The sequence below is a fragment of the Arachis hypogaea genome, chromosome 13 (genome assembly GCF_003086295.3).
Source record: "Arachis hypogaea cultivar Tifrunner chromosome 13, arahy.Tifrunner.gnm2.J5K5, whole genome shotgun sequence".
NCBI lineage: Eukaryota > Viridiplantae > Streptophyta > Magnoliopsida > Fabales > Fabaceae > Arachis > Arachis hypogaea.
In genome coordinates this window covers 132310085-132382173 of record NC_092048.1, presented here as the reverse complement: position 1 = coordinate 132382173, position 72089 = coordinate 132310085, and the positions used below count along the sequence as shown (strand labels likewise).

Below are 72089 nucleotides of genomic sequence, written 5' to 3'. Positions count from 1 at the left end.
AGGGGGGGTTTGAATCTTAGTCCCTTTTTGCTTGCTAACACTTGCTGGACTTAGAGGAGACTTTTCTGTTTTTAGCTCGTCCCTAGCCACGAGACTTTTTCATTTTGTCTCGTCACTTGGCACGAGACATTTTTGGTTTTTGCTCCTGTGCAATAGAAAACAGAAATGGAGTAGGAGAGAAGGAAGATTACACCTAGATAAATCCTGGTTCAGCTGCTAAGGAGTTTGTTCAACCAGAGCTGCCTACAAAAAAGAAGGACCCAGGGAGTTTTCACATCTCCTGTGCCATAGGAGAAACAATGTTTGACAAAGGACTCTGTGATCTGGGAGCAAGCATCAACTTAATGCCTTTATCCCTTATGAAGAGGCTACAAATCAATGAGCTGATGCGCACAGACGTAGTCATCAGGCTGGCGGACAAAACTCAAAAACAAGCAATTGGAGTGGTTGAAAATGTGCTGGTGAAGGTTGGGAACTACTTCCTTCCCATAGACTTTATCATACTGGAAATGGAAGAAAGTCACCTTTACCCAATCATATTGGGAAGACCATTCTTAGCTACAGCCAGAGCGCTCATAGATGTGGAGCGAGGAGAGCTAATACTGAGGATACATGACGAACAACTCACCTTCAACGTCTTCAAACCCTCACAAGAAGCAAGTCAGGAAGGTAAGGAACTAAGAGCAGAGCATGAGAGAGCAATGGTGGGAGAAAAAAGCATTGAAGCACAAGCTGTACACCCTGGAATTCCTTTGGGTGATGAACAAGAGAATCAGCAGCTGTCACAGCTAAAGGAAACTTAAGTGGAGCCAAAACCACCAGAATCATATGAGACCAGCAACAAAATCCCCCTAGGAAAAGAGACCACAAAGAGCAGGATAACAGCAAAAGAAACAAAGAAGAAGATACCAAGGAGATGGAGGAACAAAAAGATCCCTACAGAAGATTTCTCTCCAGGGGATAAAGTGATCTCAGCTTACTTCCTAGATATCCCACCTCATCTCCCCACCATCCCATCTCAGTTACCTAAGGTTTTCACCATCAACAAAGTTCTCTCCCTAGAACATGTGGAGATCATTGATGAAGCCAATGGATATAGGTTTACTGCAAGAGGGGAATATTTGAAGCATTACCAACCACCCTGACAAAGGAAGAACGTCAAGCTAGTGACACTAAAGAAGCGCTTCATGGGAGGCAACCCATGTTTTACATGCTTTTAAAGTAGTTAATAAAGCAAAGTTCATGGATTGCAAATCAACTTTGATATATCCATGAATAAATCCTTTTATGCAACATATAGTGAAGAACAAGTTTGGTGTTCAAGGCACACTAAGAGGACATGAATGCAACTCATAGCATGTCACTCTTAGCACCTTGAACAAATCATCTTACACCACATTGCCACAAACTAAGTTTGGTGTCACCAAGGTTGCATATATGGAAATTTAATTAGTCAGTTGGTTTGCATTTGTGAATAGCACTTAGTAGTTAACAACAAAAATTTTTAAAAAGTAGTTGATGGTTTCAGTGGCTAAGAGAAGGGGGTTTGAATCTTAGCCCCTTTTTGCTCGCTAACACTTGCTGGACTTAGAGGAGACTTTTCTGTTTTTAGCTCGTCCCTAGCCACGAGACTTTTTCATTTTATCTCGTCACTTGGCACGAGACATTTTTGGTTTTTGCTCCTGTGTAGTAGAAAACAGAAATGGAGTAGGAGAGAAGGAAGATTACACCCAGATATATCCTGGTTCAGCTGCTAAGTGCAGTGCAGCCTACATCCAGTCTCCATCATAACAATGATGGAATTTCACTATAATCAACTTGATTACAAACTGTAAAGTGCTAACCCAACTTACAAGGGGATTCCCACAGAATCATGAAACACAACATAGATGAACAAAGGAACTCTAAGACATCTATGGCTTTTTCTTTTAATTTTGCACTCTCTACCTTTTTCCGCTCTATGGCTTTTTCATACAAACCTCACTGTTTGTCTTTTTCCATGAGACTCAAGACATGACAAAATTAAATAGAAAAATACTAAACAGAATACATTGAAGGAGAAAAAAATCTGTAAGTTTAGGTAGCTCTGAGAATCCTATGCCTTGCACTCTCACTGCTTACTTCTAACTCCTTGCTCCAAACAGTGGCTGTTCTCCTTTTTTATAGAAGAGAAAAGCCTCCACACTTGAAGCCAAAAACCCAAGCCAACTTCTTCTTCCTTCAAGAAACCGGTTCGGCCACACAGAGAGAGAAGAGATAACCATGCAATAACCAAGATGCAATTACCTCTAGTCCTTCCTTGGTCATCACTCTTCATCAATCCGAGCTCTCCATCCTTGGCTTGCTCTCCAAGATGGATTTCTGGCCCTTGATGCTTCATGATGATGATGACTTCATCTGCTTCAATCTCTGCCTCTACCATCACTTCGCCACTCTAGCTACTTCCTGTGGTGGTTGAGCAGAATCAAAGACAAGCCATGCCTCCAAGAATCTCACCTTGCTGGCCGAGATCTTCTTCTTCCTTTTTGATCATGAAGAGCTCAAGATTACCTCACCAAATCTAACCACATTTGGTGAATATCTTAGCCATAGCTCATTTTTATTTTAGTATGTTTTCTTGCCATCTTCATGATGGTCTTGAGACGAGCTCTATCTTCTTTTCGGTGAGTAGATGTAGCTTCCATGGCTTCCATTATTTCCTGGTTAATGTCCGAAGAGAAGAAAGAGATGAGAGAGAATAAACAACTTGGAAAAAGTAATTCAATGTAATAAACATATTACACAAGTAAAGGTTTCTTTTACTTCTCTTTGGTGAGAGGCGTGCATAGCTATCATAGCAATCAAATCAATCTTCTCTCACTTACTTATGTTCTCAATGCTTAAATTAACTTTGAAATTCTTCCAAGAAGTGAAATGGAATCCGTTGGAAGCATTGAGGCTTTGTTTTCTTTGCTTCATGGATTCGGACAAAGCATGAGGAATTCTCATCTCAAGTAAAAGTGGGCTTAGTGGCAATGATCATTTAATCTGGCCTAATTAATAACATTTGCTTTCCTGATGTATATTTTTTGGATCATGCATAGAGTAAACAGGAAGGCATTCATTTGGGCTTGTAGCAACAATAACTTAATCTGGCCTAAGTAACAACAATTTGTTTCAGCCACAATAATTCAACATCTAACTGAAATTAGTCATATTGGGCTTGCACCAGATTTTCATTTTTTGGCCCAAACTGAACCTGCATTGCAAAAATTAATTTAATTATTTTAATTTAATATCAATAATTTTTGCAACTGATTTTATTAATAATTTTTGATCATCACTTCTTTAGAAATAGAGTTTTCCAAACTCATCAGTAGTTACTCTTTCTTGTCTTTTAAATCTTGCCGCCACTTCCCACAATTTTATTTTTTCTTTTATTTTGTAGGAGGATTGGTGGGACAATTGAAGGGTTCGGCTACCACAAAAGGAGAGGACTGTATACGTGTCTCCAAGGGAATTGCATTGGAAATTATTGCCATGAAACATTGGAAGAAGAACAAGCTTGGAAACTGAACCAACACCATCATAAAGTTGATGATCCTTGTGCTCATCCCATGCTAAACCCCATCCATCCATCACACAACCACCCCATCAATCCACACCTTTCATTTACTCATCACTTTCCTATATAAGTGATTCCTAGTCCGTACTTCCCTTCACATTCCAGCAACCATTTCTTCAAACTTCTCACTCTCGAAGTACAATTCTTCAAGCTACATCCTATCCAAACCTAACCAAATTCCACCATTTATCCACAACCCCTCAACACTTTCACACATCAACTCTTACTCATGGCATCATCAAGCTCTAAAAGAAGAAAGGGGAAAGAGCCTATGGAGCAACGCCCCTTTGATGAAAAGAAGTTTAGGACTTTTTACCATGCACTTCAATTTGGATGGATGGCTGATAAGGAGATCATATATGAGCTAGGCTTTCAAGTCAAGAAAACTGAGTGCCTCGAAATCACAGAGAAGGTAGAAAAGAGAAGATGGGAGCTCCTCACCGATCCAGTCACCGCAAGGATAAATGCAACGCTCGTAAGAGAGTTTTACGCAAATGCAGTGAGGTATGATAGGAAAGAGGAATCTTATATAAGCTTTGTGAGAGGAGTAACTGTGGATTTTAGTCCCGTGAGCGTCATGAGGGTGTTAAAGCTACAAACCATACCATTCGAGGAAGAAAGCTATCAATCTCGAATATATGGTAGTCCTAATTATGACCTAATTGTGAAGGATATCTGCGTACAAGGAGCGGATTGGGTGAGAGATCCAATGGAAAGCCCAAATTCATAAAAAGAGGTGATCTCACCCTTGAAGCAAAGGGGTAGTTCGAAATTGTAAGGAGATCCATCCTCCCTGCCGGAAATAATTCAGAGGTGAATCTTAAGAGAGCAACAATGGTGCAATGTATACTTAAAGGGAGAGAGATCAAGGTGCATGAACTCATAGCCCAAGGTATTAGGAAGATGGCTGAGAAAAGTGATTCTGGGGGGAGGTTAGGCTATCCCAGCATCATTTTCCGCCTGTGTGACAAGGCAAGGGTGGTGTTCGAAGATGAAAACCCCGAATGGATAAAAGTTGGTATCCCAATTACTATCCGGCGTATGCATGCTGTTGCATCTCCCCTACCTCAACAAAGGATAAGAAAGAGGGTAGCCCAGCAAACTGTAGAAGGGCAAAACCCAGAGGAGCAAGCCGCAACCACCTTGAACATGCACCAATTACAAGAAGCCATTGATGGCTTATCTAGGCAATATTGGGAAAATCAAGAGGCACAGAAGGAGCTTCAATTATAGATGATGGGCCGTCAAGAGGAATCGCTCTCGAGATGGATGAATCAACAAGGGGAGTGGCAAAAGCAAATGATGGAGCAGCAATTGGAACAAGGAAAATAATGGGAGTGAATCCTTCCACAGGATAGAACAAAGGCAAAATGAACAACAAGAATCTATCCAGAAGCTAATCAATATCCAAGCACATCAAGGTGCACACATACATGAGATGCATCGAAAACAAATAGAACAAGCAGAACTCTTTGACGAGCACAGGGCATTCTCTGAAGGGGTTTACATGAGTGAAAGTGGAAATCATGTAAACATGCTAGCCAGGCTCGGATACTTAGTCGGATAGCTACCTATAGTACATCCGGGAATCACAAAATATGACGAAGTGAAGGATGAGTTAGCACGAGAAGAAAGAGAAAGGGTGGAGAAAAGTCATGAATCAGTAAGGAAGGCACTTGAAGATTGGAAAAGAGCCAGACTAGCACGGATACAAGGAAGCACAAGTGGACGCAAAGAGGACAAGCAAGAGGGAGAGCATGGGCAACCCCATGATTAAAAGGTGGTGGAGTTCCCTCATTGTCCCATCTTTTTCAAGTTTTAAATAAGGGAAATCATGTTTGAAATAGAACATGCTTCCATGGTAGTTTAGAATTTTCAATTCTGTTTTTAGTATTCTCCTTGCTTAGGTCTATGATTGCTAGTCAAATTGCCTGTTTTCAATTTCATCTTGCTTATTGTATGCTTGTCCTTTTAAGTCCAATAAAAATAGATGTTATGAAAGACCAGAGTGATGTTCAAGTTGTGGAGTAAGTCCTTAAATTTGTGGTGTAGTAATCACTTAGCTAAGTTGGTTCACCAACAAGGTGGGAAGGCAACTATCTGTCCTGAATCATATGCTTGAAACACGCCCCATGAGACTAGCTAAATAATAAGATCCTAATAAGAAAAAGGAAAAGAACAATAAGAGTTGAAAAATAAAGAAAAGTTAATAAAGAATAAGGCTAGGCACCAAGGGCTTGAAACTTGAGGGATGTGTCTGTGGTGCTCTTGTACCAGGGATTTACTTGGATGAATAAGCTCTTTGGGGTGCCTTATCACTTGGTAACTTGGGTTAACTAACCCGGGATTATCAGCTGAAAGTCCACTATCAAGAGTAACCCTTGCTACAGAACACTTAGTAACCCAAAGAGGTGTTGGACACCAAGGTCTCAAGAAAGAAAATAAACAAACCATGTTGGTGCACGAATTGTGAATCACACTTTTCACAACGCGTACCACTAACCATCAAGTGCACTGGGTCGTCCAAGTAATACCTCACGTGAGTAAGGGTCGAATCCCACGGAGATTGTTGGTTTGAAGCAATCTATGGTTATCTTGTAAATCTTAGTCAGGAAGTCAATTATGTTTATCAGTTGAATTGCGAATAACCAAGAGAGCATAAATTAAAGGTTACTTGTTGTGCAGTAATGGAGAATATGTTGGAGTTTTGGAGATGCTTTGTCTTCTGAATCTCTGCTTTCCTCTGTCTTCTGATTTACGCACGCACGTCCTCCTATGGCAAGCTGTGTGTTGGTGGATCACCGTTGTCAATGGCTACCTTCCATCCTTCCAGTGAAAACTACGCTCACGCGCTCTGTCACAGCACGGCTAATCACCGGTTGGTTCTCGATCCGGTTGGAATAGGATTTACTATCCTTTTGCGTCTGTCACTAACGCCCAGCCTTCAGGAGTTTGAAGCTCGTCACAGTCATTCAATCCTTGAATCCTACTCGGAATACCACAGACAAGGTTTAGACTTTCCGGATTCTCATGAATGCCGCCATCAGTTCTAGCTTATACCACGGAGATTCTGATTAAGGAATCTAAGAGATCCTCATTCAATCGTATATAGAACGGAGGTGGTTGTCAGGCACACGTTCATGATTTGAGGAAGGTGATGAGTGTCACAGATCATCACCTCCATCACAGTTAAGCACGAATGAACATCTTAGATAGGAACAAGCGTGTTTGAATGGAAAATAGAAATACTTGCATTAATTCATCGAGACACAGCAGAGCTCCTCACCCCCAACAATGGGTTTTAGAGACTCATGCCGTTAGAGAATACAAAGTTTAGATCTGAAATGTCATGAGATCCAAAATAAGTCTCTAAAAGTTGTTTAAATACTAAACTAGTAGCCTAGGTTTACAAAAATTGGATAAACTATGATGGATGATGCAGAGATCCACTTCTGGGGCCCACTTGGTGTGTGCTGGGGCCCACTTGGTGTGTGCTGGGGCTGAGACTTAAGCAATTCATGTGCAGAGGCCATTTGTGGAGTTGAACGCCAGTTTTTATGCCAGTTTGGGCGTTCAACTCCAGCTTTTGATCCTTTTCTGGCGCTGGACGCCAGAATTGGGCAGAGGACTGGCGTTGAACGCCAGTTTACGTCGTCTATTCTTGTGCAAAGTATGGACTATTATATATTGCTGGAAAGCCCTGGATGTCTACTTTCCAACGCAATTGGAAGCACGCCATTTCGAGTTCTGTAGCTCCAGAAAATCCACTTTGAGTGCAGGGAGGTCAGAATCCAACAGCATCAGCAGTCCTTTTTCAGCCTGAATCAGATTTTTGCTCAGCTCCTTCAATTTCAGCCAGAAAAATACCTGAAATTACAGAAAAACACACAACTCATAGTAAAGTCCAGAAATATGAATTTTTCCTAAAAACTAATAGAAATAGACTAAAAACTAACTAAAACATACTCAAAACTATATGAAATTATCCCCAAAAAGCGTATAAAATATCCGCTCATCACAACACCAAACTTAAACTGTTGCTTGCCCTCAAGCAACTAGACAAATAAAATAGAAGACTAATAGGTTGAGAAGCAATAATATCTCAGAGTTTTTGATTGAAGCTCAGATCCTAATTAGATGAGCGGGACTAGTAGCTTTTTGCTTCTGAACAGTTTTGGCATCTCACTTTATCCATTGAAGCTCAGAGTGATTGGCATCTATAGGAACTTAGAATTCAGATAATGTTATTGATTCTCTTAGTTTAGTGTGATGATTCTTGAACACAGCTTCTTTATGAGTCTTGGCCGTGGCCCTAAGCACTTTGTTTTCCAGTATTACCACCGGATACATAAATGCCACAGACACATAATTGGGTGAACCTTTTCAGATTGTGACTCAGCTTTGCTAAAGTCCCCAATTAGAGGTGTCCAGAGTTCTTAAGCACACTCTTCTTTTTGCTTTGGACCTTGACTTTAACCGCTCAGTCTCAAGTTTTCACTTGACACCTTCACGCCACAAGCACATGGTTAGGGACAGCTTGGTTTAGCCGCTTAGACCAGGATTTTATTCCTTTAGGCCCTCCTATCCACTGATGCTCAAAGCCTTGGGATCCCTTTTAATTGCCCTTGCCTTTTGGTTTTAAGGGTTATTGGCTTTTTCTGCTTGCTTTTTCTCTCTCTTTTTTTTTTTTTGCAAGCTTTGTTCTTTGCTGCTTTTTCTTGCTTCAAGAATCATTTTTATGATTTTTCAGATCATCAATAACATGTCTCATGTTCATCATTCTTTCAAGAGCCAACATATTTAACAGTCTTAAACAACAAATTCAAAAGACATATGCACTGTTCAAGCATTCATTCAGAAGACAGAAAGCATTGCCACCACATTTAACTAATTAGAATTTCTCTTATTAAAACTCGAAATTTTATTGCCTCTTATTCAAAAGATCTACTATTTTATTCATGTTTAATGATGATGAGAAAAATAAACTATAGCTTAATTGGAGATAAAATCAAAATAGATACTAATTACTACTATATGACTTCTAAGGTAAACTTTTATAAGGACACTGTCACAGAGTTAAGGCAGAAATTGGAAATTAACAACCTTTATTCTGGGGGTATGGGGGTTCCTCTGATCCTTGGGATGCTTGGTATTACAGAAGACTTTTGGCGCTTCAGTTCCCTTAAATCACGTCCCTGCTCCTCTTGTTCTTTAAACATATGAGTCAGCATTTGACTGTGTTCCTTCTGTTGTTTTATTATTTGCTCCATAGCTTCCTGTATCTTGGTGACAAACGTCTCAAGATATTCCCAATATTCCGCTTGAGGAATCTCTGGGAGGAATTCCTGTGCTCTCTTCTTGATAAGATCCTCCTGTGCTTGTTGTCTCTCCATTGATGCTTTGGTGATTGACTTTTCAATTAGGATATATTCAGTTATTCCCATCTTGACTCCAGCGTCCTTGCAGAGCAGAGAAATCACGCTTGGATAAGCCAACCTGGCCTCTTTTGAATTTTTGTTAGCAATCTTGTAGAGTTCAGTGGAAATCAGCTGATGAACCTCCACTTCCTTCCCCGTCATGATGCAATGAATCATCACTGCTCTTTTAACTGTGACTTCAGAACGGTTACTAGTGGGCAACAGAGAACGCCCAATGAAGTCCAGCCATCCTCTGGCAACTGGTTTGAGATCCTCCCTCTTGAGTTGATTTGGGACGCCCTTTGTGTTGGTGGTCCACCTGGCTCCAGGGATACATATGTCCTCTAGAATCTTATCCAGGCCAATGTCTGCTCTCATCATCCTCCTGTTGAAGGAGTCTGGATCATCCTTTAGCTGAGGTAGCTTTAATATCTCTCTGATCTTGTCAGGGGTGGTATGAACAATCTTTCCCCTGACCATGGTCCGAAATTCGTAGCAGGCAGTTCCAGATAGTCTTTGCTTGACAGTCTGCCACATATTAGCATAGAACTCCTGGACCATGTTCCTTCCTATTTTCGTTTCAGGATTAGCTAGGACTTCCCAGTTCCTGATTCGAATTTGCTCCTGGATCTCTGGATATTCGTCTTCTTTCAGATCGAATCTAACTTCCGGGATCACTGATCTCAGACCCATTACTTTAAGATAATGGTCTGAATGTTCTTTAGATAAGAACTTCCCTTGATTCCAAAGTGGTTTTGGAACGCTCTCTTTCTTGCCTCTTGGAGTGGATTGTTTTCCTTTGGGAGCCATGATCTTAGTGATCTCGGAAAAACACACCAAACTTAGAGGTTTGCTTGTCCTCAAGCAAAAGAAAAGAAAGGAGAGGGATAGAAGGAGATCGAGGTGCACTTGTTGATGGAGGAGGGGGGAGGCCGAACCCGATTTTAAAGGGGTGGGGGGTGGCTTTTCGAAAAAATGGAAGAGATAAGATAAAAAGATTGAGTTGAAAAAGATAGATTTGTTTTCAGAAAAGATTTTGAAAAGAGTTGGATTGAATTTGGAAAGATGGATTTTTTTTTTTGAAATTAAGGATTTTAGAAATTAGGGTTCTTGACATGTTCATGTAAAAATCATGCATTGAAGCATAAAATTTGAAATTAAAATGGAAATACGTGTGGGATAAATGAATTTGGCTCCTCCCTGTCTTCCTGGCGTTTGAACGCCCAAACACTGCTTGTTTTGGGCGTTCAGCGCCCAAATGCTGATCTCCTGGGCGTTCAGCGCCCATTTGCTGCCATTCCTGGCGTTCAACGCCCAGTGGGTGGCCATTTCTGGCGTTGAACGCCCAAATTGCTGCCATTACTGGCGTTCAGCGCCCAGTGGATGCCCATTTTGGGCGCTGAACGCCCAAAATGCACCTTTACTGGCGTTTTCTTGCCATTGAGCTCCCTATCTCTGTTTTGTGTGCAAATTCCTTCTGTAACCCTGTAAATTTATGCAAATGATTCTTTACCTTAGTGTCAGTAAACTTTATATAAACAAATAAAAATAAAAATAGGGCAAAATGCTTAGAGGATTGTTGCCCCATGGCTGGGTTGCCTCCCAGCAAGCGCTTCTTTATTGTCTTTAGCTGGACCTTGCTGAGCTTTTAATCTAGCTTCAGCCTTGAGCATTCTTGCTCGATGTTGCCTTCAAGATAATGCTTGATTCTCTGTCCATTGACAATGAACTTCTTATCAGAATCAATATCTTGGAGCTCCACATAACCATATGGTGACACACTTGTAATCACGTATGGTCCCCTCCACCGGGATTTCAGTTTCCTGGGGAATAGCCTGAGTCTAGAGTTAAACAACAGGACCTTCTGTCCTGGTTCAAAGATTCTAGATGACAGCTTTTTGTCATGCCATTTTTTTTTATTTTTCTTTATAAAGCTTGGCATTTTCAAAAGCTGTGAATCTGAATTCCTCTAGCTCATTTAGCTGGAGCAATCTTTTTTCTCCTGCTAATTTGGCATCAAAGTTTAGGAATCTGGTTGCCCAGTAGGCCTTATGTTCCAGTTCCACGGGCAGGTGACATGCCTTACCATACACCAGTTGGTATGGAGAGGTCCCTATAGGGGTCTTGAATGCTGTTCTGTAAGCCCACAGAGCATCATCCAAGCTCCTTACCCAATCCTTTCTACGGGTATTTATTGTCCGTTCCAGGATTCTCTTTAATTCTCTGTTAGAGACTTCAGCCTGCCCATTGGTTTGTGGATGATATGGAGTGGCCACTTTGTGGCGAATTCCATACCGAACCATGGCAGAGTAAAGCTGTTTATTGCAGAAGTGAGTGCCCCCATCACTGATTAACACTCTAGGGACACCAAATCTGCTAAAGATGTGTTTCTGGAGGAACTTCAGCACTGTTTTAGTATCATTGGTGGGTGTGGCAATAGCCTCAACCCATTTTGATACATAGTCAACTGCCACCAGAATATAAGTGTTTGAATATGATGGTGGAAAAGGTCCCATGAAGTCAATTCCCCATACGTCAAACAACTCAATTTCCAAGATTCCTTGTTGAGGCATGGCGTAACCATGAGGCAGATTACCAGCTCTTTGGCAACTGTCACAATTACGTACAAACTCTCGGGAATCTTTATAAAGTGTGGGCCAATAGAAGCCACATTGGAGGACCTTGGTGGCTGCTCGCTCACCTCCGAAATGGCCTCCATATTGAGATCCGTGGCAATGCCATAGGATTCTCTGTGCTTCCTCTCTGGGGACACACCTACGGATAATTCCGTCTGCACATCTCTTAAAGAGATAGGGTTCATCCCACAAGTAGTACTTTGCATCAGTGACTAATTTCTTCTTTTGTATTCTATTGTACTCCTTGGGTATGAACCGTGCAGCTTTATAGTTTGCAATATCGGCAAACCATGGTGCTTCCTGAATGGCAAATAGATGCTCATCAGGGAACGTCTCAGAGATCTCAAGAAAGGAGAGGGACGTCCTTTCCACTGGCTCTATCCGGGACAGATGATCAGCCACTTGGTTCTTTGTCCCTTTTCTGTCTCTTATTGCTATATCAAACTCTTGCAGAAGCAATACCCATATGATGAGCCTGGGTTTTGAATCCTGCTTTGTGAGTAGATATTTAAGAGCAGCATGGTCAGTATACACAATCACTTTTGATCCTACTAAGTATGATCTGAACTTGTCAATGGCGTAAACCACTGCAAGTAGTTCTTTTTCTGTGGTTGTGTAATTTTTCTGGGCATCATTTAGAACGCGACTGGCATAATAAATGACATGCAGAAGCTTGTCATGCCTCTGTCCCAATACTGCACCAATGGCATGATCACTGGCATCACACATTAGCTCAAATGGTAATGTCCAGTCTGGTGCAGAAATGACTGGTGCTGTGACCAGCTTAGCTTTCAGCGTTTCAAACGCCTGCAGGCACTTTGTGTCAAACACAAATGGCGTGTCAGCAGCTAGCAGATTGCTTAGAGGTTTTGCGATTTTTGAAAAATCCTTTATAAACCTCCTATAGAATCCTGCATGCCCCAGAAAGCTTCTGATTGCCTTGACATTGGCAGGTGGTGGTAATTTTTCAATTACCTCTATTTTTGCTTGATCCACCTCTATTCCCTTGTTTGAGATTTTATGCCCAAGAACAATTCCTTCAATCACCATGAAGTGACATTTTTCCCAGTTTAAAACTAGGTTGGTCTCTTGGCATCTTTTCAGAACAAGTTTCAGGTGATCAAGACAGGAGCTGAATGAGTCTCCATATACTGAGAAGTCATCCATGAAGACTTCCATAAAATTTTCCACCATGTCAGAGAAAATAGAGAGCATGCATCTCTGGAAGGTTGCAGGCGCATTACATAGCCCAAATGGCATCCTTCTATAAGCAAACACTCCAGATGGACATGTGAATGCTGTTTTCTCTTGATCCTGGGGATCCACTGCAATCTGGTTGTAGCCTGAGTAGCCATCCAGAAAGCAGTAATAATCATGACCTGCTAGTCTCTCTAGCATCTGGTCTATGAATGGTAAAGGAAAATGATCCTTTCTGGTGGCTGTATTGAGCCTTCTGTAGTCAATACACATGCGCCACCCTGTAACTGTTCTTGTGGGAACCAGTTCATTTTTTTCATTATGAATCACTGTCATGCCTCCCTTTTTTGGGACGACTTGAACAGGGCTCACCCAGGGGCTATCAGAAATAGGATAAATAATCCCAGCCTCTAGTAACTTGGTGACCTCTTTCTGCACCACTTCCTTCATGGCTGGATTTAGCCGCCTCTGTGGTTGAACCACTGGTTTGGCATTATCCTCCAATAGGATTTTGTGCATGCATCTAGCTGGGCTTATGCCCTTAAGGTCACCTATGGACCACCCAAGAGCTGTCTTGTGTGTCCTTAGCACTTGAATAAGTGCTTCCTCTTCCTGTGAATTTAAAGCAGAGCTTATGATCACTGGAAAAGTGTCACCTTCTCCCAGAAATGCATATTTCAAGGATGGTGGTAGTGGCTTGAGCTCGGGTTTAGGAGGTTTTTCCTCTTTCAGAAGAAAGTTCAGAGGCTCTTTCATGTCCTCTGAATCCTCCAAATCAGGCTGAACATCTTTAAAGATGTCTTCCAACTCTGATTCGAGACTCTCAGCCATGTTGATCTCTTCTACCAAAGAGTCAATGAGATCAACTTTCATGCAGTCTGTTGATATGTCTGGATGATGCATGGCTTTGACAGCGTTCAACTTAAACTCATCATCATTGACTCTCAGGGTTATTTCCCCCTGTTGGACATCAATGAGGGATCGTCCAGTTGCTAGGAAGGGCCTTCCTAGAATGAGAGTAGCACTCTTGTGCTCCTCCATTTCCAGTACAACAAAGTCAGTGGGAAAGGCGAATGGCCCAACTCTGACAATCATGTCCTTAATCACGCCTGATGGGTATTTAGTGGAACCATCAGCAAGTTGGAGACATATCCGGGTTGGTTTAACTTCTTCAGTTAAGCCAAGCTTCCTGATAGTGGATGCAGGTATCAGGTTGATGCTTGCCCCAAGATCGCATAAAGCTGTCTTGGTGCAATCACCTTCTAATATGCATGGTATCAGAAAACTCCCAGGGTCTTTAAGCTTTTCAGGAAAGCTTTTCAGAATGACTGCACTGCATTCTTCAGTGAGGAGAACTCTTTCTGTTTCTCTCCACTCCTTTTTATGACTCAAGATCTCTTTCATGAACTTGGCATAAGAAGGTATTTGCTCAAGTGCTTCTGCAAATGGAATCTTTATTTCCAGAGTCCTTAGATAATCTGCAAAGCGAGCAAATTGCTTATCCTGCTCCTCTTTCCGGAGTTTTTGAGGATAAGGTATCTTGGCTTTATATTCCTCAACCTTAGTGGTTAAAGAAGCCTTTTTAGAGGGGTTGTTATCAGCACTTGTGTGTGTCTGATCCCTCACTGGCAATTGAGTGCCAGAGTCAGAAGCTGGAGTGACGTTAGACGCCAGCTCACTGTCTGTTCCTGGCGCCTGAACGCCAGAAATGTACCCATTTTGGGCGTTCAACGCTGGATTCTGCCCCATTTGGGCGTTCAACGCCAGATTCTTGCCCATTTCTGGCGTTGAACGCCAATCCTGCCTTGTTTCTGGCGCTGAACGCCAGTTTTGGGCATTGTCTAGGCGTTCAGCACCAGCCTTCCACCCATTTTCTGGCGTTTTAGTGCCAGAATTATTTTTCCCTGGGCTCTTACTGTCCTCAGGTGAATCTTTGGTGGGTCGCTCATTTCTTGAATTTTTGATGCCTTGAGGTGGGGTATTTAATGTTTTCCCACTTCTTAATTGAACTGCTTGGCATTCTTCTGCTATTTGCCTTGATAGCTGCTGCTTTGTTTGCTTAAACTGTTCGTCCATATGTATATTAGCTATCCTTGTCTCCTGTAGCCTGTCCTTGAATTCAGCTAGCTGCTTTGTTAGAAAATCCAATTGCTGATTGAATTCAGCAGCTTGTTTTACAGTACTGAATTCAGCAGTTACTGTTTTAACCTCTTCATTCATGGAAGGGTTGCTGCTTAGATACAGATGCTGATTCCTGGCAACTGTATCAATGAGCTCTTGAGCCTCTTCAATTGTCTTTCTCATATGGATAGATCCACCAGCTGAGTAATCTAGAGACATCTGAGCTCCTTCTGCAAGCCCATAGTAGAAGATGTCTAACTGAACCCACTCTGAAAATATTTCAGAGGGGCATTTTCGTAGCATCTCTCTGTATCTCTCCCAGGCATCATAAAGAGATTCATTATCTCCTTGTTTAAAGCCTTGGATGTCCAGCCTTAGCTGTGTCATCCTTTTTGGAGGAAAATACTGATTCAGAAATTTTTCTGTCAGTTGTTTCCATGTTCTTATGCTGGCCTTAGGTTGGTTATTTAACCACCTCTTAGCTTGATCTTTTACAGCAAATGGAAATAGTAATAGTCTGTAGACATCCTGATCTATTTCCTTATCATGTACTGTGTCAGCAATTTGTAAAAATTGTGCCAGAAACTCTGTAGGTTCTTCCTGTGGAAGACCGGAATACTGGCAACTTTGCTGCACCATGATAATGAGCTGAGGATTCAACTCAAAGCTACTAACTCCAATGGAGGGTATGCATATGCTACTCCCATATGAAGCAATAGAGGGGTTAGAATATGACCCCAGAGTCCTCCTGGACTGTTCATTTCCACTTATGTCCATGATGGATATATGGATATAACTTGGACTGATTTATCTTTTTATTTATTTTATTTTATAAGAAGTAAATACTTAAATAAAATAAAGTAACTAAAAAGAATTTGAATTTTGAAATTAAAATTTTTTTTTTATAAAAAAATAAAAATTAATTAGTTAATAAAAAAGAAATTTTTGAAAAAGAGGGAAGATATTTTCGAAAATTAGAGAGAGAGAGAGTTAGTTAGGTAGTTTTGAAAAAGTTAAGAAACAAACAAAAAGTTAGTTGAAACAAATTTTGAAAAGATAAGAAGTTAGGAAGTTAGAAGAGATATTTTGAAAAGATATTTTTGAATTTAGTGAGGAGAGAGAAAAACAATAAGATAGTACAAGATTTAAAATTTTTAGATCTAATGCTCCTTGTTTTTGAAAATTTTGGAGGGAAAACACCAAGGAACACCAAACTTAAAAATTTTAAGATCAAGACACAAGGAAAACTCAAGAGCACTTTGAAGACTCACAAGAACACAAGAACATGAAGAAAGAACACCAAACTTAAAATTTTTAGAAAACCACCAAAATTTTCGAAAACCAAAAGGAATTCAACAAGAAAACACCAAACTTAAAGTTTGGCACACAATTTAATAGAGAAAATATTATTTATGAAAAAGAAGGTTTTGAAAAGAGTATAAAAGATTCTAACCCAATTACCAAGAACACAGATTAACGCTCTAGCCAAATGAGTTATGGAATTTTCGAAAATTTTAAGAAAGATTATTTTTGAAAACACCAAACTTAAAGTTTGGCACAGGATTTAACAGAAAAATTATTTTTGAAAAAGGTTTTTAAAAAATTATGATAGCCAATTACCATGAACATAAACACCACGTTCTAACTAACTGAGTTATAAATTTAAAGTGTTTTAACAAGGGATAAATAATAAAAGACTCTAAACCAAAAAGAAAGATTTTTTTCCTAATCTAAGCAACAAAATAATCCGTCAGTTGTTCAAACACGAACAATCCCCGGCAACGGCGCCAAAAACTTGGTGCACGAATTGTGAATCACACTTTTCACAACGCGTACCACTAACCAGCAAGTGCACTGGGTCGTCCAAGTAATACCTCACGTGAGTAAGGGTCGAATCCCATGGAGATTGTTGGTTTGAAGCAATCTATGGTTATCTTGTAAATCTTAGTCAGGAAGTCAATTATGTTTATCAGTTGAATTGCGAATAACCAAGAGAGCATAAATTAAAGGTTACTTGTTGTGCAGTAATGGAGAATATGTTGGAGTTTTGGAGATGCTTTGTCTTCTGAATCTCTGCTTTCCTCTGTCTTCTGATTCACGCACGCATGTCCTCCTATGGCAAGTTGTGTGTTGGTGGATCACCGTTGTCAATGGCTACCTTCCATCCTTCCAGTGTAAACTATGCTCACGCGCTCTGTCACAGCACGGCTAATCACCGGTTGGTTCTCGATCCGGTTGGAATAGGATTCACTATCCTTTTGCGTCTGTCACTAACGCCCAGCCTTCAGGAGTTTGAAGCTCGTCACAGTCATTCAATCCTTGAATCCTACTCGGAATACCACAGACAAGGTTTAGACTTTCCGAATTCTCATGAATGCCGCCATCAGTTCTAGCTTATACCACGGAGATTCTGATTAAGGAATCTAAGAGATCCTCATTCAATCATATATAGAACGGAGGTGGTTGTCAGGCACACGTTCATGATTTGAGGAAGGTGATGAGTGTCACAGATCATCACCTCCATCACAGTTAAGCGCGAATGAACATCTTAGATAGGAACAAGCGTGTTTGAATGGAAAACAGAAATACTTGCATTAATTCATCGAGACACAGCAGAGCTCCTCACCCCCAATAATGGGGTTTAGAGACTCATGCCGTCAGAGAATACAAAGTTTAGATCTGAAATGTCATGAGATCCAAAATAAGTCTCTAAAAGTTGTTTAAATACTAAACTAGTAGCCTAGGTTTACAAAAATTGGATAAACTATGATGGATGATGCAGAGATCCACTTCTAGGGCCCACTTGGTGTGTGCTGGGGCCCACTTGGTGTGTGCTGGGGCTGAGACTTAAGCAATTCACGTGCAGAGGCCATTTGTGGAGTTGAACGCCAGTTTTTATGCCAGTTTGGGCGTTCAACTCCAGCTTTTGATCCTTTTCTGGCGCTGGACGCCAGAATTGGGCAGAGGACTGGCGTTGAACGCCAGTTTACGTCGTCTATTCTTGTGCAAAGTATGGACTATTATATATTGCGGGAAAGCCCTGGATGTCTACTTTCCAACGCAATTGGAAGCACGCCATTTCGAGTTCTGTAGCTCCAGAAAATCCACTTTGAGTGCAGGGAGGTCAGAATCCAACAGCATCAGCAGTCTTTTTTCAGCCTGAATCAGATTTTTGCTCAACTCCTTCAATTTCAGCCAGAAAAATACCTGAAATTACAGAAAAACACACAACTCATAGTAAAGTCCAGAAATATGAATTTTTCCTAAAAACTAATAGAAATAGACTAAAAACTAACTAAAACATACTCAAAACTATATGAAATTATCCCCAAAAAGCGTATAAAATATCCGCTCATCACATGTGCATGTGGTGTGCATGTATGGGGGAAAGAGACTTGAGGGAGTAAGTCCTTAGGGGTGTTTCAACACCTAGCACCTTGAACCAACTGGTTCGGGAGTGTTGGCTGAAAGCTTATCTTAAAGAGTCGCCCCCTCACAGAACACTTAGCCTAAGGAAGAAATAAACCTTGGAAAGACAAAGGGATCAATAAATAAAAGTCTCATAGGGTGCAATCAAGTGAGTATTCCAGGACATGATAAAGGTCTGAAAGCCAGTGAAGGAATGAACCTAAGTTGCTATGCATGAAAACCCATAAAACCAAGAATATGACTTTCACAATAATGATTCATTCCTCTTGTCATTTCATTCATCATTCTCTTGTTCCAGTACTTGCTTAGGGACAAGCAAGCTTTAAGTTTGGTGTTGTGATGCCAGGGCATTTTGGCCAGTTTCACTGACATTTCCTTTACTGTTTTAGGGTAGTTTCATGCATTTTCTTAGGAAATAAGCAAGTTTTGGGTAGAATTTCACTTACATCTTGATTCAAGCAAACATTGTGCACTTTACATGATTTCATGAGAATTATACATGAATTAAATGACAAATTGGATGATGCATGTCTCATGACTTGGATTAGAACTTTGATGCACTCTACTGCTTGATTTCAGGACAAAGGAAGCAAGGAAGAACCACGTTAACAGCCACGTTAGTCTAACTAACGTGACCACTAACGTGGAAAGGGAGCTAGCTTGCAACGTTAATGAGAAAAGTAATCGCCAATAACATCCTTGAAGCCATCATAGCCCACGTTAAGAGTCACGTTAACTAAGTTAACGTGAACTCTAACGTGGAAGAAGAAAATGAAGCCAACGTTAGTGACACTCACCTTTGTCACTAACGTTGGACCAAGCTCATATTGGCCACGTTAAGAGCCACGTTAACTCAATTAACGTGGACTCTAACGTGGGGAAGCAAAAGAATGGCCAACGTTAGTGACACTCACCTTTGTCACTAACGTTGGACTAAGCCACTTTGAGCCACGTTAACTTAGTTAACGTGGACTCTAACGTGGAGGGAGCAAAGAATCACCAACGTTAGTGACACCCACCTTTGTCACTAACGTTGGAATGAACCACTATGAGCAACGTTAACTCCCACGTTAACTTAGTTAACGTGGAAGCTAACGTGGAGGAAAGAATGATGAGCCAACATTAGTGACACTCACCTTTGTCACTAACGTTGGAGATGGCTATCACTACCACGTTAGAAGCCACGTTAACCTAGTTAACGTGAACTCTAACGTGGGAAGTAGGGGCGTTTTGGAACGTTAGTGACAAAGGTAAGTGTCACTAACGTTCTCAAAGAATTGGCAAGTCTACGTTAAAGGTCACGTTAGCCACACTAACGTGAACTCTAATGTAGGAAGAAAGGAGGATTCTCAACGTTATTGGAAAAAGTAAGTCCCAATAACGTGTGCGAAGGACCAAGAGGCAACGTTAGTGGTCACGTTGACGCCACTAACGTTGAAGTTAACGTGGAGCATCCTTGGGTTAGGAACGTTAGTGAAAAAGGTGATTGTCACTAACGTTCTCGAACCCACATTTTCACTTAACGTTAACGCCACTAACGTCCTAAGCTAGAGTCCCTGCCTGCTTCACACTTTCTCTCTGCAAGTAAAGCTAAGCCCACTGAAGAGGATAACTGCTTCAAACTCAAGATCCAAAGGCCCATATCCAAGACTTGAAGAACCAACTAGAAGATCAGAAGAGTGGCATATATAGGGGTAATTTTGAATTAGAAAAGGGAGTTGGGAATTTTAGTTAGCCTCTGTAATATTTTACTCTCTCTGCACTTCTAGTTTTACTTTTCATAATGTATTTTCCATCTATGCTTTCATTTCCCAGAGCTATGAACAACTAAACCCCTTTCATTGGGTTAGGGAGCTCTGTTGTAATTTGATGGATAAATAATAGTTTTCATTATCCTTCTTCTCTCTTTTCTCTTGATTTTACTAGAAAGCTTTCAATCTTCATCCCATTGAGTAGTTATCTTGGAAAAGAAGCTATTCATACTTGGATCTCTTCTGAACCTTGAAAGAGGAATGAAGAGATCATGCTAGAATTGCTTTCTCATGTTGGACCAAATTGGGATTTGGGCGGATATGGTGACATATAATTCTCCCAATACTTTGATTTGGAAATACATGTGGTATAATCAGTGACCACACTTCATCTCTTCTCATGAGCAATTAGACTAAGGAATTGGCTATTGATCTGATTTGAGAGATTGAATTACCAAGGAATTGGAATTCAATCACTTAAGATTGCCAAGGAGATCAATGAATGCATCGATTGAGGAAGAGATGAAAATGAACTTGATCCGGAGAATGCAATATCTCCTAAGCCCAATGAACTCCCCATTTCTGATCTTACCCATTCTCTTTAATTTCTGCCATTTACTTTTATGAGCATCTTCCCCATTCCCATTTAAGATTCTGCAATTTACTTTCTGCCATTTACATTCAGCTCTTTCTTTCCAGCATTTAAGTTTTCTGCCATTTACTTTCCCGCCATTTAATTTTATGCAAATCTCAAACCCAATTTCTGCTTAGCTCAATTAGAACATTCTTCCAATTAAAGTTGCTTGACCAATCAATCCCTGTGGGATTCGACCTCACTCTATAGTGAGTTTTTACTTGACGACAGTTCGGTACACTTGCCGAAGGAAATTTGTTAAAGGACAAGTTTCCGTGCATCAGAGATCCCAAACTAGATGAAGTTGATATCATTGAAACGAATTCATTATGATTATTATAACACAAAACACACACCTTGAAATCACAACTAATGTATCTCGCACGAGAAGAATAGAGTGAAATTAACGGCTGTACAAAGTACGATCTATTCAACCGTTTTTTCTATTATTTTTTAAAGAGATATATATTTTCTGTAATTGTAGAAGCCTTTTGTTAAAAATAATTATTCTGATAGGTATTAGTAATTTTATTTTTTTTAATTTATAAAAATAATTCATAAGAATATAAAATTTTACCAATTAATATGTATTTAAAAAATCATCTTTAAATCTTAGCCATTACATTAGCTTTTGGCATAAGACAACAAAGTTGCACAAATACAAAGAAAATTCATTTAACTAGAATCTCAAATACAAATCTGCAGCAAAGAACACAACCCATACTTAACGTAAACTGCTGCTGCTTCTAGCGGTTTACGCACGTGTCCCAATACACATAAACCGCTACTGTCAGTAGCGGTTTATGACCAACTCAAATCAAGCAGAAACTGCGACAGGCTACAGCGGTTTTCATGCTGCCACATTTCAACGTAATCCGCGGCTGACAGCAGCGGATTCTGTGTTTGTGTAAACCGCTATTGCTAGTAGCGGTTTCTATAAATACATGAAACAATGCATTTGCGTCTTTATTTTGAAAACAATGCATTTGCGTAATTTTAAAGGTGAAATAATTTATTTACGTAAATTGCCCTATTTTTTATTAATGTAAATTACTGAGAGTATAACTATCGATGTTTCATTCCAAAATATAAAAAAAAAGATAAAATGTTTATTTGATTTATTATATTTTTTGAAAAATTTATTACTTACTTACTGACTTGAGCGTTGGAGTGCCTTTTGCAGGTACCCACCTCCTTGTTCTTTCATTGTCGACGTATATCTCATCCTGGCAGAGAGCTTGCAAGTATTCACTGACAGACGAGCTATACACTGGCCAACTTTTACAAAAACAATTGGCGCCGTCTGTGGGGACTCGAAATAAAATCCTTCTTTCTATAGGTCCCAAAACTACCATACCTGCTCATGACTAACCTGCCTCCTCCTACACCATCCGAGCTTCTTCGAATGGTAACGGAGTTACAACAGGCCAATCAGTGCATGGCAAAATAAAATCAACGAATGGCAAGTTAAATAGCCGAGCTAACCAATGCTCGAATTGAAAATAATGACAATGAGCAGCCAGAAGACGGTGAAGAAAATTCTGATCCAAAACACATTTCGTAAACTCAACAACCAAAAGAAAACCAGCAAAATGATGACGATGACGAATTTGACAACGCTGTTGGTCCATTCACGGCCGATGTTATGAGTTTCAAACTGCCTAGGAACTTCACCTTACTGCTCACATTGACTCCCTATGATGGCATGGGAGACCCAAAAAAGTACATCAAGAAATTTCAATTTATGATGATCGTAAACGGTGCTTCTGATCCTATTCTATATCGTTGTTTTTCTACCTTTTTAGACGGTCCTACATTTGATTGATTTTCATCTTTGTCTGCAATTCAATTTCACGCTTTCAGGAGCTCACCAAGTAATTCAAAGATCAGTTCGTTGCATCTTTCATCTATTTATACGATTCCGACTATCTAAACACTATCAAGCAAGAGCAGCACAAAAGTTTAAAGGACTATATCACCCGTTTCACCAAAGTGGCAATGAGCATTTCAAACCTCCACCCCGAGGTGTATCTGCATGCTATAAAGAGTGGATTTCGCCCAGGAAAGTTCCAAGAAACCATCGTAGTGGCCAAACCCAAAAACCTTGGCCGAGTTCTGCGAAAAGGCTAAAGGTTCGACAAGCTCGGAAATCCGAGAATAATCAAAACAGTAAGGATGATGATAAAGTTAGGGACAACAAGAAACCCTTCGAATCTCTAGATGGTACAATGCTACCTAACACTTAGGATATTTCTTCTTTAAAGCAATATTATAGCTAAAAAGACAGGGACAGACTTGTACTCTTTTTCCTACTCACAAGATTTCTTTTCAAAGAGGGTTTTGCTTTGAGAGGTTTTAACGAAGAAAGCCTACCTGCACTTTTGTAAACAAAGATCGTATAATAAATCATTATGGCCAGAGAAAGGCCGATCTATATCTGCTATCTCCTTTTTTCCGATCTATATCAATTATTATCCGATCTATATCAATCATTATTGGATCTATATCAATATTTGTTGGATCTATATCATTATCATATCTATATCAATCATTATCGGATTTATATCAATCATTGTCGGATCTATTTCAAATCCGATCTACATTAATCATTTTCAGATATATACCAACTATCATTAGATCTGTATCAACTATTTTCTGAACTATGACTATAAACAGTCAACAAATTCAATCAAATATCAAACAAGCACAAACACTTATCCATTCGCAATAACAGTTCAATTCAAAGTCGCATTGTTTATACATGAGCAACCAAACTCAATCATCAATCAAATCACCAAACAAAAGTGAACTAACGCGATATTCTTGCCCAACCAATTCACTTCTATCAAACTCGTCTCAGCAATAAGGACCAATACATCAATGACAATCTAACACAAGCCATTGCCTAACTCAGTTATCAAACAAAGATGAGATATTCTTGCTTTACTATCAAATCTCTAACAAACATAAGGGACCAACATAGTAACGGCAATTATTGTCTAAATCAAATATCAATCTATCGATTACTCAGATGTCTATCAAACCGAATTCAAATAGTTCAGATGAGATCATTTTCAACCAAATACTTATTTCAAATAGCCAAAGCAAATTGGCATTCAATTTCATTAAACAAAGATCATATAACCAAACAGTGATTAAATATTTTTAAAATGACGTCAGTTCAAAGAAACTACCTATTACAAATCCAAGCAAGCCAAAACAAATTGGCAAGGGTCAAATGTATCCAAACAATTCAAAAGATTTTTGAAACAAAATACAAACATCAATCTGCCAACTTGTCATCTTCATCCTCGACAGCATCTTTGTGATCAACCAAAATTCTATCTCGAACAACTTTACTCGGATCCATTGCTGAGAGGTCACTATCTGAGGCTAAAAACTTTGCATAAATAACAGCACGCTCAAACCCTTAAGTAAAAGCATCTATAACCTCGCTCTTACTTTATTATTTATTTTAATAAAGTAAGTTGATTTGGGGGTTTCATACCTATAATTCATATTGCCGAGTTATAACTAAAAAAGCTCAACCTGCTTTATCAAAATATAGCCAGGCCAAGTTTAGGGGCTATGATATGGCCGTTATAACTCATCCTTAATGCTATAACTCGGCAGCATATCTTATAGATTAGTTATCAATAACGGGCACCAAAAGAAATATTGTAGCGCCCTGACATGTTATCATCACTCTCCATTAATGCAAATTATTGAGAGTATAACACACTCATGAATATTTTGTCTCGATCGGAGACAATTGAAGATAGAAAACCATGGAAGCGTACCACTTCCTTACTGAACAAAACAGCAACATCCTTTGTCGTAAAGGGATGTAAAAGTGGGAAGAAATGAGCATATTTAGTCATGCGATCCACCACCACAAATATCGTATCCATCCCTTTGGCTTTGGATAATCCCCCTATAAAATCCATTGAGATATCAGCCCATACATTGGAAGGAATCGGCAGCGGTTGTAGGAGACCAGCAGGTTGCAAGGTAGAATGTTTGTTTTGCTGACAAATTTCACAGCCTTTAATAAAGTTCATCACTGCTGCCTTCATACCTTCCCAGTAAAGGATAGCAGAAATCCTCTTGTAAGTTCTAAAGAAGCCCGAATGGCCTCCCAGCTTGGAGCTATGAAATTCCATCAGAATTTTTGAAATCCATTTAGAGGTTTTTGCAAGCACTAACCTCCCTTTATATTTGAGTTTTTCATTCATTAATGCAAAATCGGGTGTAGTTTTTTCCTCCACCAACAACTTCTGCATAATCCCATTTAATTTCTCATGCTTCATTCCAAAATATAAAAGAGAGGTAAAACGTTTATTTGATTATTGCATTTTCTGCAAAGTTTATTATTCACTTACTGACTTGAATATTAGAGTGCCTTTTGCAGGTATACCCATCCTCTTATTGACTTAAGCATTAAAGTGTCTTTTACAGATATACCCACCCTCTTATTCTCTCATTATCAACGTATATCTCATCCTAGCGAAAAACTTATAAATATTCATTGACAGACAAACTATACACCGACCAACCTCTACAAAAACATTCATTGAATTTGATATCTTGGTATTATATTGTATCTTTTTTTATGTCATGATTTTCAGTAATTAGTGTCAACTACGAGTTTTATCCCCGTTTCTTTTAAGTTGTAATCAAAGGACTACTAATACTCGTCATAGAGAATTTCTTACATGCGTTCGTGGCTCACCGACGAGAATTTTCTTCTGCTACATGGATTTTATATAATTAAATAATATTCAAAAATGGAAAAGAAAAATTAAAGATTGGTGATGGATAATACGTGAAAGAACAAAAATAAAGTAAGACTTTTTACTTAAGATTAACATCAAAGATACCCAGAAAGAGAAAAGAAACAAGGAAAGAAAAGCCTCTTTTTTCGGTGTTACCTTTTTTTTTTCCATCTTCTTTTCTTTTCTTTAGTGTGGCCTCCTAGAAAGAAAGTGCCTTACGATTTAATGATTCATGATGACGAGTATTGAACTTGTAACTAACCTAGCTAAAGTATATATGGGGAAATAAATTAAATGAGAGAGAAAAAATATATATTTCAGAACATACAACAAAATATTTAATTTTAAGATAAAGTATATTTTTATTTTTAATATTTTTTATTTAATTTATTTTTAATATTTTTAATTCATTTGATTTTATTTTTAATATTTTTTATTTATATCAAAATTATTATAAATATTTTTAATTTTGCTTTTAATAATTTAGATAGAACTAATACTTAGAGATTGTTCCGTTTGTGTGTAGCCGATGTATGAAGATTCTTTCCGTTGATGACGTTCAACTTCGATGGAGAGTTATACGTCGTTCTGGGTGAAGGATGGAACACCTTGGTAAAATGAAACACCACGGCGGGAGCATCTGTAAAAAGTACTCCGCTCAAGTTAGAATAACGTGTGAAGAAAGGGATGTAAAGAAAAAATTAAGTGAATTATGTCACATGTGGTTAACCGAGCTTATTGGCTCGTTTTATAAATGAATGAAGTGTTAGCTTCCTTTTGTTTGTTCTGATCTTTTAGTGATATTGTGGGTGCCGTTATTATGGGTAACGGACTGTAGATGATGTTTGACTAATTTAAAATTGCAGTCGAGTTACGTAATTTTATTCTTCGGCTAAATTTATTTTCGACTTTCTAGGGTACACGTCAGAGATAATTTTAATCTGAATAAAAAAATGATTAAAAAGTTAAATAAAATTAAACATTAAATTTTTTTTTAAAAATACATAAATAAAAAAAATACTTTTCCGTTACTTTTACTCTTGCTAGTTTAAGTTTACAATGATAAATTCTTCCATTGTTTTGTCGGTTGTCTAGTATTTATGTAGACTATTACGGTTATGATTACTTATTTATCTATCTATTTTAATTTTTTATAATAAATCGTGTTTAGAAGAATAATTGAATTTTTTTTTATAAGTAATGTAAGTCATCTTATTTTTATTAAAAGAAGCCTCACTTTATATAATTTTAGAAGATAATTAGAAGATAAAAATAATTTCAAACAAATAAGATGACGAGAATATTTTTTATTCGATTATATTGAATCCGTTAAAAATTTGAACGCTAGATCCGGAACGAGTGCTTTTATAAAATTTATATATAGTAAAAGATATTAGTTGATGAACCGAAACCAAATTCGAATCTTCTTTTGGCCACCTATTACATAGGCTTCTAGACTTGAATGCGGTAGCTTGGGAGCATTTTCTTATTCTTATTAATTATCTTCTCAATCAATTTAACACAAGTTGGGGGAATGACGTCAATGTTTCCTCACCCAGTTAGCTAGCTCCTCTCTCGCCAAATACAAACCACAAATAATGCCCAATCTGTCATACCAAATTATGCAGGAATAATTGATCATATATATGTTAATTTGAATAACCAATCTTGATATATTTGTAATATGAGATTTTAATTATCACACTTTAGGGGTCTCTATCTAAAGATGTCCTTAACTCTTAACGTGGGGTCCAGACTATATCACATGTGCTTTAAGAAGGAAATAATGTTAGTGATAAACTTATAAAAGTCATCAGACTGAATATAAATAAATAAATAAAAACGTATTATGCGAAGAAGGTAGGAGAATATTATACCACTCATATTAGAATTGGCAGGTAAAAAAAAAAAACGTAAAGAATGGAGCAGAAAATTTTCATTTAACTGAACACTCTTGTAAAAGTAAGGATAAGATTTGGGAATTTTGAACTTCTGGAACCAGTTAGTTAACGAAAATGTTTGGTAACCAAAGAAAATCAGTCAAAAATAATCATAACTTATCTTATTTAGTATTCATTAATTGTTGCGATAATTAATTAATGCTAAATAAGACAAATTTTGACTATTTTTTTGGTCTATCTAACATTACCCGTTAGTTAATAACTTAATATGAAAACTAATTTTAGTTAAATTTGTTTTCTTCAAAGAATAGAAATATGTGTTAACTTTATTATTATTATTATTATTATTATTATTATTATTATTATTATTATTATTATTATATATACTTTTACTTAATAATATATTAAAATTGTATTTTTCTCCCAATTAATAAATGTGAGGTGTCATTTTCTCGTGAGTTTTTTCCTTTCAAAATAAATATATTATTTTTTAATTTATTTTATAAAAATATCTTTATTATAATTATATAAAATTAATATTTAATACATTATTAAATTAATTATTAATTAAAAATATTTTTAATCATTTTAATTATATTAATACGATTTTGATTCTCATTCATTATGCAATAATTTTATTAGTGGCAAGTTACTACTACGTTAACGGTGACCTATTTATATTATTTATATTACAAATATATGATATGATATGATAATAATGGCGCGGGTTATTCTAATCATGATAAAATTCTTTTCAATGCACGAGTTATTCGGGTTATTCTGTACTTATAAGTCTTTTTAATAATAATAATAATATGATATGATAATGACATGGGTTATTCTAACCACGATAAAATCTATGATTCTAATGATAATATGATAAAATCTTATAATTTTAACAAAACAAATATATGATGTATAATGTAAATAATAAAAAAATCTACTTAATAATAATTAAATTATATAATTATTTTTATTCTAATAAAGGCTATATATAGTATTTTTTGTAATTTATGAGTCTAGATACGAGAGTCAACTCATTTTTTAATTTATTATTCTTTATTTACTACTTCATAGAATAAGAATGTATTCTTTATTCTTCATCGAAATTGATCATTTTAAGGTACAATTTAAAAGTATTTTTGGTATTTTTTATATACTCATTCCATTATATTATTCTTTTAATAATTTAATGATTGATCTTACTCCAACTTATTCTTTTCATCTAATGTTCCAATGCGATTGTCTTTTATCGCAATCGTTTACAATGCACTACATCCATGAAATACCATATCTATTTACTAATTTGGGTTCTAACTACGTGGATATAAGAGTCAAACGAAGGGGTAATAAACTCTATTTTACCGAATTTGCACAAATTGTATTAATTTTAATTATATTAATACAATTCTAATTCTCATTCATTATGCAATAATTTTATTAGTGGCAAGTTACTATGTTAATGGTGACCTATTTATATTATAAATATATGATATGATATGATAATAAATGTTCGAATATGCATATTATTAACAGTTAACAATTAATAGTGACTATGCACGTGATAAGGTTAAAATTAGAATTTTACAATTCAGTAAATGAGGTAAAATAGTGTAATATCATATCAAGGGGATAGTCCGAATTTGCACGAATTCTAAATGTTCGAACTTACGATGTTGTTTTAATTGGTTATCGTTACGAGAATGACTCTAATCTATACGTGTCTAAAAATTAGAATAGATTAAATATTATTTAAATAATTTATTTCTAATATTGGTATTTGATTAAATTAGTTTTAAAAAATTTAAATTGCTGTCTCAATTTATATATTACGACTATTCTTCTTGAATATATATGTTATTTTTAAATTTTTTTAATATAATTTTTTTTATTTTTAAGTTTTTTTTATTGAATATATGTATTACTTTTTTTTTCATTTTGTATTTCAGATTAGTAATGCAATTATTAAGAGAATCGTATTTAAAAGAAAAGAAACAAAAATATTAAGACATTACTATTTAAAAGAAAAAGGAAAGATACGTGAAAAAAAGGAAAACGAAAAATTAAAACATCACTATTAGAAAAAAAATTGTTAATATGTATATGAATGGGGTCGAGATTGAAAAATATATATGGATATAAAAAATAAAAAATTATTGCATAATTGTAGAATAAAAATAATCATATATATAAAACGAAATAATTATAACAAAAAAATAATTAATATATGTAATTTAAATATTTTTAATAACCGGTGACATGGAGTTTAACAAAATATAATTCATATATTTTTTATGTATATATATTAAAAAAACTACTGTAATATATATATATATATATATATATATATATATATATATAGAGAGAGAGAGAGAATTTTTTCTTCCAACTTAAACGGGAACCAAAAAAAACTTTGTTTTTTTAGGGTTTAGTGGGAGTACGTACTCCGTACTCTGTACAATTTTGAAAATTGAAGATGAGCGGTGGAGTGAGCGGGGAAGAGACTTTGAGGGTGAAACACGGTGAGACAGCCGGTAATATCGGCGGAAGAGATAAGGGGGAGAGCGGGGGAGGGATTGCATCAGGGTAAAAGGAGGATCATATTTCGGGAGGGGTTTCTAAGCCTTTGAAGGTTTCTTTCAGGGACAAAGTTGTGGGTTCCAAGATTGCTAAAGCTTTTTCACTTGTTGAAACTTTATCGGGAGATAACATTGCGGTAGTTTCTGGGAAGCAAGGAGATCTCTTGCCACCGAGTGTCACGTTTACCCAAGGAACTAAGAATTGCTTGGCAGAACCTTATAAGGATGCTATAGTGATTAAGGTGCTAGGTAAACATTATAGCTACACTGCATTGTCTCATAAACTCCGAACGGTATGGAGGATTAAGGGAGGTTTTGATTTATTGGACGTGGGATTTGACTACTTTCTTGTGAAGTTTGATGTAGCTGAGGAGCGAGAAAAGGTTCTCTTAGGAGGTCCGTGGATGATCGAGGGAAATTATGTGGCTGTGAAGCCTTGGGATCAAGAGTTTAGATCAAGTGAAAACTGTTTTGGAGCAACTTTAGTGTGGATTAGAATTTTCGGATTACCAATTTGGTGCTACCAAGAAGATGCAATGCTCCGTGTTGCGGCTGCAGTTGGCATTCCCGTTAAGGTTGATTTGGCAACAAAATTAGCTGAAAGAGGACGATATGCTCGAGCCTGTGTTCAGATAGATTTAAGATTGCCAGTGACTAAGAAGATTCTTGTTGAAGGTGTTGAATATGAGGTTGAATATGAAAGTCTTCACCTTATTTGTGGCTCCTGTCTCAAGTTTGGTCATGATATGAAGGTGTGCAAGACTGACAGCAATGCAGAAGGAGGAACTAATGCCAAGGTGATCAGCGATGTAGCAAAGCAGCCAGAAAGCTCAAATTCAAAAAATCCAGTACATGTAGAAAAGGCAAGTTTTCATTTTGGCAAGAATCTTGGAGATGAGACTGTAAATGTTACTGTCCCGGATTTGGTGGAGAGTGATTTGCATGCTGTTCATGTAGACCATGCACAACATGAGGATTTGGAAGGTTGGACTCAAGTGATTAGGAAAGGGAAGTATAAAATGGGTCAAAAGCCTTCTCTTAGCACCCATCAGGTCCAACCAAAAGTAAAGAAGACTCCTAACAAGGCTACCAATACTTGGACAAGGCCTAATCACCAACGTACAACACATGCAACTGGATCCAAAGTAAAATTAAGCAGGGGCATCAATATTGGAAAACCGGTTAGTGTGGCTTCTTCGGGGACCCGGCACAATGTTCATCATCAGCAGCAAGGTGAGACAACAAATGGCACTGTGCGAAAGCGTCCTCGCCCAAACTCTTTGCAGAATTCACCAGTAGATAAGGATGGAGCATCGACGGCGGGTATGGTACAAGTTTCGACGGAGAAAATTGGGCTGCAACTTGAGAGTCCATTAAAGGCAGGATCGTCGAAGACAGGAACATCATGTTGAGTCTCGGGTTTGTTATTGGAGCTCTCTTTTTGCTATTTTTATGGATAGTTTCAATATCATAGCCTGGAATGTGAGGGGTGCGTCTAACAAGATGGCCCGTGTGCATTGCAAAAATTTGGTGAGAATATATAAACCATCTTTCTTCTTTCTCTTTGAGACTCATACCATGTTTAATAATTTGAAGAATTTTTGGGATAAGTTGGGTTTTCATTGTGTTGGTATTGAGGAAGCAGTAGGACACAGGGGTGGCATTTGGTTTCTATCTTCTATTGCTAATGCTTCTTGTGTGGTTATTGATCAAATTGACCAATGTATCACAGTAAAAGTGAGTGTGGGTAACTTAGTTTGGCTTTGTAGTGCAGTATATGGGAGTCCTCAATTCGAAAAAAGACGTATGCTTTGGGATCATTTGCGTTCTATTAATTCAGGCCATAATAGACCATGGATGGCCGTTGGTGATTTTAATGAGATTGTGGCACCAGATGAGAGTACAGGTGCTTATTTTTCTTCTCACAGAGCTAGTCTATTAGCTACTACTCTAGATGACTGTGAGCTCTTTGATCTTAAAGTGACTGGTAGGAGATATACTTGGTATAGAGCAGTTCAGGCTGGCAGGGACTTGGCTAAAAAGTTGGATAGAGCTATAGTTAATGAGGCGTGGATGACAATGTTTCCTGAGGGTTATTCTGAAATTCTTAGCAGGCTTCATTCTGATCATTGTCCTATTTTAGTTCGTTGTCATGGTAGCCCCAGAGTGAAAGGTTCACGTTCTTTTAGGTTCCAAGCTGCGTGGGCAACACATCCTTCTTATAAACATGTTATTAGTAAGGCTTGGAATCAAGAGTTTGGAAGTGTTACCGAAAGGCTTAAGATGGTTCAACATGCTTCTTTGGACTTCAACTCAAAGATTTTTGGAAATATTTTTGTGCGAAAAAATAAGCTGGAATATCATATTGATCAGATTCAATGGCGTTTGGAGGTTACCGATGTGTTATCTCTGAGAATTAAAGAAGCTGAACTGAGGGAAGATTACAATAGGCTTTTGTTGCAAGAGGAACTTTTTTGGTACCAGAAATCTAGAGAGCAGTGGGTCAAGTATGGGGATAGAAACACTAAATTCTTTCATCTTCAGACTTTGGTACGTAGAAACCATAATAGAGTACATGGATTATATGTTAGAGATGGGTCTTGGTCTACTGATCCAGATATTCTCCAGGAAGAAGCTCTCTCTTTTTACAAGAATCTCTTTGGTACAACGGAAGAGGTTGAGGTTGATTGTTTAGGGGATGTTCCGATGCCCACTCTAAGTACTGAGGCTTGTGCTAGGTTAATTGACCTTGTCTCTTTTGCGGAAGTCAAGTCAGCAGTATTCAGTATGAGCCCTTTTAAGGCTCCTGGTCCAGATGGCTTTCAAGCTTATTTTTTTAAAGAATATTGGGAGATAGTAGGCACTGAGATTTGGAATATTGTCCGGAGCGCTTTTTTGGGAGAGTTCTTAAATCCTAGCATCATGGAAACTCTGATTGTGCTTATTCCTAAAATTGATAACCCTACCTTTATGAAGGATTTCAGGCCTATTAACTTGTGTAATGTTGTTTATAAAATTATCACAAAAGTATTGACTAACCGACTTCGGCCTTTTCTTCCAGATATTGTTAGTCCTTTACAAGGAGGTTTTATTCCGGGTCGTGGTGCTCCTGATAATATTATTGTGGCTCAAGAAATTCTGAATTTTATGAAGCATACAAAATCCAAGAAAGGTACTCTTGCCTTTAAAATTGATCTTGAAAAAGCTTATGATAGGGTGGATTGGAGGTTTTTGGAGAGTACTCTCATTGCTTTTGGTTTTCCTATCATCACTGTTAATTTGATTATGACTTGTGTCCGTGCATCATCTCTTTCTATTATGTGGAATGGGAATAGATTGGATAGTTTTGCTCCTAGAAGGGGGCTTAGACAGGGCGATCCAATGTCTCCTTACTTATTTGTGCTTTGTATGGAAAGACTTGCTTGCTATATATCTCATAAGGTGGTCGAGGGTGTGTGGAAACCAGTTTCTGTCACTAGGGGTGGCCCAAAATTTTCTCATTTGATGTTTGCAGATGATCTCTTACTCTTCTGTCAGGCTACAAAGAGTCAGGTCCAAATGGTCATGCATTCTCTTAACATTTTTTGCAAGGCATCTGGCATGAAAGTGAATCTTGAAAAGTCTAAAGCTTTTTGTTCTAAAAATGTGACTGCTCGTAGAAGAGATATTTTTACTAGTGTTTCTTCAATACGTTTTGCTTTGGACTTAGGAAGATATCTTGGAGTTAACCTTAATCATTCCCGTACCAGTAGGGCTTCTTTTCATTCGGTGATTGAAAAGGTGAGGGGAAGATTAGCTAATTGGAAAGGAAGGCTTCTAAATAAAGCAGAGAGACTTTGCCTGATCAATTCTGTTGCAGCATTCATTCCTGTCTATCATATGCAGGTATCTTTTTTTCCAAATTGGGTTTGCGACAAATTATCTTCTATGATGAGACAGTTCCTTTGGAAGGGTCAAGTTGATGGTAAAGGTCTTTCTCTTGTTAATTGGAGGACCGTGATCACTCCAAAAAAATTTGGTGGCCTGGGTGTTAGAGATCCTGCGTGTGTTAATATATCTTTACTTGGTAAATTGGTGTGGCAACTTTTTCATTGTCAGGACAAGCCTTGGGTTGCTCTATTGAGGGCGAAGTATATGAGGAATGAGGGAGTTTTAGATGGCCCTGTCCCTTGCAATGCTTCTCATGTTTGGAAGAGTATCTCAAAGGCTTTTGGTGCTCTTAAGGATGCCTTCTCTTGGTGCGTTGGGTCACTTGATCAATCTTTTTGGTTTGACAATTAGAGTATTGAGGGTCCAATTGCTCAAGATGTCCCTTTTGTACATATATCTGACTCTGATTTAACTATTAGAGACGTTTGGAAAGATGGTCAATGGAATCTCCATGATATTTTCTCTATCATTCCAGAAGATGTCAAACAGCGTTTGAATGCTTATAATCCAGATTTGAATGCTGGAGAGAGTTCGGGTTGGTCGTGGGGTGTGGCATCTTCTAGACTTTACTCAGCTAGGAGTGGGTACAGTTGGCTAGCCAAAAGAAAGTTTGACTGGAATGAGCATGATAATTGGTTGTGGATATGGCGACTGCATATTCCTGAGAAGTACAAGTTCTTGATTTGGCTCAGTCTTCATAATGCTATTCCTACGGCAGAGTTTCGTTTGGGTCGTGGTTTAGCTTTATCTAGCACCTGTCATCGATGTCAGAATGGTTCTGAATCAATTCTTCATTGTCTTTGGGAGTGCCCTAGGGCCAAGGAGGTCTGGAACCTTTTAGGCCTGTATTCAGATAACTCGAATTTACATGATTGGCTCTATAGAGGTGCAAGGAGTGAAAATATTTTTCTTTTCTTTTCGACCATATGGTGGATTTAGAGAAGCAGGAACCATGACTTATTTAATATAGATGATTCATGGAGTGCTAGTAAAGTGGTGAGTTTGATTCGTAGTTCAGTAAGGGAGTTTCACACTATTTTGCTATGCATCAATCTCTGTCTCCTCCTTCACTTTGTTTGCATTGGGTTCCACCTCCAGTTTATTCTGTTAAATTGAATTGTGATGCTAGTTGGTTTGCTCCTTCTGGCTATGCTGGTTTTGGTTGTATCATTCGCAATCCTGATGGATGTTGGTTGAAAGGTTGCACTGGGAAAGTCGAAGTGTGCAGTGTTCTTTTTGCTGAATTGTATGCAATTTGGAGAGGCTTACTTCTTGCTTGGGAGAGTGGATTTCGTGAGGTTATTTGTGAAACAGACTGTTTAGAAGCTCTTTTCTTGGTAAACCAAAGAATGCTTGGTAAGGATATTCTGGAATGGGATTTGGCAAAACATATACAGGAGGTTATGAATTGGAATTGGAGAGTCTCTATTCTTTTAATTCAGAGGACTGCAAATAGTGTTGCAGATTGTATGGCTAAAGCAGCTGCTTCTGTCGCGGACATTCACTCGAATTGGAGCCAACCATGGAGTGAGCTTCAACATCTAATAGATTTAGATATGACCCTAGCTAATTAATTTGGTTTTGTCTCTTTTTTTCTTTCTTTTCTATTTAGTCACCAAAAAAAAAAAATATATATATATATATATATATATAGAATTATTTAACAAAATTAAAATATATGTACATAAATAAAAAAATTATTATGATTTTTAAAAATTACACATGAACTCTTTTTTTTCTTTCAAATAAATTTATTCTTACAATTAGTTTATGAATAATGCATGATTATATTAATTTAAGAAAATATTTTCATTATAATTATATCAAATCAATATTCAATGCATTATTAAACTACTTATCAATCATCAATATTTTTAATCATTCTAATTATATTAATTGATATAATTTTAATTCTGTAATAATTTTATTAGTAGATAGTTGATGCACATATTAATGGTGACCCATTTAATTTAATATCAATTAGTGGATAATAATAATAATAATAATAATAATAATAATAATAATAATAATAATAATAATAATAATAATAATAATAGAAAAGGTCTATACGGTATACGCATTATATTTTAAAAAGTAAACATATTTAAAAAAAATAGGGTATCAATAATAAATTATGATTAATATCAAAATTAATAATTAATTTTTATAATTATTTTTGTATTACTAAAGGCTACGTATAGTATTTTTTGTTTAGAATAAAAAAAGTTGCGATTCATAACATTTACGTGAAGTTATATCGTATGAACACAAGATTAATTAGATAACAAATTGAATTTTAATTAATATATTTTATTTTTCTGCTCATATTTTTTTCATTAGTCATTTTACTTTTTATATTTACAATAAATATTGAATATAAAAAATAATAATATTGAATGTTATCTATTTTATTTATTTAGAATCATAATTAAATTTAATATAATTATAACAAGTATCTAGAATTAATAATAACATGATACTATACTTTTAAGTTGTATAATATAATAAAAAAACGTAGTAATTTATGTATGCTTCCTATATAGCAATAATATTATATATATTTATATATCTCCTTTTTTAGTTTTTTCTTAAAAATATTGGTATATAATTAATGTAGATAACATATATACTGAACAAGTATCTCCATTGAATTAATCATAAAGGTTAATAAAATATAATGGCATAAATTTCACCTAATTGTAGTAAGTATCTCCATTAAAAATATTCGCTAATTATTACCGTGTACAATTAGTGTGTGTGTGTATATATAAGGAGTAATAGTGAATTGTTACAATTGTTTATCATTTAAAAAATTTGCAACTTAGACATAAATCTTCTTGTGTTTATTATTTTTTATACCTAATAGCTACTAGCTACGATTCTATCAATAATGTTACCTATAGTAGATTATATAATGAAAAAGTTTGAAAAATAAATGCAAGAATTATAAGGTTATGGAAAGTCCCATCCAAATTTGACAAGAGCAAGACGACTTACATAGAAATAGTTCTCATGGATAATAAGGTAAGTTGATTATTTTCCATGATTCTTTCAAGCAATGCTAGATCCATTTTATAAATATTTTTTGTTCATATTTTAAGTTTATTTGATAAGTAAACCCTTGCACGAATAAAAAACAGTGCGATTTCATAGATTTATAAATGCTAATAGCCTTTATATTTAATTTGTTTTACAGTGTGACAAAATTCATTGTTCAATCAATAATTATTTGGCAAAGATGTTTGAGAATGATCTGATCGTTGGGAAGGTTTATGTCTTCTCAATTTTTTTGATTGAGGAATCAAGCAGAATTTATCTACCGACTGCACACGTGTGTAAAATAACTTTTAAGAAGGAGTAACGTATAGCAAATATGGTCGATGATCGTAAAATTTCTGACAATCATTTTGATTTTTTTGCTCATGCTAATATATTGAGACAAACAAATAAAAAATCTAACTTATTTGATACGTAGTAAATTTGTATTATTATTATGTTATACATTTATTTATTCTTAATTTGATGCTTTTAATTCAATTTTTTTAATTAAATATTATTGAACCCTTGACCGGAAAAAGAGAGTTTATTTCATGGTCAAAAGTAGAAAAAAATGGTCATTATATTATGGTTAATTTTCATGGTTTGCAGTATGTAAGATTTTAATATTTCACAAAGAGATTTTATTTTGTAACAATTACCGATTCATATGCAAAGTCTTTTAATTTTTTATTATATATTACTATTTATTTCTCTTAATTTTCGCTTTTATTTAAAAATGAGGAAAAATAAGATCTACATTATTGTGGGATCAATTTGCAACTCAATTACTCGATTATCTACGTGATCACCAAGCAACCGAATACATACTTATTCTTCAATGTGCAAAATTTAAGAAATACATTAGTAAGCATATTGATTTAACCTTTTATTTGACATGTTTATTTATATTATATATAGGTGAATGCTACTCTACCCTCTCTAAAATAACATGTAAATTACCCTCTCATATTTTAATTGGGTATTTATTTTAACCTAAGTTACTTTAATCTCACGAGAGTTAATAATATATTAGAAGACAGTGACGACCTGACAGAAAAAGAAAATGGAATACCCAATAAGACAGTGATACTTAGGAGACACAACTACGACGAGAAAGGAGTGGAGAGGAGTAATCGCAATCAGAGAGAGTTGGAGTACCTTTTCTGGAAGAATGATTTGGGAAAAGAAAACAAGACACCCAATGAGATGGTGATCCTTGGGAGGCATAACGACGACGATGATGAAGGAGTACAATGGGGAGGAGTAAACTCAATTAGAGAGAGTTGGAGTACCTTTTCTGGAAGAATGATTTGGGAAGAGAAAATAAAACATCCAATGAGACGGTGATGCTTGAGAGGTGTAATGAGGACGACGAAGAAGTGGAGAGGAGTAAACACAGTTAGAGAGAGTTTGAGTACCTTTTCTAGAAGAATGATTTGGGAAGATAAAACAAAACACCAATGAGACGGTGAGGCTTGGGAGGCGCAACGACGACGAAAGAGTGGAGAAGGTAACTCAGGTTAAAATAAACACCCAATTAAAATGTAACACATCAGAGAGGGTAACTTACATGTTACTTTAGAGAGGGTAGGATAGCATTTACCTTATATATATTTGTAATCAAATTATATTTATTCTTAGTTCACAATAAACATATAAAAATTTGTTGGTAAATTTAACTATTACTATATTATTTGTGGTCACATTCAGTATATATGTCTGATTTATTGAAAAAAGTAGATTACTAAAACCGATTAGTAACTATTTTAGAGTTAATCAAATTAACACTAGATTAAGAAAAAACAAACAATGCATAACATGTTACTTTTTTATTAATCAAATTATTATAATTCAAATTAATTTAAAAATATATATATATATATATATATATATATATATATATATATATATATATATATATATATATATAGTCCAGTTACATATTCAAGTATTTTTGGCAACCAAGTCTAACTAAATTGGTCCAATCTCAACAAAAATAACTTTTATCACACCAACGTGTATCACACGCGCGTTTTAATAACGCAACTTCTTCGTCTTCGTTTTCTCCTTCTATTTCTTCGTTTTCTCCTCCTTCTTCTCCTCCTTTTAAATTCGCGCACGTAGGTCCTTCTTTTTCGCTTTTGTTATCGTAATCACCAACAACATCAACATTTTGAATTGAATTTGAATTTATATAATGAACAAATGTTCTGTTCATTTAGTATTATATAGTGGTTTCACTTTGATAATATTTTCGATTCATTCTACACGCATGTGTTTCTAAATTCAAATTTATATAATGGACAAATATTCGGTTCATTTTGTATTAAACAATAGTTTCGCTTTAGTAATATTTTCGATTCATTTGTAGTTCAAGAGTGTTGTCGATGAATAATTTGTCCCAATAATTGAAATGGCTTTCAAGATAAATTGAATAGAATGGAATAAAATCTAATATAATTGAATAAAGTAATAATAAATAATTTCATTCTTTTTTGCTAAAAAAAGACTCAATTATTAACAAAAACACATCAAATTCATTTATGAATCTAAATGAATCTCAATTAAATTAAAAAATAAACCAAAATTATTTTAATTTTTTTTAAACAATTTATAAAGTAAATAAAAGAAACAAATTTCAAATTGAATGAACATGAAGAACATATAGCGTGTAAGAATCCTCATTATTCATCTTCATCCCCTTTGATATAATTTTATCTCTTTATTCACATAAATTAAAAGGGGTATGGTAAAATTACAAATATGAAAAAGGAGATAATTTCTTTCTTTGTGTGGTCGCTCTACATGAGCATGCGATTGTTGATGGTAGCAGGGCGGTTCCAAGTATATTGGTGTGAGCACAAGTGTTTCACTACAATTTAGAATTTTTTTGAGTAATATATGATAATAATATTTATTTGTCTTTATTATATTATTAAATTTGACTCTACAATAATTTTTTACTCAACTTTTAGGACTTAATCATCAATTTAAAAATTTTATATTAGATATTCGTTAGAATAATCAATTCTCATATTTAAACGAAATTAGTGTTCTTTTTAAAAAATCAACTTAAAAGAATATTATTTATCTTCTTTTCAAATTAGCTTTAATTTTTGCGTAGCAACTATATTAATTGAAAGCTTTTTTAACTATTAATATCAATAAGAATCGGCTTCTAATTGTGTTGGGAAGTGAATTTTTAAATAATTGTTTAGTAATATATATAGAAAGAGATAAAGTTTGATGGTAGTGTTAAGAGAAAAATTACTTAAATTTTAAAAAATATAAAACCTAAAAAAATAGAATTTTAAATTATATATTATTATTTAAATTACTATTTTAGTGTTTTAACTTGTATATTAAATATTTTGAAGACTAATCATATTTTATAATAATAAAATATAATCATTTATTATGTTATATGTACATAAAAAATAATTATTTGTATAAAATATGTATTAAAATATAAAATATATATTAAAAATAAATTAAACAATACATATATTTATATATAGATATATAGTAATTAATAAATAATTTAATATTTAATTTTTTATATACATATATTATTTTTATTATAAAAATTATTATCACGTTATATCAATTTTATTCTCACCATCAAAATTTTTTGCATCCGTCAAAGGATGGTAGTAAGAAGGAACCTAAGAGCAACTCCAATGAGCAGTATGTTGAGGCCCTGCTTTTGACAAAAGAAGAACGGAACCATTGGAGAAGAGAAAAAACGAGTTTCTGCACAGATCTCAAGGGAGAAGAGTCCCTGTTTAGAGGGACTCATGGACAAGCAATGGTAACTTGTCACATGACAAGTTATCTTTTAAATAAATAATTATATTAAATTATAATTAAATAAATAATTATATTAAATAATCAAATAATATTTAATTTAGTAATAATTATAATAATTAATTAAATTAAATAATTATATTTTTATTTAATTAATAATTTATATTAATTATTTAAATAATAATTAATTAAGTAATTAAATTATAATTAATTTATTAATAATTATAATAATTAATTAGATTAAATAATTAAATTTTTATTTAATTAATATTTTATATTAATTATTTATATCATAATTAATATTAAATATTATTTATATTTATATTATTATATTAAATAATATTTTTCTTTGTATTAAGTAATTTTACAAATTAGTGTAATCCCAAATTATATATTGTGTATTATTGTTATATATGAATTTATTTAATATTAATATCTTTTAATAGTTAATTATTTTTAAATTTAAATATTTAAATTACATTATTGAAAAAATTAATTACATTAATTTTAAATATTTTAATTAATTAATTAAGTAGGACCACAATAGGAACTAAAGTTAGTTCCTCCTAATGGAGAAGAGAGATGCTTTGAATTCTTATTTATTGTTGAGAAGTGCTAGGGGCAGTACTTTTGTTAAATTTTGGCCAGTACTTAACCATCAAAAGAAAATTAAATGATTCTACACCATTAGATGTAATCTCACACTATTAAAAATATTATTGATGGCTAATTGATGGTTAAAAACCACAAAATCTATTGGCCCTTAGACTTTCTCTTTGTTGTTTATGACGCAAAAACTGATGTTGAGTTACTTTTATGACAGATGGGCCATAAATAGGAACTGGAATGAGGCTAAGGTGCGGTAGTTGCTGACGCGGCATCAATGTGGAACGAACCAAACAGTGGCGTCATGGATGAGCTCGATGAGACACGTGTTGGAAGTTTATTGTAATTTAAACTTCTATTGTGGCCTAATTGTAATTATTTATAAATCATTAATGACTTAATCTCATCCGTTAATGCTAATGTTTGATGGATGCATTAGATTTAAAGATTATATCACATATAAAATGGTCCTCTCTCTGCCTCAATACACACGACGTTTTACAATTTCCACTCACTGAAAAGAGCGTGAAACTGCCATCCTGATGAATGTCTGAAGGAAAGGAAGGGGAGAGAAACCAGTGTTGGAGATCAACTCTACTGTAACCAAAACTCAACAAAATCAGTCTTAAAGTTCAACTCTACCGTAATCAGGACTTGTTATGGCAACCAATCCAAGTATGAAAATCATAACTTTTAAGATCCTAATTAATGCTTCCGCTAAAATAAGTTTACATGTGGTATCAGAGCATGTGTTTTGAAAGTATGTGATTTTCTCTAATCTAATTATGATATCCACGGTGTTTAATGTTTCTGATTAATTATTTATAATTGGATTTTAATTAAGTGGGTTTCAAATTTCATGCCATCAAAACTGCATATTTGTGGTTGTATATGTTCTATATGTTTTCTTCTGAATATTTTAATTTGATCATAAATTATACTCATGTATGAATTTACTCTTGAGTTTAAGTTTAGTATTGATGACAATTATGAAATTATTTTGAGTACGTAATGTACTCTAATTTTATGAAAAGTCTATAAATATTTTATTTATAGTATTAAATTTATTTAGATTATTTACTGCTTGTGTATACCAAAGTGACCAAGTTATAACGTAAAATGCCAGTATATTTAATAATGTGTTAATTAATTTTAGAATTAGATTTACCCAAAGGAAATCTCTTCTATTATTAATAGACTTGAACGAGAAAAAATTATTATTCTTAGGTCTGATATATGTATTGTCCAAAGATGGTATATGTATTTAGCAGAGAATTTTAATCTTCAAGTATGATAAATATGGCATTTATTTGTATGTTAATATGTTAGTATATTATAGAATTTTACCCAAAGGTGAACTGTAATATGCTTGTTATGTTCTGTAATATGAATAAATGATAAAATTAAAATTAATATGAGCATTGTATGATTAAATGACAGGTATTTCAATTCATTCGCAAGCTTCATCTGTTACCATGTTTAATGGTTTAAACTTTTTCTGAATGGAGTGAACAAGTGAAGTTCTATTTAGGTCTTTTGGATCTTGACTTGTCACTTTTAGAAGAGAAACACATTGTCACTGATGACAATGATGAGGATGAAAAGTATGCACTTAAAACATGGGAATGTTCTAATAGATTAAGCCTTATGTTTATGCGAATGACTACTGCAAGCAATATTAAGACTACCCTTCCACAAACAGAAAGTGCTAAAGAATATCTTGCGTTTGTGGAAGACCGCTTCCGTTCAGCTGATAAGTCACTTGCTAGTACATTAATGTCACAGCTCACGTCCATGAAGTTTGATGGGTCTAAGAGCATGCAAGAGCATACTATTGAGATGACTAATATTGCTGCAAAATTAAAGTCACTGGGTATGATAGTTGATGACTCCTTTATGATGCAATTCATTATGAACTCATTAGCTTCTGAGTATGGAGATTTTCAAATTAATTATAATGTCACGAAGGAAAAATGGGACGTTAATGAATTAATTGGAAAGCTCATACAGGAAGAAAATAGACTTAAGAATTGTGGTGGTCATTCTGTCAACTTGGTTCAAGGAGCTGGCAAATCAGAAAAGAAAAGTTCCAAACAAAGTGTTGTAGCAACATCTACTATGGAGGCAGAATTTGTAGCATGTTTTGAAGCTACAAATCAAGCTTTATGACTGCGAAATTTTATTTCAGGACTTGGCATTGTTGACTCAATTGCTAGGCCATTGAAAATTTATTGTGATAATTCTGCAGCAGTATTTTTCTCAAAAAATGATAGATATTCTAAAGGTGCCAAGCATATGGAAATAAAGTACTTTGGCGTTAAGGAGGAAGTTTGAAAACAAAGAGTGTCCATAGAACATGTTAGAACAGAACTTATGATTGCTGATCCATTGACTAAAGGATTGCAACCAAAGACATTTAAGGAACATGTACATAGAATGGGTCTTGGTTCTTCTGAATGATACTAACACTCTGAGCTCACTATGTTTATTTATGTGTTTTTTGAACATTGATAGTTTGTTGTTTCTAGTTAAAGTAATATTATTGTATGAGTTATAACATAATGATCTAGAAACTTTATGGGACCGATATAAAATTGTGTTATTTATGTAGCTTGTGTAGTAAGATGCTAGTGGTTGTAGTATATGAAAAGAAATGTGTTTCATATTAAATGCATGACGGCCATAACTCACACAAAGTATTTTACCATATTAAAGCAATTATGTAATGTGTGAGAATATGATTACACTTAGGTCAAGTGGGAGAATGTTGAAAATTTATTGTAATTTAAACTTCTATTGTGGCCTAATTATAATTATTTATAAATCATTAATGGCTTAATCTTATCCGTTAATGCTAATGTTTGATGGACGCATTAGATTTAAAGATTATATCACATATAAAAATGATCCTCTTCCTGCCTCAATACACGAGACATTTTATAGTTTTCACTCACTAAAAAAAGCATGAACGTAAGGAAAAAAAGGAGAGAGAAACCAGTGTTAGAGATCAACTCTACTGTAACTAAAACTCAACAAAATCAATCTTAAAGTTTAACTCTACCGTAATCAGGATTTGTTATGACAACCAATCCAGGTATAAAAATCATAACTTTTAAGATCCTAATTAATGCTTCCGCTAAAATAAGTTTACAACACTGGCGTAGTTGTTGAGGGTGTTGGTGACACTATGGTCGCTCCCCTTCCTGAACACATACGTGCTTGTTTTATTATGTTGTTAATTGACGGCAGTCAAGGAGGAACTTGGTTACACACTAGTTTTCAATTTACCCATATCCAAATGTTAAGTCATTTTAAGCATAAGCATTATTGTTTTTTTTTTTTTTTGTCCTTTTTCGTCACTGATTCATGTTTCCCATATATGTGCTTTTTTTCCTTCAGGAATCAAGATCCAGGATAAAAACAAATGAACGAACGAATAAAAGAGCTGAGTAATGATAAATAAAAAACACAATGGATTAATAATCTTATTGACTAATATATAATAATGAAGTTGCAAGCAATGCAAAATGTTACTGTAAAAACGGTTTAAAGGTGGTGATGACCTTCTTGATCCGATGAACGAAAGAAGTGCAAGACGACACAGATCCATCGTTCCCAGCCAAGACTCTATACTTATCTCTCCGAGTAAAGTTTGTGCACTCAAACCCTAACGTGGCGGCCAATATCCGCTGCACATAGTTTGCCACGTCATGCGGGCTTTTACCCGAAGAGCACGTGGCTTCAACCGGCAACTGGTTCAGAAAAGTCACCTCATAAACGGGTCTCGGGTTCATGAAGAAAAAAATAGGGTCCAAGCCTTTCCATCCTCTAGCCGTAGTTGCATGGAAGAACCCTACCCTATAGTTCATGGCCACCGGCACTATCCGGTCAGTTAGCTCTGCAAATAGGGCGCTGAACCGTAAAAGGAAGGGTTCACGGCATGTTGTTCCTTCTGGACAAACCACCAAATCGCCTTTCGATAGTTCTTCTTTGATTTTCTCCGCATCCACGTGTCGTATTCTTGTTAACCTAACCGTTGGAATTGGCGACAGCATTTCTGATAAGCGAGAGATGGAGTATGTGACGGCTGGGATTTGGCGTCGGAGCACGGCGGAGAGGACTACGGGGTCCATGAGGGTACGGTGAGTGCACACGAAGAGCACGCCGGAGTTTCCAGGGGAGGCGGGTGGCGGTGGCCTTCCTTTGACCACGACCTTGCCGCCGAAGAGCCTTGAGACGTAAGGGGTGGCCCAAAAGGGTAGGAGGGAGCCAACGATGATGCGGATTATGGCAAGGCAAATGCCTAAGGGCGTCCATAGGAGGATTAAGAGAGCGGTGGAGGGTGTTGGCCGCTTCACTAGGCGGCCGTCGTGGAAGATCACTGGAAGTGGGCGGAGCAGCTGGTGTTCATTGTGGCACTTTTCCTGCATGCACTGAAAATGTACATGTTTTTATATAAAAATAATCGAGTTGAAGACGAAGCCATTTTCACGGTTTGAAAAGATTACCTTGCTATCAGAGCTTGAAACATTATGAATGGAGCCACCACGAACCAAGCCGGTGGCCAAACCAAACCTATTGACACAGAGCTCAACCCCAACCACTTCATCAGCGCGCAAGTGCTCTTTCACGAACCTCTCCACCATCACCCTAGGCATCTTCGTCACCACAACCCTCTTCTCCTTCTTCGAGCTCAACACCTTCCATACCTCCATATCCAGATCGTCCATCAAGAACTTGGGCAAAACCGCCCTCGCCACCCACTCTATATCTGACTCACCAACACCCGCAACCGCCGCAAATATCATAACCTTCAGCCCCATGTCACCCTTCCCAACCTTGTCCAGAATCCGAATCACTGGCCACAGAAGCAGCAACAATGCGAAACGGATCAAACCCGATGCTTCGAAAGCTACCAGCATGAAGTAGCAGAAAGTATCGGAGTCCTTCAGAAGCCTGCCTTCTAACTCAGACACCACACACTCCATTATTATTATTGGACTTGATTCGTTTCTGTTTTAGCTTTGAAATGTTGTGGTGGTAGTGCTTAAGAATCACATATGTTTTCTCATATAAGAAACAGATCATGTTTAAGAAATTGTGCTTCATTATATTTGACTAGCTAGTCTCCAATACTTGGGACACATAAAACAGCTTATCGGTTTTACAACCACCTTATTATTACTACGTTTCCACGTTAATTAATTAATTAATCGAAAATTCCAAGACTAATTTTAGTCAATAATTGATTGATACATTATTTTTTTAATTTTATTCATTTTTACAAATATACATACATAGCATAATTTGTGCTTATAAAACTGCAGTTACATGCATATTAACAACAAATAACATACATAAATTTTATATTTTGCACGAATTTACGAGTGTTAATAATTAACTGTACATTTGTCCAAAAATTATTGATAATTTGGAAGGTATCTTTTATGATATCTAATTTTTTAATTATTTGATACAAAAATAAAAAATAGAATTCACTTTTACCTCTCTCAATTTTTAGACAATTTAAACGTCAATATATTAGATCCTATAGAATTTTCCAACTTGGTAAGGCTATAGTTAATATACTAATTTAATTTGGGCTTATTTTTGGTTCCCTTTTAGTTTTTCGTCTGCTCATGCGATTTTGGGTGGATATATCCGTGTGGAATAGAGGATTATACGCCACATTTTATTGGTAAAGATTTGATTACTTAACTCCACCTACTTGACGTCAGTGTATAAAACTTGAGTAGATGGTGGCCGGCGTTGGATACGTAAAGTTGGGTCTAACGTAACCTCACAGTATTTTGGTAGCTATTACCGTCAAAGGCGTTAATGAACGCGCGAAGTGAAGCCGTATAAATATTAGGCATGGTGCTAATGATAAAAATAAAACTGATGTACGAGAGAAAATAAAAAAAAAAATAGCCTAAACAGACTAAAGTTATTTTATTTAATAGTTATTAATTATTATTAAAATAATTATATAATTTTAAATATAATATATAATTATAAATATTATATATATGAAATTATAGATATTATGTTATATAAAATAATTTTAAATATTATTGTTATTATTTTAAATTATTACTTTATTATTTTAATTTATTCGTGAGATTATTTAAAGACTATTTATATTTTATAATAATATAGTATAATTATAAAATTTGTTATATTATATATATATTATTCTATTATTAAAATTTTTAAATTTGTCACTAAATTTCAACCTCATGCCAAAGTCAAAGTGGGTCAGAAAATATACATGTTGCTGAAAATATATAGCTTAAACAAAATAATAGAGAAATATGATAGATAATCGATATTTTTATTTTATATCTGAATCAATATTAATTAATTTTTTCTTTTTCCTTTTACACTAATTAAAACGTCACCCTCCTAATATTTTCGTTAAAAAATATATGGAATAAAGCAAATAAATGGATTTGTTCCAGATATATAGAAGAGTTTCTCCAAATCCTTTATTTTTGTATGTAGAAATTAATATTTATCAATTACACAACATGCATTCCAATGTAAATTTATTCATATTGTTCCATTTGCGTGGAAGACTTCCCAATACAATTCTCACATCTTATATTTAGTAGGTAAACATTGGTTAGAAATTGGAAGCAAAGAACAAGTGCTTTAATCTTTGGAATAGCTTGTTCTGTCTCCTAATCCAATACTAAGAACATTCTCTATCATCACAATCCATTATATATATATATATATATATATATATATAGTCATCATGAGGAGGTTGAAGCTTATATATAAAAAAAAGGTGGCTACTCCAATGAAGATTTTATGATTGTCATCGTGTGAAAATATTTCATTTTGATCATTGGATGATAGATTATAGGGTTTGATTTTTATTTAAAGTAAAAGTGTTATCTTTATTCAAAGTATTGCTAAACAAATAAGTTACACTTTTTAAACAAGGATCATCATGAGAAGATGTTTTTGGCATCTTCATAGGAGTAATTGCCATAAAAAAAAACTATTAAAGAAGAGAAGGCTGGATTTTCTTTTTACCTCTATGGTATGAGAGAGAGTAAAAAATTCCTAACATTTGATTTTAACTTATTATTATAACATGAGCACTTAATAGAAAAGCAGAGTTTCAGATGTGACAACACCGTCAACCATAATCAAGCACTAAATAAAATATATATTGTAAAAAGTAAAAACACATAGCTACGGTTTGGGAGGGCAAAATGTAATGGAATAGCGAGGTGCCTTACAAGTCTTGAGGGCTGAAGAGTGATCATAAGCATAGCTATAAGCCTGTGGACAAGCAGCCTTGAAGATTCGAGCAAAGAGCGTAGGCTTACACTTGTCCGGGTTAGCATATTCCCCACTGCAGCAATACCTGTGTGTTCTTGCACCCAAACACGCACTTTTGCACCCCACAACCTTCCCATTCCTCTCCAAAACAAGCGATACAGGGCACACACCATTCAAATCTGCCTCACACGCCGCAACACCACACCCTCCGCTGCCCCCAACCGCCCTCATTGACACCGGAAGGTTAAATCCGTCAACCAAACTCACATCATAGAAATGCAGCGGACTCTGTGAGGTTCCAAGCGTCATTTCCACTAGCGTTGCAGGAAGGGCTCCTCCTATACCTTTGCATTGTAAAAGGCCTGCGCAGTCGCCGGTTTCGCAAGTTCCTCTGCCTGTTTTGTCATCGAATATGCACCCTTGTCTTCCCCAGATCCTCCCTGACCAACCACTAGGGACTTGGATCTCCGCCTCTTCTCCGCTCGGAAGGAGAAAGCCTCCCTCCTTAGGAGAATCCTGACCTGCATTGCCAAGAATACCCGGCCATACATTTTCTTTGCAGTTGTTTACCAGTATCAATTGTATCCCATCTGTGACACCAAAACATTCATGTATATAATTACTACAATATAAGCTACTCAGTTGTATGTACAAATAAGGGTACAATGTAAAAAGAGAAAAGCTAGAGAGCCATTGAAATTTATTGTTTTGGGCCATCACTTTTTTCAACAACATACTTCGACTCTCTAACATTTCTCGTGTAAGAATATAAAATACACAAATTATATATAACATAATTTTAGATGATCATGAAGCATATCCAATATATATTCGAGTACCCGTATCAATACTTTGTCAAAAATCACATGTAACATAGATAAACTACAAAGACGTATCACAAAAGAAAATACTGTGGAAAACTGAGGAGCACCTGCTCTGAGGGAGATGGAGAGGAGAACAATAATGTAATAGTAGTAGTGATATTGAAAGGAGATCGGCATTGGAATTTAGAATGTGAAAACTGTTTAATAATTAACAGAGAGTAGAGTGGACATGTATATGTGGTAGTAGATATATACTTGGTGTTGCAGAGAATGAAAAAGAAGTGGAATTAATTAACAGAGAGTGGAGTGGGGATGTATATGTGGTGCAGAGAATGAAGGAATGAGGGGAATGAGGGTTCTAAATAATCTCCTCATTTTCAGCTTATGACTACGTGCTATCAGTTCCCATTAAGCATGCACACATTATCTACAACCATTATCGCTTTCAACGGTTACCTCCTAACTTATTTAAATTTTAAATTAATTAAGGTTATTCATATTTCATGAGTTTGAGAGATGATCTATTGTTCACATTATTTACAATTTTTTGTTGTTCATTGAGTGGAATTGTAATTAAAATTAGTAAAATTAGTTTTCTACTTAATTTTAGAATAATTTACATTTTTAATCCATTAGTTAAAATTATTTCTTAATTTTAGGTTTGATTAGCGTTAATTAATATCCATAATCTTAACCAAAAGAAAAATGTGAAAATTAAAAGAATATAAAATTAATAAAAGTTTAGCGTTAATATATATATATATATATATATATATATATATATATATATATATATATATATATATATATATATATATATATATATATATATATATATATAGTTCATAATTTTTTTTTTATAAAATGCAAAGGAACTTATGTGATTAGTTGATTTTTTTTCTAATAAGCCCGCAGGATAAAAGAAAAAACTAAAATTTGAAAAAATTTGAAGACACTTGGCTCAACAGGCATGAGTTACTTTTTTATTATTTTTAAGAATTAATTTTATTTTTTTGTTAATATATTAATCATTCTACAAATTTATTAGATAAGTATTTTTTATTTTAATATTGACGTGACCTTATTTATATCATATTTTATTAAAATTAAAATTACTGTAAAATTTTTTTAAAATATTAAATTATAAAAACTCACAATAAAGATGTATATATATTATCAGAAAAAATATAATTTAAATAATAATAATAATAACATTATCCTGATTCAAAAATAGTATATATAAACTAAAATACATGTTAGTTATTTATAAAAGATAATTTTTACTTAAATGTCATGGATATTCATATTTATCTTCATCTTTTTTAAGTGGTAGGTCAAAATATAAATCTGAATATAAATGGGCCTTCATTTTTTTATAAATAGTGAAAAATAGAAGAAATGAGAATGCTTATTTTTTTCGTTTTTAAATATCAAACTATAAGAATAATTAATAATAAAAATAGGAGAGTATAAAAATTATGTATCTGGACAAAATCATTCATAATTCATCATACATCTCTTTATCAATAACTTCTCGAGTCTTGAAAAACCGTCAGATTTATTGACCATAAAATTAATTATATAAACACTTCAACATTATTCAATTAAAAATTATGTGTAACAAAATCAAAATAAAAATTTAAAAATATTATTTACAAATTAACTATTTATAAACGTTATTAAGTTTAATTATTTATTTTTAATAGTATTTAATTTGAGGCTGAGACAAAAATTTATATTTAAAAGACTCTTTATCTTCATGCATAATTTCAATTGTTAAAAAATATTTTATTTTTCTTTTTAATTTTATTTTTAATTTTTTAAATTTTCTTTAATTTCATTATTTTTTCAAAATTATTCATTTATATTTTTATTATATCCCCTTACTATATTAAACACTATTCTTAGCTTTCTCTTACTATTATTCTCTAAATACATACTTGTCATTGCCTCATCGCCATTATTATATTTCCTTGTTCTCCTTTCTCATTTTTTCCTTCTCCTTCTGCCTTCTCTTCAGCCGACCGTAATTAATTATCACCAAGGATTATTATTGCAACTTTTAATCTTGTTTATCACTTCGATTTATAACCATCTATTATGTTAACTTTTATGAGTTGTTAAAGTTTCGCTAAAAGAAGTAAGGCGTAAAGCATTTAAAATTTTTACCCAAATTATCAAATTAACTTTTAGAATGTATAAAATTTATAAATTTAAATTAAATAAGATATTAAACAAATTTATTATGTTGTTATTATGGGTAACAAAATCAAAATAAAAATTTTGAAACATTATTTACAAATTAACTATTTATAAACGTTATTAAGTTTTGTTATTTACTTTTAATAGTATTTAATTTGAAGTCGAGATAAAAATTCATATTTAAAACATTATTTATCTTCATGCATAATTTCAATTGATAAAAAATATTTTAATTTTCTTTTTAATTTTATATTTAATTTTTTAAATTATCTTTAATTTTATTATTTTTTCAAAATTATTAATTTATATTTTTATTATATTCTCTTACTATATTAAACACTTTTTTTTATTATTATTCTTTGTACACGTACTTGGTATTGTCTCATCGCCATTATTATATTACTTTGGTCTCCTTTCTCATTTTTTTCTTCTCCTTCCACCTTCTCTTCACTCGACTGTAATTAATTATCACCGAATATTATTATTGCAACTTTTAATCTTGTCGATCACGTTGATTTATCACTTTGATTTATAACCATCTATTCTATTAACTTTTATGAGTTGTTGAAGTTTTGTTAAAAGAAGTAAGACATAAAATATTTAAATTTTTGTTTCAAATTATCAAAATTTGATGTCAGTCATCCTAAAAAACAATATCAAAATATATTATTTTTAACTAAAATAATAAAAAATACATAATTGTAAATTTAAGTCACAATTTAATATAGTACCTTGGGACAAAAAGGCAACCATTGCTATTTATGTTTGATTGCTACTATCTAAGTTTTACATTTATTTTATTTTGCACATTAATTTAAGTGTACTTTATTATTTTATTTTACATATTTTGAAATAATGCCATTGTATTATAAGGATGAGATTAATTTTCATAATCTAATGCAAATCTTTTTATTATTTTGTTAGTCATTTGAATACTATCCATTTAAAATAGTTACTTAAAGTGAAACACTATATAAAGAGAGATAGAAAATTTTTAGATTTATCGTTCTGGTTTGCTTCTTATTAATCCTCACTTAATATACTCAAATTTAATAGTTTTGATGGTGGTGAATTTTTGTAATTAGTTAAAAAATTTGAATTTTCTCTTTTTCTCTCAGTCTCTCTTTACGATTTTGAACAAACACAATTTTATTATTAAATAATTTTTTAATTTCAGAATATTTTTAACTTTTTATATAATAATTAGACTTAATAAATTATCAAAATTTAAACATATTCTCTTGAACTATTTCTTGATCATATAATTGGAATCGTTTAAACAGAAGATCATTAGATCCCTAAAATTTTTAAAGTAAAAAAAATACAATAAAATAAATTAAAAAATCTAATAAAATAAAATGGTTTAAAAAATATAATAATAATAATAATAATAATAATAATAATAATAATAATAATAATAATAATAAATTCTTACATGGTTCATGAGATGAGAAAGAAAAATAAAAAGAAGAAAATAATCATAAAGGTTGAAACAATAAAAAATGTATAACATAGTTCTTATATATTTTATCACATTTAAATGTTATATATAAATCTAATAATTAATAAAAAAATAATATTATCTAATGTAAAATAGATTAAAAATAAAAAAGAGATTAACAAAATCAATTAACAAAATTTTTATCTTAGGTCCAGATTATTTGAAAAATTAATTAACAAAATTCTTATATTACTATATTTATTGTGTTATATGTCGAATTAATAATTAATAAAAAATAATATTATTCAATGTAAAATAGATTATAAATAAAAAAAAACAAAATAAATAATATTAAATTAATTAATTCTTTTACAATACAATTTAGGAAATTAATAAACGTCAAACCTAGTACTCTATATAATTAAATATCAAATGCAGTACTCTAAATAATTAATAGTTTAAATAGTTTAGAAAATTAACATATTAATATTTTTAACAAATTCTTGATAGGTGTGAACTTTCTTGCATCCTATATATATGCCAATCAAATAACTTAGCCAATATATAAAATAAATAATATTATAATAGACAAAATTAATAATTTAATTTAGTATCAAATTAAAGTAAATATTTATATATTCAAATTTCGAACATAATATTCTATCTAATCAATATTTCGAACATAATTTAAGTTTTCTTTTTCTATTTTAGTAAGTAAAACCACTCAGACGGATAATAAATAACACTACAATTCAGTGATTTAAAATTTCATCTTCCAATTTTCTAACAATCAAGGAAAGTAATGCAGCAAGTTCATGAGTAGTCCAACTATAGGATACCATGTAACTTTCATATATAAACTTTATAGGAAAAAATCGAAAAAATAAATGAACTTTTTATAGGATGTGTGATATTTAATGTGTGGGACGTTTTATTGATATATAATCAATCATCAAAATGGAAGAAGTTGTTTCTGCTTGCAATGAAAATATTATAATCACAACAAAACCAAGTACTCACCAATAACAATTATTTATTTATTTATTTATTTATTTATTTATTTATTTATTTATTTATTTATTTATTTATTCTGACATGAACAATAATGGCTTTAACTTTATTAGTCTTTTACCATAGCCAATTTTCTAAAAAGATACAAGTTAATTAGGTATATAGAAAGGGCTAACCTTCAATAACTAATCCATAATAAATCAAGAAAAGCAAATTGTTCAGAAGAGAAGATGTCAACTGTTCAATCAAAACCTGAAAACCCAAAAATAATTGAAAAAGGATAAGCAACTTATTACCTACAGATAGCTCAAGTTTACAATGAAAAAATAAATTAAAGAAACACATTATATAATTGATCAAGGTAAATAGATTAACTTATATATAAGTGCATAAAGTATGTTATCTTGATTCAAATAAAATTAAATCTAGAGATGGATATGAAGAGGTGGATAAGGTGAATTTAACGTGAGAAGAGGTAATATAAGTGAAATTATATCAAGGTCCCCTGTCAAATAATCTCTTTTACCTTGTGAATGTATGGTGTTGGCCTATATGGGCACACAATAGAAAGCATGTCAGAAATAAAATAAAGGGGAAGCAATTGGAAAAGAAAATAAGGGTAAAACAAATGAAGTGTAAATAATAGAAGCAAAACCAAAAAGAAAAGCCTGAGACTGAGACAAGTACTACTTTTTTTTTAAAATATGGCAATGACAATAGCAATGGACATGTACTGAAATATTTAATTTTATTATTATAAAAATATGAATAATATTTTTGTTTAGAAAAAAAGAAAAGAGAGAATCAGAAATCACATAAGTATATTGCTAGCTATCCTATTAATAGTGAATATAAGTAGTGAAACCTCTTTTTGTCATTACTTTATTATTGCTAGCTATCCTATTAGCTACCACACTCACTACTACTTAACAAATAAATAGTAATGCTGTGACGTTGAGTAATGCTGATCCAGTCACGATGAAGTTGTGAAGTTAGCATTAACATTATTATTTTTCGTTTTTACAAAGCAGCAGACATTTCTCCGAACATGTGGTGTGCAGAGTTCAAAATAGTAAATTTCAGTTCAATCTAAGCAGCATTCAACCCAGTAATTTCAGAAAGATACAGTCAACAACAATTTCAGTCCAGAAACACAAGTTTTAACAAACCTAAGCCTAACCAAAATTTCTAAAAAACAGAATTAAAAAGCAGTGAAAATAAAGAAAAGAAAGACAGGAACAGGGAAAGAGAACCTGCATTGATGAAAGGAGGAAGAAGAATGGAGAGGCGGTGGGGTGGTGGTGATGTCGCGGTGGCACAGAAGTCACCGCCGCTGGTGGTTGCTTGTCGGTGCTTGAAGACGCGGACAGAGGGTGACTCCACGAACAGGGATGTTGCACGCAGGAACGAAGAAATGGAGAAATGGGGAAGAAAGAGAAGAAAGAAGAGAGAGAGGGTAGGCGATAGTAGTCGCCGGTGGTGGTGTTGGACGGAGGCGGTGGTGAAGAGAAAGGAAGTCAACCAAAGAATACCTAGCTTGAATTTGGGGAAGTTTGCATCTCTGAATTTGGAAGCGGGAGTGGACGCGAGAATATATGTTTTTAGTGATAAAAATTGACGGCATATTTGTCGATTTTAATTAAAAAAACAACATACATAGCGTCTATTTTATAGATTAAATTTACACCGTCCACTCCATTTTAGAAAGCAATCAAAACCGTTCAAATTTATCGACGGCAAAGGTGTCGATATTTTAAATAATAAAATAGACTCTATATTCGTCGATTTTAATATTAAAAAAAAATACATATGGCGTCTATTATATAGATTAAATTTAGACCGTCCATTTCATTTTAGAGAGTAATTTAGACCGTTCAAATTTATCAACGGCAAGGTTGTCGATATTTAAAATAATAAAATAGATGCTGTTACGATGGGTAACCAGAGATTATTGGGTTGGATTAGTTTGGCTGGCCCAATCGTCTGAATGAGGAAGACGCCAAGCGGATTGATGATCCGAGGCCCCCGTCCGACTTCGGTATGAGAGAATGGGGGTGGTACCTGCAAAGACACTCCGATGCCAAAGTCAGCAAAGGGAGCAAAACAGGTCTAGAGAGTATTGGGCTTCTGAGATACCTGAGAAGTGTCAGTGTATTTATAGTGGTGAACCCATAACCACCGTTGGTGTAGTTCCGTTATTTATGGGGAGTAACCGTCCCTTTATCTTAGGGGGTTGAGATATGGCTCCAGGAAGTGGGTAGAGAGATTTTAGGGGCAGTTACTCATTTGAATGTGTGTTTATCTACCAGCTAATCTTCGTCCCGACTTCTTTAGAGCAAGTCGTGGTAGGAGCCGACTTCGTGGGGTGAAGGTCGGTGTAGAGCGAGGCTTAATCCTTTGGATTGGGCCTTTCGTTTGGACCTGGGCCTTATCATTGAGCCAGGGTATGAACAGTGCCCCTACTCGAGCCCAATTTCTTTTAGGACTTGGGTTCGAGTATTCTACTCGGGGTCGTAGCCGACTTGTTGGAGGACCGACGTGATGGTTTGGAACCGACGTGATTTTTCGTGACTTTTGATTTTCACAGTTACGTCTAATCAAACATCGCGTCCGTTAGAGGTTTGCGTAGGGGTTGTCTTGGTAACGGTGCACCCATTAATGACTGCGCCTGTTTTTACCATTATGCCCCTAACGTGCTTATAAATACTTCCCTTCTCTTTCGTTGCTTCGTTTCTGTGATTTTTCAAATTTTCTTCTCATCCGTTCGTGGAGCATTCCTCGTTTGAAGGCTTTCATTTTCCTCTACCTTATTACCAGGTAAAGGTTAGCCTTTTTGTCCTTGTCTCTTTTGTGAAATGCTTCTGTTTGCATGCCTTTACTTTAGAGAGAGGAGTTGACTTCGTAGGCTTTTTTGTTTGATTTCGTATCCCCTTAGAGACCCTGTTCGTGATCTTTTTCCTTTTTCCTTTGTAGGTTTCGCTAATCCTTTTTTAGGAAAAGAAAAATGACTTCCATAGAAACTCTTGCTCAGTGGGTCGATGTCACGGTCTTAGGAGAGGAACCTCTGGTTGATACTGATTTTATCACTGACCTTCACACTCGTCACCGGCTCTGCACCTCTGATGAGGATGAGCCAAAGTATGAACTGGTGGCCCCGGGTCCGGAAGACCGGGTTTGCTTTGGGAGGGCTTCAGAGGCAGCCCCTCATTTCTTTTATATGTACGAGAGCATGATCACCCGCCTGGGCGTTTTTCTCCCTTTCTCCGATTTTGAGATTGCTGTTTTACGTCATTGCCGTGTTGCACCTACCCAGCTTCACCCCAATTCCTGGGATTTTCTGAAAATTTATCAGTTTATCAGCCATGCCTTGGAATTTCCGACTTCTTTGAGGATTTTTTTCTTTCTTTTCCACATGACCAAGCCCTTCAGTGGGCAGAATAATAAGCAACAATGGGTGTCCTTCCGAGCTATACAAGGTCGGAGGGTTTTTACCCTTTTTGATGAATCTTTCCATGACTTCAAACATTATTTTTTCAAAGTTCAAGCCGTAGAAGGTCACCACCCCTTTTTCTTGGATAAGAATTCTTCTCCTCGCTTTCCCTTGTACTGGTTAGAGGCTTCCCCCTGTGAGAAATATGGTTTGGAGGATCTGGATGAGGTGAAGGCAGCCATTGTAGGGTTCCTCCGAGAAGTATGGGGGAGGGCCCCATATCTGGATACCAAAAAATTTCTCCAGGGGTCGTCATCTTTTGTTCAGACACAACTAGGTAGCTTTTATCTACTTTGTTTCCGACTTGTTTCTACCGACTTGAAGTTTACCAACTTGTTTTACTAATTGTTTTCTTTTACAGAGATGGCGAGGAAAAATTCCAATGAGTCTTACCAGAGAGTCCAGGAGGCCAAGGCGAGGTCTCGCGCCAGAACCGGTGGTGCCAGGGTAACTAGCTCTCCTCTTCCTCTTCCTCCCCATTCTTCCCGAAATTTGGGGACTCCTTCTCAACCCATTGTTATCTCCTCTTCGGCTTCTTCTCAGCCGTCCCCTCCTCCCCAACCTTCTCCTGAGCCAGAGAAGAAGAAGCGCAAGGCTTTAGAGTCTGGCTCTTCTTTTGAAGGTGAGGCTAAGGTGGATGCTCCTGCTTTTATCCGAAAATTCATCTACCCCCATACCCGTATAGGTATGGATGATGTTTCTATTCGGAACTACCTCACTATTCTGGCTGAGGAGAGTATCAGGGCGGCGGGGATTTGTGCCAAGTTCCTCGATATTTTTGAGAAGACTCCTCTTAGCTCTCTAGGTTCAACCTCTAGGGTTGAAGAGTTAGAGGGAAGGCTTCTCATATATCAGGAACATGAGAAGGAGTTGAAGAAAGAGGTCGCCAAATTGAAGGAGGAGAGGGATGGTCTCCGAGAGAAGTAGAGCAAGTTACAAGCCCTATGTAACATGGAGGAGGGCTTGAGAAAGAAGGCGCAGGAGAGTTATCAGAGTTTATTTGAGGACCTTGTGGCTGTAAGGAGGGATTTGTTGAACTCTCGGACTGCCTACGCCGAGTTGGAGGACTCTATTGCTGAGGGGGCCGAGGAGGCCTGGAGGATTTTTAAGGAGCAGGTCGGAGTCCTTGCTCCCGACCTGGATCTCTCTCCTTTGGATCCTGACAAGGTCGTTATTGACAGTTGACGATTGGATTTTTGACGGTTTAGAATTTCACAAATGAATTCTCGTTGCAAGTATAGTTTCTAAACCAATCACTAATCCTTTCATACAAAAATTTGTTTGTCACAAGTACAAACCCCTAAATTCTATAAACCGAAGTATTCAAACCTCGGGTCGTTCTCCCTAGGACTTACAATGAAGTGTCTTGTTATCGGTTATGAGTTATTTTGGGGTTTTGGATAAGAAGCATGAAAAGTAAATGGCAATGGAAATAAACTAACAACTATAAAAAAAGGGCTCTTGACAAGGTGTGAGAACTAGAAGTCCTATCCTAGTTATCCTCCTCAATTGTGATGAGAATTGTTCATTGCTACCACTTAGTTAACCCTTACTAAATAAAGGAAAGTCAAGTGGATGAATCAATTTGATTCCTCAAGTCCTAATCAACTCCTAAGGAATGGCTAGTTTTAGAGGCATTCAAATCAATTAGCAACTTCTAATTATCAATCAATCAAAGGAATTAGATAACTCAAGAGTCACTAATTACTCTACCTAGGCCAAGAGGAACAAAATCTACACTAAAATCCAACCAAGCATTTCATCAAACACTTGGAAGGCACAAAAGAAAAGTATAGTCAATCACAACAAGAATGAATTCTAACTACAATTGAATGTAAAGAATTAACAACAACAATCAAGGAGATCACAATTATCATGAATTACCTCAAATTGCATTATTGAAGGAAAACAAAGGAACAACAATATATCCAAAACAAAAATGGAGAATTACAATTATTAAAGAACATAACTAGAAAGAGGAAGAGGAGAAGATTAAGAATTGGTAAATGAAAAGTGAATCAAAGCATGAGTTAAACCTAGATCTAAGAAGGGAGATTAACCTAAACCTAATCCTAATCCTAGAGAGAAGAGAGAGCTTCTCTCTCTAGAAACTAATTACAAAGATAAAACTAAACTAATTGGTAACTAACCTCTAAAGTGATCAATGATGATGCCTTCTCCTTAATCCTTCATCCTTTTATTCCTTTCCCTTAGCAATATGGCGCCAAAATGGGCTCAGAAAACCTCTCAAATCGCTAGGCACGTGTTGCATTAATGAGGTCATGTGCCATCATCGGCGCGTGCGCGCATGGTACGCGTGCGCGTCCCTGGTCGATTCTGCAATGTGCGCGCGAGCGCCTTGTGCGCGTGCGCGTGCATGGCTGACTTTGCTTCTTTGACTTTTTATGCTTCTCTCCACTTGTATGCTTCCTTCCTTGCTTCCTTTGATCCATGCCTAGTTTCAACCTGAGGTTACTAGCAATCACATCAAGGCATCGTATGGAATCAAACAGAAACTAGAATTCACCAAGATAAGGCTTAAAAAGCATGTTTTTACACTTAAGCACAATCATGGAAGAGATAACAAAACCATGCTAATTCTTAGGCTAAATGTGACAAAAGGTTATCAAAATGTTCTAAATTCAAGGCAAAACAAACCGTCAAATTGGGGTTTGTCAACGGTGCCATAGTTTATCCCCCAGCTCCCGAGGTCGTCACCGAGTCAGATTTGAAGACTCGGGGGCAGAGAATCATTGAGTCCCCTCCTCGTCAAAAGGATGTTCCGAGTTCCTCAAGACCTCACGGCACCTCTTCTCCGACTCCTATGGATACTTCTCTCCCTGGTCCTGATGGCGCTCTGACTTCTCTTTCCGACTCTGGTGGTGATCCGACTACTCCCTTTGGTCCTGGTGGTGATGCTCTTTAAAAATTTATTTGTTGGCTATATGGGGCCCGGCCTGTGGGTCCCCTCTTTTTTAAACTCTTTATATGTGGTGGTGGTGTGTTGACATTGGCCTTTTATGGCCGTAAACAAAAATATTTATAATCACCCTTTTTTTTTTGGATAAGGGTTTTATTTAACAAAAAATACCCTTTTTGATATAAGGGTTTCAGCTACCTTTTTGTGTGCATGCTTTTCTGATTTTGCTTTTTCGAAGTCTCCTTGATCTTTTCTGAAAACCTTTTCTTTGGCTTGTCTGTCTTTCTGAGCCTTTTCGCTTTTAAGGACTTTTAGGACAGCTTTTAAGCTTTTTCTAGATTTTTTCGATCCCTTTTTGTTATTCCTTATACTCAACTTTGTTTTTATTGAGTTTTTATGACTTAGGTTATTTTTGCGATGCGTTTTCTTTTCTACTCGGTTCTCCATTTCGACTTATGAGTCGGAATGTTTTCGAGTTTCTCACGATCAACTTTTATAACCTCTTTACACCGACTTGTACCTCGTCGTTTTATCCTGACGACCATCTAGGTCGGTTCATGGTATTTTCACGTTTTGTCGAGCTTAAGTCAGTGCGTTTCGTAGAAAAAGTAAACGAGAAGGAATTTATAAGAGATATTATAAAAAAGATCTTTATTTATTTGGGAAGGTACTTTACGGCTACTAAGGGTTTAATGATCTATTCCCCCCTTAGCCTCTACTATGATGCCTCGTTAAAAACCCTTCTTCAGAAAAACCCTTTAATTTTTGGGAAAAAATCATGAAGTTGAGAAAAGAGTACATCAGGGAGTAGAGTTCGCTTTTAGCTATAGTACCTTTTCATGTTACAAGCATGCCACGACCTTGGTAGCTCGGTGCCATTTAAGTCGGTCACCTTATAATAACCTTTTCCCAAGACCTCGCTAACTTTGTAGGGTCCTTTCCAATTGGCAGCGAGTTTTCCTTCCCCCGACTTGTTGACTCCTATGTCGTTTCTGATCAAGATCAGATCGTTTAGTGCGAAACTTCTTCGAATGACTTTCTTGTTGTACCTGGTAGCCATCCTTTGCTTCAGCGCTGCTTTTGCATCTTGTAATCTTTTCTTTAGCCCTGCCAGTATGACTTTGTTGGCTGCCTCGGCTTGTCCATTTGCTTGTGGGTGTTCCACCGAGGTGAACTGGTGTTTGATTTTCATACTGGCCACTAGGCTTCTGAAGGTGGAGTCGGTGAACTGGGTTCCATTATCTGTGGTAATGGAGTGAGGTATCCCATACCTTGTGATGATATTTTTGTAGAGGAACCTCCGACTTCTCTGGGCGGTGATGGTGGCCAATGGTTCTGCTTCTATCCACTTTGTGAAGTAGTCTATTCCCACAATTAAGTATTTGACTTGTCCTGGCGTCTGGGGAAAAGGACCTAACAAATCCATTCCCCATTTTGCGAAGGGCCATGGAGAAGTTATACTAATGAGCTCCTTGGGGAGAGCCACGTGGAAATTTGCATGCATTTGGCAAGGTTGGCATTTTTTCACAAATTCAGTAGCATCTTTCTGCAAGGTCGGCCAATAAAATCCAGCTCGAATTACTTTTCTGGCTATCGACCTGGCTCCGAGATGGTTTCCGCAGATCCCATTGTGGACCTCCTCTAGCACTTCAGTGGTCCTTGAGGTCGGTACGCACTTCAACAATGGCGTTGATATTCCTCTTTTATAAAGGATATTTTTCACCAGAGTGTAATATTGTGCTTCCCTCCGGATTTTCTTGGCCTCTTTTTCCTCTTTGGGGAGGATGTCAAATTTTAGGTATTCAACCAGAGGATTCATCCATCCGAGATTTAGCCCGGATACCTCAAGGACATCTTGTTTGCTCTCTGCTTTCACTACAGAGGGCTCTTGGAGAGTTTCCTGTATCAGGCTTCTATTATTCCCTCCTGGCTTAGTACTTGCTAACTTGGAGAGGGCGTCTGCTTTGCTATTGAGATCCAGAGTTATATGCTTAACCTCGGTTTCAGCAAAGTGTCCGAGGTATTCCAGAGTTTTTTTCAGGTATCTCTTCATGTTTGGGTCTTTGGCCTGATACTCTCCATTTATCTGGGAGGTCACCACCTGAGAGTCACTGTATATCATCACCTTTGTTGCATCGACTTCTTTGGCCAGCTTCAATCCTGCAATCAGGGCTTCATATTCTGCCTGATTATTTGAAGCTGGGAATTCAAATTTGAGGGATACCTCTATTTGAGTTCCCTTTTCGTCGGCCAGTATTATGCCTGCACCACTTCCTGTTTTGTTTGAGGATCCATCTACATAAAGTTCCCATGTAGTTGGCTTTTCCTCTCGATCTCCCGCGTATTCTGCTATGAAGTCGGTCAGGCATTGGGCTTTGATTGCTGTCCGAGTTTCATACTTCAAGTCGAACTCGGAGAGCTCTATTGCCCATTGAACCATTCTCCCTGCAACATCCGTCTTCTGGAGGATTTGCTTCATGGGTTGGTTCGTCCAGACTTTTATTGTATGTGCTTGAAAGTAAGGCCGTAGCCTTCGTGAGGCTGATGAGCGGATAATTTATACGCTTTTTGGCACTATTTTTAGTATGTTTCTAGTATATTTTAGTTAGTTTTTATTATGTTTTTATTAGTTTTTAAATAAAAATCACTTTTCTGGGCTTTACTATGAGTTTGTGTGTTTTTCTATGATTTCAGGTATTTTCTGGCTGAAATTGAAGGACCTGAGAAAAAATCTGATTCAGAGGCTGAAAAAGGATTTTAGATGCTGTTGGATTCTGACCTCCCTGCACTCAAAGTGGATTTTCTGGAGCTACAGAAGCCCAATTGGCGCGTTCTCAATTGCGTTGAAAAGTAGACATTCTGTGTTTTCCAGCAATATATAATAGTTCATATTTTGCCCGAGATTTGATGGCCCAAACAGGCATTCCAAGTCAGCTCAAGAATTCTGGCGTTTAACTCCAGAACTGGCACAAAAGCTGGAGTTAAACGCCCAAACTGGCATAAAAACTGGCGTTTAACTCCAGGAAATGTCTCTACACATGAAAGCTTCAATGCTCAGCCCAAGCACACACCAAGTGGGCCCCAGAAGTGGATTTTTACAATAAACACCCTAGCTTACTCATTTTCTGTAACCCTAGGTCACTAGTTTACTATAAATACTACTTTCAGTGATTCATCTTGTACCTCATGATATTCTACACGTTTCTCATTGTATTTCTACGGCATGAGTCTCTAAACCCCATTGTTGGGGGTGAGGAGCTCTGCTGTTCTTCATGAATTAATGCAATTACTATTGTTTCCCATTCTATTACGCTTGCTTCTATTCTAAGATATTCATTCGCACTTCAACTTGATGAATGTGATGATCCGTGACACAAATCATCATTCTCACCTACGAACGCGTGCCTGACAACCACCTCTGTTCTACCTTAGATTGAATGCATATCTCTTAGCCTCATGATTCAAATCAGAGTCTTCGTGGTATAAGCTAGAATCATTGGCGGTCATTCCTGAGATCCAGAATGTCTAAACCTTATCTGTGGTATTCTGAGTAGGATCTGGGAAGGGATGACTGTGACGAGCTTCAAACTCGCGATTGTTGGGCGTGTGACAGACGCAAAAGGATCAATGGATCCTATTCCGACATGATCGAGAACCGACAGATGATTAGTCGTGCGGTGACAGCACATTTGGAACATTTTCACTGAGAGGATGGGATGTAGCCATTGACAATGGTGATGCCCAACATAAAGCTTGCCATGGAAGGAGTCTTGCGTGCATGAAGAAGAAGACAGTAGGAAAGCAGAGGTTCAGAAGAAAAAACATCTCCAAAGCCTCAACCTGTTCTTCATTACTGCATAACAAGTATTTATTTCATGTTCTTTTACTTTTTACAATTAAATCTGAGAATTACTGATATCCTGACTAAGAGTTACAAGATAACCATAGCTTGCTTCAAGCCGACAATCTCCGTGGGATCGACCCTTACTCACGTAAGGTATTACTTGGACGACCCAGTGCACTTGCTGGTTAGTTGTGCGGAGTTACAAAAGTGTGATTGTAATTTCGTGCACCAAGTTTTTGGCGCCGTTGCCGGGGATTGTTCGAGTTTGGACAACTGACGGTTTATCTTGTTGCTTAGATTAGGACTAATTTATTTTTGTTGGTTTAGAGTCTTTTATTTGAGTTTAGTTTCATATTTTAAGTTTGGTGTCAATTGCATGCTTTTACTTTCTTTTATTTTTCGAAATTTGCATGTGTTTAGTACTTTCTTGATTTTTAAAATTTTAAGTTTGGTGTCCCTTGTGCTTTTATTTACTTAAATTTTTTTCAAAAATTTGTTTTTGGTGTTCATCTTGATTTTCAAAGTGTTCTTGGTGTTCATCTTGACATTCAAAGTTTTCTTGTTTGTTTTCATTGTTTTGATTTAAAATTTCTAAGTTTAGAGTCATTTTGTTGTTTTTCTCTTTCCTCATTAAAATTCAAAAATAAAAAAAAATATTTTTTCCTTATTTTACTCATAATTTTCGAAATTTTGCATTAATTTAGTCAAAGATTTTCAAAATCATATCTTTTTTTTAGTCAAGTCAATATTCTAATTTCAAAAATTGATCTTTTCATATCTTTTTCAAAATAATATTCAATCATATCTTTTTAATTGCTAATTTCAAAATCTTTTTAATTGATTAATTAATTTAGTTTTCAATTTTCTTTTATTTTTTTTTGTTTCGAAATTTTATTTTATTTTCTATTTATTTTACTTATTATTTTCGGTTAATTTAAAAAAAATAAAAATAAAAAATAATTCATACCAATTCCCTTTTTTTCATCATGGACATAAGTGGAAGTGAACAGTCCAGAGGGACTCTAGGGTCATATGCTAACCCCATTACAGCTGCATATGGGAGTAGCATCTGTATACCTCCCATCAAAGCAAGCAGCTTTGAGCTAAATCCTCAACCCATTATCATGGTGCAGCAAAATTGCCAGTATTCCGGTCTTCCACAGGAAGAACCTACTGAGTTTCTGGCATAGTTCTTACAAATTGCTGACACAGTACGTGATAAAGAAGTGGATCAGGATGTCTACAGATTATTATTGTTTCCATTTGCTGTAAAAGATCAAGCTAAGAGGTGGTTAAATAACCAACCCACATCAAGCATAAAAACATGGAGGCAATTAACAGACAAATTCCTGAATCAATTTTACCCTCCAAGAATGATGACACAGCTAAGGCTGGACATCCAAGGCTTTAAACAAGAGGATCATGAATCCCTTTATAATGCCTGGGAGAGGTACAGAGAGATGCTGAGAAAATGCCCTTCTGAAATGTTTTCAGAGTGGGTACAGTTAGACATCTTTTACTATGGGCTTACAGAAAAAGCTCAGATGTCCCTAGACCACTCAGCTGGTGGATCTATACACATGAGAAAAACAATTGAAGAGGCTCAAGAACTCATAGATACAGTTGCTAGAAATCAACATCTGTACTCAAACAGTGAGTCCTCCATAAAAGAAGAGGCTATGGCAGTAACTACTGATCCCAATCCTAAAGAACAAATTGTGGAACTTAATCAGCAATTACTCCTTATGACAAAACAATTAGCAGAATTCAAAGAGATGCTCCAAGAAACTAAAAATGCTAACAAGAATATAGAAGCACAATTGAATCAGACAAGACAGCAGCTATCTAAACAGATAACAGAAGAATGCCAAGCCGTCCAACTAAGGAGCGGGAAGACATTGAATAACTCAGCTCAAAGTAGCAAAAAGTCAAGAAGGGAACAAATGACAGAGGATGACCAAACCACTGCCCAAAATCCCTCTGAGGACATCAAGAGCCCAGAGAGGAATAACTCTGGCGTTCAAACGCCAGAAAAGGGGGAAAAGTTGGCGTTAAACACCCATTCCTTGTCTAGTTCTGGCGTTCAAATGCCAGAAAAGGGTGGGAAGCTGGCGTTAAACGCCCATCCAGCACCCAATCCTGGCGTTCAAACTCCAATGAGGGATCAGACACCTGCAAGTGCTGATAGTAACCCCTCTAAGAAGGCTTCTCCAACCACTTCTGTAGGGAATAAACCTGCAGCAACTAAGGTTGAAGAATATAAAGCCAAGATGCCTTATCCTCAGAAACTCCACCAAGCGGAACAGGATAAACAATTTGCCCACTTTGCAGACTATCTCATGACTCTTGAAATAAAGATTCCATTTGCAGAGGCACTTGAGCAAATACCCTCTTATGCTAAGTTCATGAAAGAGATCTTAAGTCATAAGAAGGATTGGAGAGAAACTGAAAAAGTGTTTCTCACTGAAGAATGTAGTGCAGTCATTCTGAAAAGCTTACCAGAGAAGCTTCACGATCCAGGAAGCTTTATGATACCATGCACATTAGAGGGTGCCTGTACCAAGATAGCCCTATGTGACCTTGGAGCAAGTATCAATCTAATACCTGCATCCACTATCAGAAAGCTTGGGTTGACTGAAGAAGTCAAACCAACTCGGATATGTCTTCAACTTTCTGATGGCTCTATTAAATATCCATCAGGCATCATTGAAGACATGATTGTCAAGGTTGGGCCATTTGTCTTTCCCACTGACTTTGTAGTGTTGGAAATGGAGGAGCACAAGAGTGCAACTCTCATTCTAGGAAGACCTTTCCTAGCAACTGGACGAACTCTTATTGATGTACAAAAAGGGGAAGTGACCCTGAGAGTCAATGAAGATGAGTTCAAGTTAAATACTGTCAAAGCTATGCAGCATCCAGACACATCAAATGACTGCATGAGCACTGATATTATTGACTCTTTAGTGGAAGAGATCAATATGACTGAGAGTCTAGAATCAGAGGAAATAAAAGTACCTCTGAAAATCCCTCAGGAAGAGGAGAAACCTCCTAAACCTGAGCTCAAACCACTACCACCATCCCTGAAATATGCATTTTTGGGAGAGGGTGACACTTTTCCAGTAATCATAAGCTCTGCTTTAAATCCATAGGAAGAGAAAGCACTAATTCAAGTGCTAAGGACACACAAGACAGCTCTTGGGTGGTCCATAAGTGACCTTAAGGGCATTAGCCCAGCAAGATGTATGCACAAGATCCTATTAGAGGATGATGCTAAGCCAGTGGTTCAACCATAGAGGCGGCTAAATCCAGCCATGAAGGAAGTGGTGCAGAAAGAGGTCACTAAGTTACTAGAGGCTAGGATTATTTATCCTATTTCTGATAGCCCCTAGGTGTGCCCTGTCCAAGTTGTCCCCAAGAAGGGAGGCATGACAGTGGTCCATAATGAAAAGAATGAACTAGTTCCCACAAGAACAGTCACAGGGTGGCGTACGTGTATTGATTACAGTAGGCTCAATACAGCCACCAGAAAGGATCATTTTCCTTTACCATTCATAGACCAAATGCTAGAAAGACTAGCAGGTCATGAATACTACTACTTTTTGGATGGCTATTCAGGCTACAACCAAATTGCAGTGGATCCTCAAGACCAAGAGAAAACAGCATTCACATGTCCATCTGGAGTATTTGCTTACAGAAGAATGCCTTTTGGTCTCTGCAATGCACCTGCAACTTTTCAGAGGTGCATGCTCTCTATTTTCTCTGATATGGTAGAGAAATTCTTGGAAGTCTTCATGGATGACTTCTCAGTATTTGGAGACTCATTCAGCTCCTGTCTTGATCATCTAGCACTTGTCCTAAAAAGGTGCCAAGAAACTAACCTGGCCTTAAACTGGGAAAAATGTCACTTTATGGTGACTGAAGGAATTGTCCTTGGGCACAAAATTTCAAGCAAGGGAATAGAGGTAGATCAAGCCAAGGTAGATGTAATTGAAAAATTACCGCTACCTGCCAATGTAAAGGTAATTAGAAGCTTTCTGGGGCATGCAGGATTCTATAGGAGGTTCATAAAGGACTTTTCAAAAATTGTAAAACCTCTGAGCAACCTGCTAGTTGCTGACATGCCATTTGTGTTTGACACAGAGTGTCTGCAGGCGTTTGAAACCCTGAAAGCCAAGCTGGTCACAGCACCAGTCATCTTTGCACCTGACTGGACATTACCATTCGAGTTAATGTGTGATGCCAGTGACCATGCCATTGGTGCAGTGTTGGGACAAAGGCATAACAAGCTTCTGCACGTCATTTACTATGCCAGTCATGTTCTAAATGACGCACAGAAAAATTACACAACCACAGAAAAAGAGCTGCTTGCAGTGGTTTATGCCATTGACAAGTTTAGATCCTATTTAGTAGGATCAAAAGTGATTGTGTACACTGACCATGCTGCTCTTAAATATCTACTCACAAAGCAGGATTCAAAACCCAGGCTCATAAGATGGGTGTTGCTTCTGCAAGAGTTTGAGATAGAAATAAGAGACAGAAAAGGTACAAAGAACCAAGTAGCTGATCACCTGTCCCAGTTAGAACCAGTGGCTGGGGCGTCCCTCCCTTCCACTGAGATCTCTGAGACCTTTTCGGATGAGCAAATCTTTGCCATTCAGGAGGCACCATGGTTTGCAGACATTGCAAATTATAAAGTTGTGAGGTTCATACCCCAGGAGTACAGCAGGATGCAAAAGAAAAAACTAATTTCTGATGCAAAGTACTACTTATGGGATGAACCATATCTCTTTAAGAGATGCGCTGACGGAATAATCCATAGATGCGTCCCTAGAAAGGAGGCACAAAAGATCCTGTGGCATTGTCATAGATCACAGTATGAAGGACATTTTGGAAGTGAGCGAACAGCCACTAAAGTCCTCCAATGTGGCTTCTATTGGCCTACTCTCTATAGAGATGCCCAAGAGTTTGTGCGTAACTGTGACAGTTGCCAAAGAGCTGGTAACTTGCCTCATGGTTATGCCATGCCTCAACAAGGGATCTTAGAGATTGAGTTGTTTGATGTATGGGGTATAGACTTCATGGGTCCCTTCCCACCATCATACTCAAACATTTAAATTCTGGTGGCAGTAGACTACGTATCTAAATGGGTGGAAGCAATTGCCACACCCACTAATGATACCAAGACTGTGCTGAAGTTCCTCCAGAAACATATTTTCAGCAGATTTGGTGTTTCCAGAGTACTAATCAGTGATGGAGGAACCCATTTCTGCAATAAACAGCTTTACTCTGCTATGGTTCGATATGGAATTAGCCACAAAGTAGCAACTCCGTATCATCCACAGACAAATGGGCAGGCTGAAGTCTCTAATAGAGAACTAAAGAGAATCTTAGAACGGACTATAATTGCCCGTAGAAAAGATTGGGAAAGGAGTTTGGATGATGCTCTGTGGGCATACAGAACAACATTCAAGACTCCTATAGGAACCTCTCCATACCAGCTTGTGTATGGCAAGGCTTGTCATCTGCCCGTGGAACTGGAACATAAAGCCTACTGGGCAACCAGATTCCTAAACATGGATGCTAAGTTAGCTGGTGAGAAAAGATTGCTCGAGCTAAATGAGCTAGAAGAGTTCAGACTCAATGCTTTTGAAAATGCAAAAATTTATAAGGAAAAAGCAAAAAAGTGGCATGACAAGAAATTGTCATCCAGAGTCTTTGAGCCAGGACAAAAAGTTCTACTATTCAACTCTAGGCTCCGATTATTCCCTGGGAAATTAAAATCCCGGTGGAGGGGACCATATGTGATTACAGGAGTGTCACCATATGGATATGTTGAGCTTCAAGATATTGATTCTGAAAAAAAGTTCATTGTCAATGGACAGAGAATCAAACATTATCTTGAAAGCAATTTTGAGCGAGAATGCTCAAAACTGAGGCTTGAATGAAGCTCAGTAAGAGTCCATCTAAAGACAATAAAGAAGCGCTTGCTGGGAGGCAACCCAGCCATTAGCAAGTTATTTATTTTAATTAATACTTGTAGAGGTTTGATATACATTTTCATCAAAGGCTAAGCATCAAAATTGAAGGAATTCACAGAGTTACAGAAAGATTCAGTACAAAAAGCAGAGAAAAGGAGCTTGCTGGCAAGAAAACGCCAGTAAGGGGCATTTTGGGCGTTAAACGCCAGAATGGGTATCATTCTGGGCGTTTAACGCCAATAATGGTACCATTTTGGGCGTTAAACGCCAGAATGGGTACCATTCTGGGCGTTCAGCAAAACGCCCAGTGATAAAGGAGTTTTTGGCGTTTAACGCCAGCCAAGGTACATGGCTAGGTGTTAAACGCCCATAATGGCCAACAACTGGGCGTTAAACGCCAGAATGGATACCATTCTGGGCGTTTAACGCCAGATAGACAGGGGGAGGAGATTTTGTTTCTAACTTCAATTTTTTTCAAATTTTCATGTTTTGACTCATAATTTTCTGCATAAACATGTTTCAAACTTTCATCATTCACCCTCAATTCTCATCATTCAATAATTTTCTAAATTATTTCTGAAAATTCTTTCAAATCCTTTCCAAATCTTCTTCAAAAACTCAAATATCTTCTCAAATTCTTTCCATATCTTTTCATATCTCTCTCAAATTTTTCGAAAGCCATCCCCTCCTCCTATAAATATAGTTTCGGCCATCCCCTCCTCTACACCATTCGAATTTACCTCTTCTCCTCCCTCCTCCCTTTCCTTTCTTTTGCTTGAGGGCAAGCAAACCTCTAAGTTTGGTGTGCTTTTCCGTGATCACTGAGCTAAGACTCATCAAGATCATGGCACCCAAGGGAAAATAAACCAAATCAAGAGGCAAGAAAGAGAATACTCCAAAGAGTCTTTGGAATCAAGAGAGGTTCCTAACCAAGGAACATGCAGACCATTACTACAAAATAATGGGTCTGAGGTCAGTGATCTCGGAAGTTAAATTCAATCTGAAAGAAGATGAATATCCAGAGATCCAAGAGCAAATTCGAAACAGAGGATGGGAAATTCTAGCCAATCCTGAGACGAAGGTTGGAAGAAACACGGTTCAGGAATTCTACTCAAATCTGTGGCTGACAGATAAGCAGAGAATGACTGGAACCGCCTTTCATACCTACAGAACCATGGTCAGAGGAAGAATTATTTACTTCTATTTGGACAAATAAGAGAGGTCTTCAAACTACCTCAACTACAAGATGATCCTGAATCCTTTAATAGGAGAATGGTGAGAGTAGATAAGGGGTTGGATCAAGTTCTAGAGGACATATGCCTCCCTGGAACTAAGTGGATAACCAATTCCAAAGGTGTCCCAAACCAACTCAAGAGAGGATATCTCAAACCAGTTGCAAGAGGCTGGCTGGACTTCATTGGGCGTTCTATATTGCCTACTAGCAACCGCTCTGAGGTCACTGTCAAAAGAGTAGTGATGATTCATTGTATTATGCTTGGAAAAGAAGTGGAGATTCATCATCTGATTTCTTGTGAGATTTACACAATTGCAAACAAGAATTCCACTGAAGCCAAACTGGCCTACCCAAGCTTAATTTCTCTGCTATGTAAAGATGCTGGGGTGAGGATGGGAGTAGATGAATTCATCCCAATTGAAT

The 72089-nt window shown here is 35.9% G+C and overlaps 2 protein-coding genes across 3 annotated transcripts; both read right to left on the bottom strand.

Moving 5' to 3' along the window:
- Positions 1-44879: 44879 nt before the first annotated feature.
- Positions 44880-46531, bottom strand: LOC112733656 (glycerol-3-phosphate acyltransferase 5). 2 transcript variants are annotated; one of them, XM_025782694.3, is made up of 2 exons: positions 45935-46531; positions 44880-45850 (listed from the first exon to the last, which is right to left on the bottom strand). In XM_025782694.3, exons 1-2 carry the CDS (start codon positions 46412-46414, stop codon positions 44957-44959), a joined length of 1374 nt encoding a protein of 457 aa, XP_025638479.1. In that variant the 5' UTR covers positions 46415-46531; the 3' UTR covers positions 44880-44956. The 2 variants fall into 2 exon arrangements, with proteins under 2 accessions (XP_025638479.1, XP_025638478.1); XM_025782693.3 differs by having other exon boundaries at positions 44880-45859; positions 45935-46529.
- A 1864-nt stretch (positions 46532-48395) lies between these two features.
- Positions 48396-49456, bottom strand: LOC112735457 (thaumatin-like protein). The gene has a single exon (XM_025784993.2). The coding sequence runs from the start codon at positions 49437-49439 to the stop codon at positions 48633-48635; it is 807 nt and encodes a 268-aa protein (XP_025640778.2). The 5' UTR covers positions 49440-49456; the 3' UTR covers positions 48396-48632.
- Between the last annotated feature and the right edge of the window lie 22633 nt (positions 49457-72089).

Bases quoted from the DNA above. Each gene is read 5' to 3' on its own strand.
- LOC112733656 (XM_025782693.3), bottom strand. From the start codon at position 46,414: ATGGAGTGTGTGGTGTCTGAGTTAGAAGGCAGGCTTCTGAAGGACTCC. The intron at 45,860-45,934 runs GTAATCTTTTCA...GTACATTTTCAG, and splicing joins TTTCAAGCTCTGATAGCAAG to TGCATGCAGGAAAAGTGCCA.
- LOC112735457 (XM_025784993.2), bottom strand. From the start codon at position 49,439: ATGGCCCAAAACAATAAATTTCAATGGCTCTCTAGCTTTTCTCTTTTT.